At 34.3% G+C, this 64277-nt stretch overlaps 3 protein-coding genes, 1 long non-coding RNA gene and 1 pseudogene across 5 annotated transcripts; 2 read left to right on the forward strand and 3 right to left on the reverse strand.

Moving 5' to 3' along the window:
* Positions 1 to 15566: 15566 nt before the first annotated feature.
* On the forward strand, positions 15567 to 31195 carry LOC145964902 (uncharacterized; annotated as a pseudogene).
* An 8238-nt stretch (positions 31196 to 39433) lies between these two features.
* On the reverse strand, positions 39434 to 40529 carry LOC145965414 (uncharacterized). Its single transcript, XR_014436702.1, has 3 exons — positions 40428 to 40529; positions 40008 to 40239; positions 39434 to 39660 (listed from the first exon to the last, which is right to left on the reverse strand). It is a non-coding gene; the product is annotated as an uncharacterized LOC145965414 (long non-coding RNA).
* A 2060-nt stretch (positions 40530 to 42589) lies between these two features.
* On the forward strand, positions 42590 to 46480 carry Angel (protein angel). Its single transcript, XM_083087757.1, has 6 exons — positions 42590 to 42768; positions 43037 to 43409; positions 43576 to 43754; positions 43838 to 44211; positions 44283 to 44529; positions 44820 to 46480. The coding sequence occupies exons 1-6, from the start codon at positions 42742 to 42744 to the stop codon at positions 45231 to 45233; spliced, it is 1614 nt and encodes a 537-aa protein (XP_082943883.1). The 5' UTR covers positions 42590 to 42741; the 3' UTR covers positions 45234 to 46480.
* Positions 45405 to 48362, reverse strand: LOC145964720 (beta-1,3-galactosyltransferase 5). The gene is made up of 2 exons (XM_083087758.1): positions 48037 to 48362; positions 45405 to 47947 (listed from the first exon to the last, which is right to left on the reverse strand). Exon 2 carries the CDS (start codon positions 47789 to 47791, stop codon positions 46703 to 46705), a length of 1089 nt encoding a protein of 362 aa, XP_082943884.1. The 5' UTR covers positions 47792 to 47947; positions 48037 to 48362; the 3' UTR covers positions 45405 to 46702.
* Positions 48363 to 48991: 629 nt separating this feature from the next.
* Positions 48992 to 60564, reverse strand: Tra2 (transformer 2). Of its 2 annotated transcripts, none has more exons than XM_083087759.1 (5): positions 60417 to 60564; positions 56775 to 57272; positions 51998 to 52212; positions 51819 to 51916; positions 48992 to 50400 (listed from the first exon to the last, which is right to left on the reverse strand). In XM_083087759.1, exons 1-5 carry the CDS (start codon positions 60429 to 60431, stop codon positions 50375 to 50377), a joined length of 852 nt encoding a protein of 283 aa, XP_082943885.1. In that variant the 5' UTR covers positions 60432 to 60564; the 3' UTR covers positions 48992 to 50374. The 2 variants fall into 2 exon arrangements, with proteins under 2 accessions (XP_082943885.1, XP_082943886.1); XM_083087760.1 differs by having other exon boundaries at positions 48992 to 50993.
* Positions 60565 to 64277: the final 3713 nt, after the last annotated feature.

Raw genomic sequence — 64277 nt, forward strand, 5'->3', positions numbered from 1 at the left:
GCCAAGAGCAATTGGCGAAATAGTAAAATTTTGGAAGAGGAACAGCTCATCGAAGAAATACATAAGCGTCCCCCGCTGTGGAATTTCAAGCTTCCTCTTAGTGAACGAACTATGCAAGCCAAAAAAAAGTTGTGGGAAGAGATAAAAACAGCAATGAACAGTAATAGTCTATACTCATAATTGGGATAAGATTAAATAGAGAGCCATTAAACATATTTTTGTATTTTTTCTAGATACAATAGACATTGCGACTATGAAGAAAAAATGGAAGTCATTGTGCGATACTTATAGAACGTATAAAAGTAAGCAGCAGAAACCAAGCGGCTCAGCAGGGACCTCACAAAAGAAATGGGTGCACTTCGAACGAATGAAGTTTCTTAGCGATATGCAGCCCGAAATCGAGTACGTATTTATGAAATAAGCGTACAAACATATCTTAATGCAGTAGTACATATTTGTTTATATTCATTGCATGTAAAATTAAACTGTATGTTACAGAACTGTAACCAATATCGCGACATTTCTCAGCGAAGAATCTAATGATACTGTGACTTTTGATGAACGCAGCAGCAGTGGTCGTGGATCACGTATGTTAATTTATTAATTAGTTTTTTATGAAAAGTATTGAAGGGAAATGAAAAATTAAAATTAATATTTGTGAAATTTTATTTTTTAATGAGATTTAAAAATTTTTATCTTTTGTTTTTAATTTTTCGCTACTCTATTTAATCTACAAATGTAATTAAAATAAAAGTAAAAAAAATACAATCTCTAAATGATTGTAGGTAATCACAAACGTAGCTGCAGTAGCACAGATAGCGAAGATGGTTCCAATTTTGACTGATTAGTTGATGCTATAAATCAACCGATTAGCATACCACCGTTTGTGCCTCCTACGCCACCATCCTCTGACAAAGCAGCTTGGTAACCTTGTTGCTGCTCAATTACGAGAAATCAATCCTCAGGTTATGGATGACATAATGCTACAAGTGATGCAATTGCTTAATAATGCTAAGAAAAAAAATTCTAATTAAATCACCGCCGTTTATTTCCTCTACCGACTGACAAAGCAGCTTTATTTAGTTCTACAAGTATTAAATAAGTTCAATAATTAGAGATTTGGCTCAAGTAATCAAAAAATTAAAAAGAAAATGGCATAAGAGCCAACGCGCGGTAGTTGGAGCGCAGAGAAGCAACAACACTTCTTTCTTTTTTCAATATTAGTTTATTAAAAAACACATTATAATAACAAAAAACGAACGTTTCGGATCATCTTTTGATCCTTCTTCAGCGCGATGTTAATAATTTATATTACAGATAGTGACGCGTTACATTAAACGAATTTGTTCTCGACGCGTAGGTAACACTAAATTGCATCCCGCGGAGGTCTAGTAAGCGCTCAGATTCCGCGCTTTTTACAATTAATAATATAGTATGCCGCTGTGCGCCCCATGTCGATTAGCGTCACCTACGCGTCGAGAACAAATTCGTTTAATGTAACGCGTCACTATCTGTAATATAAATTGTTAACATCGCGCTGAAGAAGGATCAAAAGATGATCCGAAACGTTCGTTTTTTGTTATTATAATGTGTTTTTTAATAAACTAATATTGAAAAAAGAAAGAAGTGTTGTTGCTTCTCTGCGCTCCAACTACCGCGCGTTGGCTCTTATATTAAATAAGTATTAAATAAAGAATAAAGTTTATAATATATAAGTTTATTATATAATAAAGTTTATAATATATGGAAACTTTTATATTTTTTATAGAAAAAGATTTTTGTAATAAAAAATTATTTGTAATAAAAAAATGTTTATATTTATTAGTATTTTATTTATTATATAATATTATACAAATTACATTATACAAATTACATGATAAAAATCATTTTTTAAATTTTATTTAGTTCTATTATATTGCCACGGTACTGCTCCTTCGTTATTAAAATAATGGCAAAATTTATTTCGAATTTCTATATTTTCTTTTGAACTCGTGTTTGATCCGCAGTTTGAGATTTCTCTGAAAGCACATCCATCTTCCGTGATAGTTCGCCAAGACCCTGGTTTAAAGCCATTTTGATAATCATCGACATCGACCACAGATGGAGGAACATACATGTTTATATCATTGTCCTGTCGACGAAGCCAATTATGGAGACAAACAGTTGCCTGGACCATTAGCTTTGCATTTTCAGGACTGGCGATAATTGGTTTTCTATATATTCTCCATTGACTGGCGATTATACCGAATGTGTTTTCTATTATTCGTCTTGCACGACTCAAACGATAATTGTATATATCTTGTTCTGGTGTAAGTCCACCTCTTCCCGGATACGGACGAAGTAAGTATGATTTTAAAGGAAAGGCTTCGTCTCCTACAAGACAATATGGTAAAATAGGTCCCCCTTCCTTAATCGCTGCTGGCTGTGGGATATTCATTCGACCTTCATCGAACGCTTTTCCTATAGCACTCTCCTTAAAAATACCGCTATCACTTCTTCGGCCATAAGCCCCAATATCCACAAATCGAATAATGTAATTACAATTTGCGTCGCAGATGGCCATGAGTACTATACTGTGACTATTTTTATAATTAAAAAACGCTGATCCAGCATTATTGGAACACTAAAAATAGAAGGATTATTTTTAATTGTACTTCTTTTTAAGTTATATTATACACTAACAATGAATTTACACACTTGAATAATAACGTGCTTGCCATCTATGGCTCCAATACAGTGAATAAAATTCCATTTTTCATTGAAATCATTGGCGATATCTAACCAGTCTTTTTCTTCAAGCTGGCTTGAAAGAACCAAAGGGCACAAATAATCCCAAATTGCTTTGCACGTTTCATGTATTATAGTACTCACTGTTGTCACTCCCACAAGATATTGATAAGACATTGATGTCATCGAATCTCCGGAAGCAAGATATCTACAATATTTTATATAATAATATTTACATATATGCATTAAGTAAAAATTTATAACATTAGGTTTGTTCGTGTCACATGCTCCAATATACTTCTACTCCAATGTGCTCTAATACGTTTACCGCAAACAAACCTATTGTTTCATACATGCACTAAAAAAAATACTAAGTTAAAAAATTTAATTTGGTTGAGCTAAACAAACCTCAAGGTTAATGCCAATCGTTCTGGTGATGAAATAGATTCTCGAATAAAGTCCTGCTTCTGCAATTTGTATCCGATTATTCCTAATAATTCCTCCAATTGAGTTGCAGTCATTCGAAAGTAGTTGTGAAATCGTATGTCCTTCAATATCAATTTCGGAACCGATGCAAAGAAGAAACTGTGTTCATTACGATTTTTAAAAATCGGAGCTACCCAAAACCTTTTCTTCTTATATTTATTTCTTTTTTTTTAACAAACAAACACATCGCAACAACTGCAGCAGCTATACGTCGTCTTCTAATTTGAGCTATAACCGCCACTGTATGTCTATAATATTTTACGTACTCGATGTATTGATTATAATATTTCAACTCCATTTTTATACTTGTTACGGTTATGTCAGGTTATATACTTAGCAATCGTCGCTTTTTAACGCTGCTTTGCGTTGTGATAGAATGGGGGCAAAACGCCAGCTTTTATTCGCTCCATGAAAAGGATAAAGGCGATAGCGAACAGCTTTTTAACGCTGCTTTGCGTGGCGGTGGAGTGGGGGTAAAACGCCAGCTTTTACTCGTTGCGTGAAATTGTGCCTTTAATAACCTGATTTTAGCCTCCGCTATTAGTACATTATTTGGTGTACTATTTCTATATCCTAATGTCGTTCTTATGCCCATGTATTGGGCTCTTTCAAATTTAACCTTCCATGTATCTTCTTTCGGGAAATATATAAAATTGCTGTAATCTGTAACCGATCTCACAAGGCTTTTATATAGCATGAGGGCAGTATTTACCTCCATGCCTTTTGATTTTTTGTTTAAGTAATTCATAATAGAGTTAGATCTATTAACTTTGCCTCTCACTTCTTGGATTTGTTTATGAAACGTTAGTTTATTATCCAGCCATATTCCTAAAAACTTTGCTTCTTTTTGATTGTATACTTTTGTTTCCTCTATGTTAATAAAAAGAAAAACCCTTTGTTTAGAGTCCCTAGCTTTTCAGCCAAAGAGACTATATCTAAACCTTTATTTCTTTTTCCTATAATACATTTCATTTCCTTATAAATAACTTAACCTATATATAATCTTATACCTAAAACGTCTGGATGAGTTCGAGACTGCGTTCCGCCTTATTGTTTCGCCTTTAAGCGAGTTTCGGCGACGCAGCGTGCACATCATCATACGACTAAATTTTCTCATTCCTATTGGGTCTGGGTGGACTCGAACCCGCGTTCCGCCTATTCTTCGCCTCAGGCAAGTTTCAGCGACGCAATGCGCATGACCACCGTTCGACTTTCTTCTATGTTAATATATATATTTTTATCCCATCCACCATGTTTAGAAAATTCGACTAGTACTGTTTTCTTTGGTTCTAGTTCTAATCCTAATTTCCTAATTTCTAATTTCTATGAGGTTGTTTCTAATAATATTTACTGCTATCTCTATATTTTGCTTATTCCTTAATCTATTCTCGCTTGAGATATATATTGTAATGTCGTCTGCAAATTCAACTTTTTGTACTATATCTTCTATATTATGCATAATATCACATGTGTATAGGTCATATAGTACAGGGCTTAAGACCGCACCCTGTGATAGACCTCTTGTGACTATTCTTTGGACGGTTTCGTTACTGTTAATCACAAACTCTGTCATTCTATAATATAGCCAGTTTATAACAAATCGTAGAATATATTTTGGGCATCCCATATCTCTTAGTTTCTTAATTAATATGCTATACACTACATTATCATATGCCGATGATACATCTAAGAAGGCCGCAAGTAGATAATTGTTTTTATAGTTACTCACTTGTATGTCCGTGGCTATTTTCGTCAAATTTTCCGCGCACGACTTACCCCGTCTGAATCCATTTTGGCTTCTGGCGAATTTTCCTTCTTTTTCAGCCCACCATATCAATCTTTCATTGACTAGTCTTTCCATTAATTTGGCTACGCACGATGACAGAGCTATGGGTCTCACTTTTTCTTTTCCAATCTTGTCTATAAAAATCACTTGGTATTTTCTCCATTCTTCAGGTATTTTTTCACCCGTCCATATTCTGTTGTATATATTTAATAGTTTGTCCTTCATTTCTTCTGGTAAGTCTTTTAACATTTTATATTCGATTCCATCTTTGCCTGGGGCTGTATTTTTCCGAATCATATCTAATGCTCTTTTTAGTTCTTCTTTACTGAATTTTTCTTCTAACTCTTTTCTAACACTTTTCTTTATATTCTTCCGTATTATCCTCTTCTGACTGTACTATAGCTCCAGGTGGGGCTAGTTTGTCTATTTCTTTTCTAATTTCTTCCTCTCTGTCTTTTGTCTTCCATTTATTCCATTTAATGTTCTTTGCCACATTTTTAAAAATTTTCATTGTATTCCATACATAAGTAAGACTAGTGAATCTATTGATTGATGTACAGAATTCGTCGAAATTTTCTCTTTTCTTTTTATTAATTATTTTTCTTGTTTGTACTTTCATTTGTTGATACGTCTCAAATGAGTGGGTATCATTTTTCTCTTTGAACTTCTTGAAAGCTTTCCTCCTTTCTTTAACTGCTTCTTCGCATTTTTCATCCCACTATCTGACTTGATTTTTTTGTATGCTATTCTGTGATTTATTTCGGTCGTCTGTTCTTCCTCCGTCCGTTATATTTGTAATTGCTTCTTTAATAATTTCTATAAATTCCTGATATTCCCTTTCTATGTCTTTATTTTGTTTTTCTTCGTTTCTTGTTGTTTTTGTTTGCATGACTTTTTGTACTGCTTCTGCATATTCCTTCCATCTTGTCTTCTTTGTTGTGAATTTATTAGTCTTCTTTCTATATATTTGTACTTCTTTTTTTAGTTTCAGCTTTAATGGATAGTGGTCTGATCCCCATGGTTCATTGCTTTGTTCGCATTCTAGTGAGTCTGCTATCTCCATTGTGCTAAAAATCAGATCTATGTTAGACCCGATTTGTCTTATGTCTCCTATTCTTGATTCTGTTTCTTCGTTTATGCAGATAAGTTCCTTTTCGTACGGTATGTCCCATAGGTATTCTCCGTTTTTATCTGTGTTTTGGCAGTTCCATGCCGTATTATGTGCGTTGAAATCTTCTATGAATATAGTTTCTAATTGTCTATCCTCGAACTCGAATATTTCTTTCCATTTATTTTTTGTCGTTGTGCTTCCTGGTCTTCTATATATTGCTACTAAGTTAAATTTCTGTTGTGTATTCTTCACTCTTATTCCTAATATATCTATTTCATTTCCTATTCTTTCCCATTGTTGTATAATATCAAATTCTATATTGTTCCGTACACTTATAGCTATACCTCCACTACTCCCTACTCCCTCCCCCCACTACTTCCTTTTGCATAGGTTTTAAAACCAGGTAGGTACACATGTTGATTCTTTGTCTCGTTACATTTTGTTTCTGTTAGGACTATAATATCGAAGTCAATTATTCGTTTTCTCAATTCATTTTTTTTATTTCTGAATCCTCTACAGTTCCATATTAATATATTGACCATCTATCCGTTTCCTTTTCTTTATTATTACTTTGTTTCCTATTTGTGTCATTTCTTTTCTTCTTCTGACTTCCTAATGATTTGGGTCTTACTTCCCCCATGTTTGTTTGATTTGCTTTACCGTTTCTTTTTCTCTTTTTCTTTCTTCTAGTCTTGTTATGTATTTTCTTCTTCTTCCTTCTTCTTCAATGCATCTTGTTATCTCTTCTTCCATTTTATTAGCTCTTATCATTCCTAACCTGTCGTACACCCAGTTCCTAAGGTTATCATCTTTTTCTAGGTGTGACATTATATAGTTATATGTTTCCATTGGTGTTTCAGTGTCCGTCTGTCCTTGTGTATTAGATGCTTGTTCTAAATCTTGCGTATTCTTCGGTATTGTGGAGGTAATCGGCGACCATGTCCTCATTGGTCTTCTCAATCTCACTCCATAATTTTCTTTGTTTATTTCACTTTCTCTAGTATTGAACTGTGCGAAATAATTCTTCTTCGTATTCTCTTTTCTTTCATATTTTTCGTCTCTCTGTTTCTCTTTTTCATTGTTTCTATACCTTCTTTTTTCCGTTGTGGTTTGTACTTCCTTTCTTGTCTCACCTTTATATTTTACTACTTGATTATATTGTGTTTGGGCTCTTAGTGAGGGCCATCTCTCTGGTTCTCTGTATCTATCATATGTAATGTTAGGGTTAGGATCTGTGTCTCTACCTGACATTATTCTTTCCGCATTCTTGAAGGAGCAGTTTCTAAATGCCATTATTACATGTAGATCCCTATTTCTCTCACGTTCTTGACATCCTTTGTACGTAGATTTATGATCTCCGCCATAGTTAACACATGAGGTTGGTTTGGTGCATAATTCGTGTACGTGTTTTTGTTTTAAGTCGCCACAGTTAATGCATTTTTCTGCGTTCTTGCACCATTCCTTGGTATGTCCGAATCTAAAGCATATATAACACTGTTTAACTGGCGTTACATATGGTCTAACCTTAATATGATACGTGTTATCCCATAGCCCCAGTTTTGGAATGATCTTACTTCCTTTCATTGTAACTATTATGTTTCCTGTATCCTCTTCTGTCTATGTTTTCTTTTTCTTATCCCATTTTCTTCTATACATTTTTTCGAGTTTGAGTATCTCTGAGTGGTCCGTGATGGTTTCCCATAGCTCTAGAATCGTGTCTGGCCAGTCCGTAATTACCTCTTTGCAGGTTAACGTTCTCGCCTCAATCCTGGCAGAGATGCCTGATTCCTCGCTCAGATTTTCTATTGAATCTAAACATAAATTAGCATCATTTATATTTTCGAATGTAACCTCAGCTGCCACATGACTTATCATGAACATGTCCTTCGGGCGTATTCGTACTTTACGAACTAAGAACTGTAGTATTTTTATAGCGTTCCTACCTCTTTTATGCAGAGCTTTTTCTCTCGTTAGTCTAATTGTTATATTTATATGGGCCCCCATGGTCCCTCTTAAATCTCTCATTATTTTCGATCCTCATATTCGCGGCGTCTATTTCGCTTACATTCATAAGGATACCGTCTCTATTCCAGTAAGCTTCTTTTTTGGCCGGTATTCATAGTCCGTTCTTATATTTAAGATCGTCTTAAGTTCATCTTTAGATATTGTATGTATCATTCTATTGGCTATGGATTATCTGAAGATGAACTAAAGACGATCTTAAATATAAGACCGGACTATGAATACCGGCCTTTGTCTCGTTTTTCCATATTGCTAGATATTTCTATGCTTTGATTATTCTCGACTACTTCGTTCGTCGTCTCCCGCGAATCTGTAACCGACTCTTTTACCTGTTTCAACGTGTTGTAGCCGTTTATTCAATTTTAGGGCGTGTAAATAAATGTTCACTGGCACAGAAAACCTTTTCACTACAGTTAGATTTATTAATATAAATGGAGAACTTTTATCGAACTATAAATGTTACTCAAACGAACTCGACACATTCGACGATCCTTCGCGAACGTTCTATAATATTCGCGGCAGTCCTTCGCCAATACGTAATGATGCGCAGTGTTAGACGATCCTTCGCTAACTGCTCGAACATCGAAATCAAATTTTCGGTTATCGCGACAGGTGGTGCTGAGCTATCATAGGGATAGCGTGGGGCACGCATTCCTTAAGATATGTATGTATATATATATATATATATATATATATACAGGGTGACCCATTTTAACTTAGGCAGCCAAATAACTCGAAAAATAAACAAGATAGAGAAAAATGTTTTAGACAAAAGTTGTATGGTTTCGAGGGGACCATAAGATGGTATCATTGGTTTGACCTTGAAGAGTCATTTGAAGGTCACGTGAAGGTCACTTCAATTTTTTTAAATGGAATACCCTATATATTTTTGTACATTCTTGTAGCTTATTTCGAGAGCTTTCTAAAACACTATAATTAAGTACCTTTCCGTTAAGTACTTTTTGAGTTATGATGCTTGAAATAATTTCTTAATTTTACATAAACCGTAAAATATCTTGTAAAATATTCATTTTTCGATTATCTTACCTTAATACTTTTATGTACAAAATAATGAGAGGAATCAATTGGTGTAAAGAAAACACATAGTTGTTTTTAAGAAAAAATATGGAATTGTTAATTGCAAATTACATATTTTTTCTTCGAAACAACTATGTGTTTTCTTTACACCAATTGATTCCTCTCATTATTTTGTACATAAAACTATTAAGGTAAGGTAATCGAAAAATGAATATTTTACAAGATATTTTACGGTTTATGTAAAATTAAGAAATTATTTCAAGCCTCATAACTCAAAAAGTACTTAACGAAAATGTACTTAATTATAGTGTTTTAGAAAGCTCTCGAAATAAGCTACAAGAATGTACAAAAATATATAGGGTATTCCATTTAAAAAAATTGAAGTGACCTTCACGTGACCTTCAAATGACTCTTCAAGGTCAAACCAATGATACCATCTTATGGCCCCCTCGAAACCATACAACTTTTGTCTAAAACATTTTTCTCTATCTTGCTTATTTTTCGAGTTATTTGGCTGCCTAAGTTAAAATGGGTCACCCTGTATATATATATATATATATATTTATTTTCGCAAGTACAGACTAACTCAAATATATTCAAAATTCTTAGGCGCTTACAGTGTTTTCTTCTTCGACTTCCATACTTGCATCTGATTGGTCCTCTTCGTTCTTCTCTTGTATGTCCTCTAATAGCGTATCCTTCTTCCTGTCCTTATCCTTTGTTGTCTTCTTTCTTTTAACTACTCTCCATTCCTTGTCCTGCATGCTTTGTGTTAGTTTGTCGAATTCACTCTCTGTGGCCATTCTCTTTCCCACAGATGTATTCGGCGACTCGTTCACTTTATTTTCCTTATTCATTTTTTTATTAGCACTCAATTTTTTCACTTCTATATTCTTCTCTACTTTTTCCTCAGTTTCTCGAACTTTCATAACCTCGCTAAACCGTGCTGTCCCCACACAGACTTCTATAATACACTAGACTGCTAGGCTCGTTATATATTCCCCACCTAGCGTGTACCCGGAAAGTATGTACACATAGGCACCCAAAGGCGGCAGACTGAGTTACCGATTGGAATGCGACTAATATTTTATAGTCCTACGACTATGGGTTACTGAGTGAGATATGTGATATATATACTATATATCGTCGTTGTTCCGTCTATGTATGTACAAACTGAAAAACAAATTAAATTATTGACAAATAATTTTTTAAATCTTAATATTAAAAATCTTGATATTAAGGTTATTACAAAAGTAAAGAATTTATTAGCACTAGACAATTTTATTTTTACAAATCTTAATTGTGAAAATGTAGATGTCTTACATGTACCTCATAAAATAAAATTAATAACTGCAATATCTTATCGTTACCTAAAAATAAGATTGTACTCATACAGTAAATTTTATACACAAGAAATTTTAAAACCTATTAGTAAAAGACATCAACTTACTAAGCAAATTTTATTTAGATGCGAATAATATTTCTAAAGCCCATTCTACAATGACAGTAAGCAATACAGAGAAAGGAGTAAGAAGTAAGATTTGACGAATTAAAAACCAAGAGTAATGAAATGGGCAAATCCCATTTTGTACTTCTTACTTCTTACTCCTTACTCTGTATTGCTTACTCTGCCATTGTAAAATGGGCTTTATATTTAATAACTCTAATTAATTTCTGAAACATACGATGATGTGTTATTTTTAATATATTGTATTAATATTATATTAATTTGAACTTGAAAATATTGTATTAATTATTATAACATTTTTAAAAACATGTGCTGACGACGTTTTTTATGAAAAATAAAACTAAAAAAAATGATATAACCTAACCTAACCTCAAGTGCATTTTTATATAAAATAACCTAATATTAATAATATTTTTTTGTATTATTATCATTCTTTAAATATAAACATTAGAAAAATGTTGACAAATTATACTTGATACATTTCACTTGACGATCGATATATGTACATAGCAGACGACACATTCCAATCGGTTATTCAGTTATGTATAAAATATACATTATGTACTGGTACATCTAGGGAATCAAGGTTAGCAGTCTAGTATATATAGAAGTCTGTGGTCCCCACGCCAGCGGGGGACGAGTTTCTCAATTTATTTTGCCCTCTATTACTTTTACTGGGCTTCTATTTCACTCCTTAACTCTCTCTCTACCTTCACACAACTCTCCTATCTCGCCCGCTCCTCCGTTACGATCGGTGTAATAATCAACGTATCGTCGATGCAAAGTATTTGTCGTTCGATCAATGTGGCTTTCTGCTAGCATAAACCCAGGTAGCATTAATGTCCATTCGATGTCTAAAAGTTGTCGTTTTAAGGTTGCCTTTAGGATTTTACTATAAGATAACCCATGTATGTCTTTAAATCGATATCTATTTTACTGTTGCCTTAATGGTGTCTTTTTTATGATATCTTAACAAAGAGAAAGACTGTTGTCTAAAAGTTATCATATCATTAGATCTGATAGATATCTATTTTAAGACATCGAAAAGTTATCAATTTATTGTTATCCAAAATATCTCTATGAAAATTGTCCAGAAGATATCTTTCGATTTTATTACAATCCGAAAGATGTCACCAATCAAATATCATAATGATCGCATTCAGCGGACTCAACAATTGGGCAAATCACTATAGGTTTTCCGATGTAATTCGACGCTGACTGGCCGGATCTGAAAGTAGAAATACTTAACGGTTAAGTCCGCTGAATGCCGCCATTGTGCTGCCTTTTTGCCTCAATTCTGCAGAAGGAAAGAATAGAGTACGAAATTATATAAAGAAAGAATAGAGTGTATACGAAAGAGTATTAAAATTATAATATACACATTTATAACATACACGTAAGTATATATTATCAAAAGTGAGTACAAATATTTTTGTAGATATATTCTGTTTTATTTAATGGTTGGGTGAATACATGATTATGGGTCCCCCGTTGAAACCATTTCTTGAGGTCTCGCAAAGACAGCAAAGGCGACGAATACGCGCCCTTTTGCAAATTGATAACAATTCGTTATATCTTGCAAATAATATTGTGCCTAATCCTACACGTCCTCCTTGTTCATCATCAACAGCTGGTGCTCCTATTCTTAGTGACGTTCGTCATGAAATCGGTCATTGTTTTAATAATCTTGAGCGTTTTAATGCTGCAGATCTTAATGCGTTAGTCGATGAAAGATCCATAGCATTGACTAACAAAGATGCTCAACTGAATGTTCAGGCTCAATCTTCTTCTTCTCCTTTTTCTTCTTCTTATATAGAAGTGATTCAGACTCAATTGACTGACACTCGTCCCACTGATTTTCGAGCTTTTCTTGCTCATTGGGCAATCCAAAATACCTCAATCTGTTGTAAATAATCTTTTGATAGGGTTGCAGAAATTTGGTCATTCTGAGCTCCCATCTGATAGCAGGACATTATGTAACACGCCAAACAGAATCAATATACAGGCTCTCGCTGGAGGTATTTATGCTCATTATGGCTTAGAGAAGGCACTGAAAGAACAATTGCGATATGTATCCCTGCAATGTATTTCTGACAAGAGAATTCCTGTGACTTTTCAAATTAATATTAATATCGATGGATTACCTTTGTCAAAGAGTTCAAAGAGTCAATTGTGGCCTATATTGGGTAAAGTTGTCGGAACTCAGAATCAATTTATCGAACCATTTCTTATTGGTGCGTTTCATGGAAATAGCAAGCCTTCCTCCGTTGCTCAATTTCTGGAAACATTTATCGCTGAATACACAAAGCTAAACAGTGAGGGTTTCATGTACGAAAATCGTCATTATTTTGTACAATTGAACGCAGTTCTTGCTGATACTCCTGCACGAAATTTCATCACTTGCTTTCCTGCTCATAACAGTCGTTGTGCCAAGTGTGTTCAATCCGGTGAAACTATTAATGGATGACGATTATTTGAAGAAAAAAATTCGCCTTTGAGAACTAATGCTTCTTTTAAAGAAGAATTACCTGCTGCATATCAAAATGTTATCTCTCCTTTTGAAACCATAGGTGTTGATATGATTAAGCAATTTCCTCTAGATTATATGCATTTGTTGTGTTTAGGAACGATGAAAAAACTTATTTTAATCTGGATTCGTGTTATGAGGAAATCCATGGACGCATTAGCTAAGTTTGCCGCATTGATTTTTATTGTAGTTTCGCTAAATTTATTCCAGCAGAATTTTCACGAAGTCCGTGTTCTTTGGAAGAAGTTGCTCATTGGAAGGCGACAGAGTTTCGATTGTTTTTATTGTATCTGGGTCCCGCAGTTTTGCAGTATTTTTTGAATAAACCTTATATCATACATTTTAATGCTCTTAACTGTGCCGTTAGAATTCTTTGTGATCCAAGGGAATGTGTACGCAATAATAGATATGCTCAAGATCTTATGATCTATTTCGTGGATAATATGGAACTTTTGTATGGCAAAGAAACATTAATTTATAACATTCATAATTTAATTCACATTTCGACGGATGTTTTAAATCATGGGCCTCTGAATTCTTTTAGTTGCTTTTTATTTGAAAATTTTTTGCAGAAAATTAAATTAATGATCAAAGGTGGTGCTCAGCCTTTAGCGCAAATTATGAAAAGAATAACAGAACGATCGATTCATTTTATACCTTCAGCTAACTCCATTAAAACTAATTACAATTTAAACAAAAGGAAGAATCGGTTAGATTATCAATTTCCAGAAGGATATACTGATCCCCATCGGGAGATTCAATTTCGAGATTTTTTATTAACTGACAAGAGTTCTAATAATTGTTGCTATCTATCGGATAAGAGCGTTGTTCTCATCCAACATATATATATTACCACGAAGGGATTCCTGTTATTATTGGTCGCAAATTTATTAATACTCATTCTATTGCGAATTATCCTTGCGATTCTCGCAGTTTAGGTATTTTTGAAGGTCGCGAGCTTTCCGAATCTTAAACATGGAACATAGATTACATTGACAGAAAAGACTTCGTTGTTCCGTATAACACTGATTGTGTATATATTTTTCCTATGATTCACAGTGACACATAAAAACATATCTTCCGGCTTTTTATTTCTTCCTTATTAATATTATTTATCTGCATCTGACTGAATGGTAAGAATCACATTGACTGATTGTCGCATTGCCGTATGTTTGCATGAGACTGCGTTTTATTATATGATATTTGGAACATGTAACGTTATATTTTCATTTACAGATTTAACATCATGAGACGTCGGAGGAAATGGTTGACAATCTTTCAACGCAATCTTGTACAAAGGAATCGCTGTAACCGCTCACGATGTGTTACATTTTCCCGACAACTATATGTGATTTTACTGGTCATTTTACAGGTTCGACATGGATACATAGATGAGAGTGCAGATTTAATTTTGATTTTATTTTGATCTGCACGGCAGATTACTTGATTTTGATTTGATTTTAATTGTTATATGTTTGATATTATCTGGTTTCATGGTCTTCTCGGTATCGGTTTATAATATTGCTCCATTTTTTTATATACTGGTCATTTTATAGATTTGGCATAGATACATGGATTGCAGATTTAATTTTAATTTTATTTTGATTTGCATGGCAAATTACTTGATTTTGATTTTATTTTGATTGTTATTATACGTTTCATATTATTTGGCTTCATGGTGTTCTTGGTATCGATTTGTAACATTGGTCCATTTTTATATACTGGTCATTTTACAGATTTGACTGAGATGATAGATTTAATTTTAATTTAATTATTTTAATTTTGATTTTATTTTAATTTTATTTTGATTTGTATGGCTTGATTTAACTTTGATTTTATTTAAATGTTATGTTATTTAATATTTTCATTTTATTTGGATGTTATGTTATTTATTATCGACTTCACTATTATTATCCACTTCATGGTTTTTAATGTCGTTTTATATTATTCTATATTTTATATTGATATATCTCCCGCCTAGCAATTTTTTAGGTATATACATTATGTATTAAATATCTTAAAGAATTTTATAAGCTCTAAATTATGTATGAAAAAATTATGGTGTACTTTATATTGTAGAAAGTGAAAGCGTGGCTAACATCTCAAGTAATATTAAAATAATCGACAGCAATTATGTTACTCAGAACATGAAACAGTTACAAAGGCAACAGTTACAAAGTCCGAAAGGCATTCAAAGATTTTTCTCGGACAAGAGCGTCTCAATAGAGAGTGTGGAAACGGAAGAGGAAGGGCAAAGTAAAATTAACATCAATAAATGTCCCAACATTATATTCGAAATAAAATAAATCTGACACCAAAATCTTTTACTTTGCAGATGAAGATATAATAGATGAGGAATATCTTTTGGAGTAAATCTACAGAGACGAAAATAATGAAGAGAATGAAGAAGATGCAACTCAAAGCAATGAAGTCAATCGAGAAAGCACTTTACACAATGTCGCAAGATGTTGCAGTAAGTACAAAAAACTTTTTATAACACTTATATCTGTAAATCTATAGATCATTATTATTTTATTTTTCAGATGATTGTCGAGAAGAGCGAAAACGTTTTGAAAGTATAATACTCAGAAAATGGAGTGAATTATTAGAAATAGCACGTAATTCTAATCCAGTCGAATTACCAAAACGCAATTATTTACTTTTGCCCCCGATGTCATTCAATGATATTAATGCGTTACAAACATTTGATCTTGATCTCAAAAACAATGAGCAAATGTGAAATCAATTTGTAAGTATACGAGTATTCTGAATCTGCACAGATATATCGTTTATTTAATAATTTAATTGTTTAATGGGTATCTTCTAGACGCAGAAAATTCAAGATATCGGTGGGAAAACAGTCCAAAAAGCGGTAAAATTTTCGATGGAAGTGACTATGACAGATGACTTAACTCAAAAAGTCGTTTGGACTCTTGGAGCCGAGAATACTCCAAAAATATCTAAATTTACGTTTCCGTATCTCATTATTGGTACGTACACACGTACACACGCACGCACACACACACACACACACAGTGTGTGTGTGTGTGTGTGTGTGTGTGTGTACATGTATATATACATGATAAATATTGTTTCAATATTTTAGAATGAGATTTCATTTAACATTTGTCGGCGTTGTTAGACTTATCGATTGGCTATTGGATATATAATTTTTAGAATTCTGATAGAATTTTATATATTTCCTATCCAATAACCAATTGAAACGCCCAACGACAACAAATGTTAAATGAAATCTCATTTGCAGCCTTATTGAGTTCTTCGTCGTGAAGAAGTTATTACGTTTCGTGATATCATACTGATAATATTTATCCATTAATTTTTTCAGATGCAATACGTAATGCATTTCCCGGAACAACGATAAAAACCGTTGAGGATCGGATTGCCGATTGGCTTCGCCGTGGGGGCGATAGAATAAAAACTGCCGATAAACGACGAGAACGCCAGCACCAGTAAAAATATATTTCAGTATTAATATAATATAATATATATATATATATATATATATATATATGTAATAAAAGATGTTATATACAGATATATAATATATATAAAGCATATACATAAAGATAGTGTATTATATATATTAGTATTAACAGAGTATTAAAAATAATATAATTATTAGTATCAAATTATTAGTAGAGTATTATCATAGTATTAAGATAAAGATTTTTAGTATAAGTTCAGTATAAGTATATTAAAGTCAGTTACAAGTAGAATATTATTTGTCTTATGAATAAAATATTTTGATTATTTTAAATAGTCTTGGTATCTGAAATATAAGATAGTGAACAGGTAATAAAAGTTTGTTATTTGAAATACGAATGTTCATAATATAAAGTTAATTGTTAACTAAAATTTAAGTTAACTATATATACATATATTATACATCCGTATTTCAGATAACAAACTTTTATTATCTGCTCACTATCTTATATTTCAGATACCAAGACTATTTAAAATAATCAAAATATTTTATTCGTAAGACAAATAATATTCTACTTGTAACTGACTTCGCTTCCCATATATCCTATAAATAATATCTTTTGGATATTACTGATTGGTGCCGTTTAGATGCCTTCTTAATAACCTTTATTAGATGTCTATAAGACATCTAATGGATGACTGCATTGTGTTGTCTGTTTTATGTCTTTAAAAAGATATCTTTTCAGTTCTAACAATTCCATAACTTTACGTTGACTTATTGGCAACTGATAAAGGTTGACCATATGTTGGCAATTTGGTAACCGTTATAAGTTTTCCTATAGTTGGCATTCGGATACAAATAAGTTGTCATCCAAGCGGACATTAGTGACACTATTTGTGTTACAAAAAGGCATCTTTTTTGCCAACAGAAAAGTTATCCAGATCTTTTTTTGGTTGTCCTTTTAATGTCATTTTGATATCATTTTGCTACCTGGGTGACGCATGCGCAATACAGTACTTTTAGTACATACTTTTTCGGGACACGAATATACGACTAGTATATAAGGAGTTCACAGTCTAGTGTATTTGTAGCGGCCCGCGGTTTGTTGGTTGGAACCACAGACTTCTATGGGTGCGTTCCACCTAATGTTCACAACGCTCAGATCGCTCAGCGTGCTATTCCATTTGGCGTTTGCAACGATCAGTGAATATTACAAGTGAGCAATTTCAGACCGTTCAAATAACGCTCACAACGATCGCATTGAAGAGGTGGGTCGGCGTGAGCGTCTACCCATAATGCATTGTTTCGCGCTTTCGCGCACATGGCTGAACGTGCAGTGATTTTTACATACTTATGATCTCTGTGATAATCAAAAATGGAAAAAATATCTTTATACGACCAAAGCAATGATAAAATATATGATGTAATGTTATCTGTAGAAAATGCACGTCGTGCTGCTTTAGGTGAGATAAAATGTTTAAATCACATAATTATTACAATTCAATAACAAAGATAACCTTATATAATGTATTATATTTCTTTAAATTAATAGCATTTTTTTTTTATGAAAAACTCAATATGCAACTGATATAGAGCGTAGAATTTATATATTTCGATAATATTATAAACATCATATTAATATTTGTATAATTAGAGTTATATAACTCTTTCATAAAATATCTAATTTTATATAGATATTACCTTTGCTACAAAGCTTTTAAACGCAGCAATTTTAGAAGAAAATAGAGCTAAGCAAAATGAGGAAGTTTCAAATGTACATAATAATATGCAATCTGATATAACGCTAGTCTCAGATACGAATGAACAGGCAGCCACTGTACAAAACGATATCAATCAACAATCAACAGATAGTTGTGAAGAAAATAGGTGCTAAATCTTCAAATTATTTACTTTTATTTTCTGCATTTTTTATTTTAAACGTATAAATTTTATTTTTATTAATTTTTCAAGAAGAATATATCCATATGTATTCTAATTATATATAATTATATTATATTATATTTGTATAGATGGTCTATATCGATGGTCTGAAGCATGTGTTCTCCTCTTATTGCGGACATATGAGATGGAAGAAAAATTTACTAATGGAAAATTTTCACATAAGAAATGTTGGGAACTAGTTACTGAAGAATTGAAAAATCAGGGATATAACATAACAGGGCCTCAATGTTCTTCTAAGTTTAGAAGTTTAAAAAAAACATTTAAATCAATAAAGGACCACAATTCTAAATCTGGAAATGATCGGCGAACATGGCAACATTTTGAGGTTTAAGATAATTTTTGGGATTGTCTAAAATCTGTTCAAAATCAATAATTTTAAATTATAAATAATATGATCATTGATATATATATATATATATATATATATATATATATATATATATATATATACAATATATATATATATATTGTTGCGTCCGCGGAGCAATATATATCGAACGCGCGCGTACTAAAGAACGGCCGTCGCGGAACGCGTTAAATGACGAGACACTTTAAAGGGGAACAAAGAACTTTAATAACAGGAACACAGAACACACTCGACAACAGATTAACACAACGAGTTTTACAACACAATTATCGCACGTAAGCGAGATCGCGTCCGTACAGCTTGACAGCTGGCTTCCGACTCGACTGTCATTCGACAAATCAATATTCTCCTTGACAACGAGATCTTCCTTACTTTCCAAAGTTGACTCGATCGATAATTGAACCAGGGACGTAACACGGACGTAACACTTGCCCTCCTCTTCGAAAGATTGTCGTCCCGGCAATCACGAAATGGCAAGCTTCTCCAGGAATCTGGTCGAATTAAAGTTCCCGATGTGTCTCCATGTTCTCCCTGAACTGCTGTTCAGGTTACCGAACTGCACATCCTCTTGGGCCCAAACGACACAAATGATTCCAGGAATTTCGTAGTTTCACATCTTCAGGCAAGAGAGGGGTGACCTTCCGTGGACCCTTCGTTCTCCAAAGAGAACTTCTCAAGCCTCTGCCTCGGCATTTGCCCTCCGTCCCGCGGGAAAACCACAGCTCAAAAACCGCGGGCGAAGCAGTCTTCGTCCTTTAATGTTCAAATAATTCCATTTTCCCGTCCTTTAATGTTCAAATAATTCCATTTTCCTTTTTGGCTTCCTCTCTCCTTCCTTTTTCTTTCTTATTTTCTCGTTGTCAAATGAAACTTTCCTGAAAAATATTTTACAGCTAAACTCTGGACAAAATATTTTAATAACTGTTAAAGCAGGATTGTGTGAACGGGCTGAGAAATAATTAAGTCGGTGTAATATAAACGTGTTCTCTTTATTACAAAAACTGTACCGTGCGTGCTCTCTGAATAATTCTTACATGAGACTCGAGACTAGCCGCATAGCAAGGTTGCCACTCGGGCTCGCTTCGGGGCACGAGAGCTGCCGAAGTTACCCGAGTCGCGCTCGACTCGTTTGCTGTACAGTCACGTAGAGAAATATGTGTCTGTACACTCGCCAACAGAAATGCGCTGAACTCAGCTATTCTTAATACTACCGCCGTTCAAGCGTTCCTCGTGAATCGCTATCATGTTTAATTTAAAACACAGATCTCTGAAACGGTCTCGCGGCAGCGCTTTCGTGAATATATCCGCGCGTTGATTCTCGGACGGAACGTACTCGACTTTAATTTTTTTTTCGTTTACTTTTTCGCGGATAAAGTGAAAATGGATATCTATATGCTTTGTTCTCTTGTGAAATACTGGATTTCTGACTAGTTGAATCGCGTTTTGGTTATCGACGTATAGAGTCGTCTCTTTATCACAAGGACATCCGATGTCCGATAGTAACTTTCTTATCCATACTGCTTCTCGCGCTGCTGTCGATGCAGCCACGTACTCGGCTTCCGTCGTACTTAGCGTCACCAGTCGTTGCCGCTGCGACGACCACGTGACGGCCCCGTTCGCAAAACAGAAGACGTATCCCGTCGTGGATCTTCGCGTTTCGATATCTCCGGCGTAGTCAGCGTCCGAAAAACCTATTAATGCTGCTTCGCTACCGCCGCTTCCATACTTGATACCGTAATCGCTCGTGCCTTGAAGATACGCGAATATTCGCTTTACTGCTCGCCAGTGTGTCGCATTGTGTTTGCTCAAGTATTTGCTTACTGAGTTTACCGCAAACGCGATATCCGGTCTCGATACGGTCGCTAAGAAAACTAACGACCGTAGGGTCTACTGCCTCGCGATAAGGCACGTTACTCAATTTTCCGTCGTCCTCCTCGGTTGGGGATAGTGCTGCGTGCGAATCCACCGGTACACTCACCGTTTTCGCATTCGCCATTCCGAACTTTTCGATTATCTTTCGCGTGTACGCGCTCTGATGAATCTTTAACGTTTTTCGCTCTCTATTGCGTTCGATTTGCAGCCCGACAAAGATATTTTAATTCTCGACCGTTATTTTGAACGTTTCGCTTAGTCGCTGAATTATTATCTTAAGAGTCTCTACATTGTTCGAAGCGACCAGGCCGTCGTCGACAAATACCGCCAAATACACTACGTCGTCCTTGAATTTCCCGATAAACACGCACTTATCTGCTTCGCACTCTTTGAAGTTGTACTCGTTCAGAAATTTCGTGAATTTCAGGTTCCAACATCTTGGAGCCTGTTTTAGCCCATAGAGAGACCTCTCGAGCTTGCATGCGATGTTCCTGGGATCTTCTTTCACCTTGACTCCTTCCGGAATTTCCATAAATATCGTCTCTTCCAGCTCTCCGTATAAGAATGCAGTTTGTACGTCAAACTGCATTACTTCGAGATTTTTCGCAGGGATTATCGCCAGCAATACTCTCAGTGAGTCATATCTCACCACTGGAGAAAACGTTTCCTTGAAGTCGATTCCCTCTTGTTGTAGGAAGCCCCTCGCACACAATCGTGCCTTGAATCGATGCGACTTCCCGTCTGCATCCTTCTTCACCCGAAACACCCATTTCGAGTCAATCAGTCTCATTTCCGGCGTTCTTTTCACGAGTTTCCACGTATTGTTTTCCTCGTGCGCTTTGAACTCGTCTTGAATAGCATCCGCCCACTGCGCGGCTTCAGTGCTGTTCGTAGCCTCTTCGTACGTCATCGATTCGATGTACTCGGCAACGTTTGCGTTGTGCCGGTACCTGCTCGGAGTCTGAATTCTCGAGCGATCTCGCAGGGTTCTTGGACCTTCTCGTGCTGGCTCGTTCTCTCGTTCCTCGGCCTCGTTGTTGTCCTCTTCTTCTCGTTCTTCGTTGTCGCCGTCGTCTCCTTCGGCGTCGATCACGTTCCCATTCTCGTACTCGTTCTCGTCCTCGGCTTTCGGTCGTGGAAGAATTACTTCGTTTTCTTCTTCCTTCTCTTCTGCTTTCGCTGACGGCGCTCCGACTTTCTCGTTGAACACGACATTGCGAGCTATGCTGACCTTTTTCGATTCCGGATCGTACACCCGGTAATTCGTCGATTCCTCAGTATACCCGACGAAGATCTTTTTGCTCGCTCGTGCATCGAATTTTCGCGTGAATTGTTTGGGAGTGTGCACGTACGCATCTGAACCGAAAATTCGTAGATGCTTCAGATTTGGAGCTTTTCCAGCCCAAGCTTCGTACGGCGTTACTGCACCATTCGTCCACACGGTTCGGTTGAGAACATATACCGCACAATTCACTGCTTCTGCCCATAGGTTCAACGGTAGATTTTTCGCGATTATCATCGTGCGCGCACTTTCAACTATCGTCCGATTGTCGCGTTCGGCTTTGCCATTTTGCTCCGGATTATGCGGCGCCGTCGTTTCTCGCTGGATTCCACGCTTTTCGAGATAATCGTCCATTTCTTTGTTGCAGAATTCCCGACTGTTGTCCGAGCGTAGTGTTTTCATTTTTCGACCGAACTTGTTCTCGATCATCTTCTCGAAGATCTTGAATTTCTCGTACACCTCGGATTTCTTCTTCATGAAGTACACGTGTCTGTAGCCGGTCGCTTCGTCCTTGAATGTTAAGAAGTACCTCGATCCTCCGACTGAGTTCGTTGACATCGGCCCGCAGACATCCGAATGCATTTTCTCGCCCGGTTTTATTTTCTTATTACGCTCCACTTTCTTGTTAAACGGCAGCCTGTGCGATTTCCCCATTTGACACGGTTCGCAGAAAACGTCATTTTTGTCCGTAATTGACACTCCACTCACTAGTCCTTTTTCGGCCAGTTCGCGTATCGCGCGCTTCCCGACGTGTCCCAATCGCTCGTGCCACACGGTTAAATTCGTCGTGACTATGTTCGCTTCTTCGGCGCTTCCTTGTTTCGCGACCTTGAAGAACATGCGATACACATCATTGCCTTGCTTCATGCCCGTCGCGAGCACCTTGCCATCGTGCACCACTTCGACTCGATTATTTTTAAATTGCATTCCGAATCCCTTTTTCGTACACACTCCGACGGAGAATAAGTTTTTACGCAATTTCGGAACGTGCAACACTTTCTCGATTAGCGCGTCGTGCCACACACCATCAATAAGCTTTTTAATTCGCACCGTGCCTTCGCCAGCGACGTTGCAGATCTGATTATCACCGAGTGATATCGTAGCACCAGTGTTGTCCGTCTTGTAGTCGGTGAGCCAGTCACGTCGGTAGGTTAGATGCCTCGACGCACCGCTGTCAATCAGCCAGGCCTCACTTTGGTCGGCCGCCATTACGCGACTTTGCGTCCACAGTACACGAGCGTTTTTGGCACTTTTCGAACCCGACGCGACCGAACTTTTACCCATCTCCACTACGAATGCGCAGTCGCGGGATTTTTCGCTGTCGTCACGCGGCTTCCGTTTGTTTCGACACTGACTCGCGATATGTCCCATCTCTTGACACTTGTAACACTGTAGTTCCTTTGTTTCCTTTTTATTTTTAGTCTTCTTGTTCTCGGCACTTTTCGCTCCTCGCGGACGATTTTTGGCCGCCGCGGCCAACGCTTCCGAAGCGTCTTCGTCGCTGTTGAGCCTCGCGTCCTCTCTAATCAGCCTTTCCTGCAGATTATCGAGAGTCGTGCAGGGTCGACACTATCCCATGCCACCTGCAGCGTGCTGAATCTCGTGGTCAGACTCGCGAGAATTTTTGCCATAACTGTGGCGTCCGATACGTTTTCGCCGACGTCCTTGAGCTGACTCGCCATGTTCGTTACCCTGGCCACGTGCTGTACCGCCGTATCCGCTTCGCTCATCCGATACGCGTGAAACCGTTGTAGCAGACCCAGCTTGTTTGTCGCCGTCTTCTGCTCGTGAATTAAACACAGTTTATTCCACATTTCTTTCGCAGAAATGCATGATAGCACACACACTTGTTGAGCTTCGTCGAGATTGGACAGGATTATAAACTTCGCCGTTGCATCGTCTTTCACATTTTTCTTCAACGCGGCCGCGTGTCCCGCTCCCGCGGCTGGCTCTTCCCTCGTGCCGTCTACGATGTCAAGAACATTGTTCATGACAAATAACGCGTTCACTTGAGCTTTCCAGCCCTGGAAATTCGTTCCATCGAAGGGCTTCACACCTTTCACCGAGATTCCGACAGACATCGCGAATTCGATTACTCGCACGCTTCCGACACGTTAACACCGACACTCGAACAATGGCCGACTTCCGTTCCGCGCCACGTGCAACTCCCCGAATAATTCTTACAGCGTTCACACAATTTTTCCACAGTTAATCGTTAACTGGGCCCATAACCTGTTAAAGCAGGATTGTGTGAACGGGCTGAGAAATAATTAAGTCGGTGTAATATAAACGTGTTCTCTTTATTACAAAAACTGTACCGTGCGTGCTCTCTGAATAATTCTTACATGAGACTCGAGACTAGCCGCATAGCAAGGTTGCCACTCGGGCTCGCTTCGGGGCACGAGAGCTGCCGAAGTTACCCGAGTCGCGCTCGACTCGTTTGCTGTACAGTCACGTAGAGAAATATGTGTCTGTACACTCGCCAACAGAAATGCGCTGAACTCAGCTATTCTTAATAATAACTTCTCTTTCTTTTTAAAAAAAAGAAAAGAAAGGTGGGCTCCGAATTATTCTCCTAATTTAATCTTCATCGTTCATGAAAAGGGGCCAACCTATGAGAATGAACTACCTTACATTTATGCCTATTCGATTTCCTAATCCCATAAACAACGTCACTAAGCTTTTTAATAATCCTATAGGGTCCCTCCTAACTACTCTGCAACTTGGGAGATTTTCCCCTTATTCTTCGAGGATTATAAAACCAAACTTTCTGGGAAATATTAAAATTAACCTTCCTAACTCTTTGATCATATCGGACTTTGGAACGAAGGAACTGAAGATTTAAACGCTGCCTAGCACTATTGTGAATATTACTTAATTTCCTTCTCAATCTTTGCACATATCCTTCAGAAGAACCATCTTCCTCTCCCTTTTCCGGAGGATTTCCACGCAATAAATCCAGTGGCAATCTTAGATCTCGTGCGAAATATAATTCCGCAGGGGAGGCTCCAGTAGCCTCGTGTTTCGAAGAACGATAAGCCAATAAATACATGGGTATCCAATTATCCCAATCCTTTTGGTTTTCCGAAATAAATTTAGCTAAATAATTTAGAACTGTCTGATGATGACGCTCAACCTGACCATCTGATTGAGGATGTAAGGGAGTTGTTCTTACGAATTCCTAAAAGACGCGTTATCCCCTGAAAAATTTTCGATTCAAAATTCTTTCCCTAGTCTGTGTGAATCTCTAAAGGAACTCCATGACGAGAGATAACTTGCTTCACAAATACGTCCGCTACCGTATTTGCTTTGATGTTTTTCAACGGGAAAGCCTCAACCCATTTGGTGAAACAATCAATGACCACTAACAAATATCGATTCCCAGCTGTGATAGTCGGAAGAGGACCAAGTATATCCATCTGAACTCTATCAAACGGAAAACTTGAATTATAAACTTGTAAAGGAGATTTCCCCTTTCCTGGGGGACCTTTCTTCGCTACACAAATCCTGCAGGAATGACACCAATCTTCCACATCCTGCTTGCCCAATAAAAACGTTTTCGAATCTTCTCCAATGTTTTGTTGACTCCAAAATGGCCACCAGACGCGGAATCATGGGCTTCTTCCATTATTTGACTAACAAAATCCTTGGGAACAATTATCTGAAAAACTTCAGACTTCAAATTAGGAGATTCCCATTTTTTAAATAAGACTCCCTCCTTTACAATTAATGCATCCCAGTAAGTCCAATAAATTTTCGCAGAAACATCCTGTTTAACCTTTTGCCAACAGGGACGACTTCCTAACTCCTTCCCTCGTAAAAACATTGAAATAATCGAGTGCTCTATTTGCCGATTACGCCATTCTTCAAAATTGTTTTCCCCTAGAATTATCCGAGCAACAGAGCTTTCCTTAAATTCTATCTTAGCACAATAAGCACAACCAACTTCGAAACAAGGGCGCCTTGATAACCCATCAGCATTCTGATGTAGATGACCCTTTCGATGGACAATCTCAAATTCATTCTGTTGTAATCTCTCCAACCATCGGGCCAATTGTCCCTCCAAATCCTTGAAGGACATCAACCATTTAAGAGAAATATGATCCGTACGAATTTTAAATTTTCTTCCATACAAATAATGGTGAAAAGATTTTAATGAAGCCACAATAGCTAATAACTCCCGACGCGTGACACAATAATTCCTTTCTGTTTTGCTCAAGACTCGACTGAAGTAAGCGATAACCTTTTCCGTGCCATTCTGAACCTGTGACAAAACTGCTCCAACACCGTGATTCGAAGCATCCGTGTCCAAAATGAATTGTCCCTGCTCCATGGGAAAGGATAAAACAGGCGAAGAAATTAATTTTTGTTTTAATTCCTGGAATGCTTTTTGACAGGAAGAAGACCATTCAAATTTTACCTGATGCTCCGTAAGTGTAAACAAAAGTTTGGCTATCAAGGAGAAACCTTTAATAAATTTCCTGTAATAGGAACAAAATCCCAAGAAACTTCGAAGCTGCTTTCTATTCTGGGGAACAGACCAATTTTCCACGGCAGAGATCTTCTCAGGATCTGTAGTAATGCCCTGTTCGGAGACAACATGACCCAGATATTTCACTGCCCTACCAAAAAGGGAACATTTTTGGGGATTAATTTTTAAGCCTGCCGTACGCAAACGAAGAAAAACCTCTCTAAGGTTGACCATCATTTCTTCAAACGTTTTGCTGAAAACAATAACATCGTCAAGATAAACCAAACAAATTTTTGATAAAACATCTCGCAGAACTCTTTCCATTAAACGCTCAAAAGTTGCTGGGGCATTACAAAGGCCAAACGGCATGACTCTAAACTGCCACAATCCATTACCTATGGAAAATGCCGTCTTCTCCTTATCTTCAGAGTTAACCTTCACCTGCCAATATCCACTTTTTAAATCCAGAGTGGAGAACCATGAATTCCCTGAAAGCTGATCCAAAATATCTTCGATTCGGGGCAAAGAGTATGAATCTTTAACCGTAACTGCATTCAGTCTTCTATAATCTACGCAGAATCTAAGTGAACCATCTTTCTTCTTTACCAAAACTACAGGGGAAACCCATGGACTTCGAGATTCCTCAATCACTCCCTGTAATTTCATCTCCTCAATAATGTGTTCCACCTCTTTCCTAAGATGCAGCGGAATTCTCCGGGGAGCTTGTTTAATAGGTTTGGAATCCTTTACATTAATGGAATGCCTCAGGACTTCACAATTACCTGCAATTAAATTTTCTGAAAACACATCCCGAAATTCCATTAAGAAATCAGCAAAAATATCTTCCTCAGAAGAAGTTAGATTTTTAGAATTTTCTTCGAAAAACGACTGCAAGAAATAAGGCATTTCCTCCCTCATAATTCGTGAACAAGAAATCTCATTGTCACTTCCTATCCCAGAACTTCCAAATTCCGACTCAAAGATCTTTTCTAATTTTATTTTTTCAAGAAAATCGGCCCCTAATATGCAATCATCCGAAATGCTCGCGACCAACATCGGAATATCCAAAGAATACTTCCCTAACTCTATCCCGACAATAACCTTATATTTGACCGGAATTGTCTCTCCGTTCGGATATTTAAGAAAACAACTTTTCATTTCATAACGCCGTTTTGACCCTCTAACTAATTTCTCGTTAACAACCGAAACATCGGAGCCCGTATCAATTTTGAACAAACAGACTTTACCATCAATATTTCCCTTATAACTAAAAGAATTTTTCTTAATTTTATTTATTCTAAAGCAGTGATTAAATATTTTCGGGGCATCAACTGTATCAGTCGAACCTGCCCCGAAAAGCTCGACTAACCCTTGTTTTCCATCAAAGACGGACATTCTGACCGGAAGTGCCCCTCAGCGCCGCATTGCCAACATTCTTTCTTAGAATCTAATTTATTTCTTTGAAATTTATTATTCTTATTATTCCTATTATTTTCAAATTTCCCTTCATTGCTTTCTCTTTCTTTTGTATTATCTTCCCCATTCTTTTGTTTATTGAATTTATCAAATTTATTAAATTTGTGATACTTATTTTTGTTATCATTTTGATTAAATTTAGTTTTCGGAAAACTATTTTCTTGGATGACTTTTACAGCCATCGCCCTTTCTACCGCAATCTTTAAGGAAGTAACGTTTTCCAATTGTAAAGTCCTCCTGAGAAATCCGTCCGATAACGCGGCTATAAATTGCGCACAAGCAATTTTATCCCTCACCTCATGAGAACATTCGGGATAAGCTAGACGCGAAAGCCTCTCCAAATCCGCGCCCAAAGTAACTAAATCTTCCGAAATTTTCTGTTTTCTGTTAGTGAACTGAGAATAATAAGTCTGGGCCAAATGCCCCTCCCCAAATCGTAATTCTAATTTCGACTTTAGATCTTCGAATTTTAAACTCTCGATGATAACTCTCGATCAAATATTCCATCCAAAACCGAACACGCTTTATCCCTTAAACAAGCTGCAAGAGCTACCGTCTTATGGGAATTGTTCCATCCGTTAGCCCGCGCTATCAGCTCGAATTGAGTTAAAAATTCGCGCAAGGGAACACCTCCGTCATAATTGTCGGGTTTAAGCTTATAACCGAGTTCGGAAAAATTTGAATCTGCATTTCGCGCTCTATTATCGGGGGGACTTAGCTGTGTATTTGAAAGAAGCCGAAGTCTCTCCTCCATGGCGCGGAGCATCTCATCTCGCTGGCGGAGCCGGGCCTCAAATTCGTCTCGCTCATGCAGCCGCTCTCCGCGCATCTGCTGCAACTCTTTCATCGCCGCCTGAAGCGTGGCCGACTCCGTCGTCAGTCCTGGAACCGCAGCCGGAGGCGGAGTCGCCGCCCGGGCCCTCTTCCTGGTTGAGGGGCCCGCCGCCAGATCTTGCAGTTCCGTCGTCGCCATTTCCCACACAGAATAAATCCTCGTCACAGCACTGAGCGTCAACAAAATCACAGTCCGGTTTATCCCGGACGAGCCCCCAAAATGTTGCGTCCGCGGAACGATATATCGAACGCGCGCGTACTAAAGAACGGCCGTGTCGCAAAATGTTGCGTCGCGGAACGCGTTAAATGACGAGACACTTTAAAGGGGAACAAAGAACTTTAATAACAGGAACACAGAACACACTCGAACAACAGATTAACACAACGAGTTTTACAACACAATTATCGCACGTAAGCAAGATCGCGTCCGTACAGCTTGACAGCTGGCTTCCGACTCGACTGTCATTCGACAAATCAATATTCTTCTTGACAACGAGATCTTCCTTGCTTTCCAAAGCTGACTCGACCGCTAATTGAATCAGGGACGTAACACGGACGTAACAATATATATATATATATATATATATATATATATATATATATATATATATACAGGGTGTCCTAGACCACCCGTACACCCCTTTTTTTTCAAAAACTAAGCATTTTAGAGAAAAACGTTTTCGACAAAAATTGTATGGTTTTGAGGGGAACATAAGATGGTGTCATTGGTTTGACCTTGGATGGCATCGTTAAGGTGAGGTAAGGACACCTTTAATTTCTTAAATGGAACCACCTATTTTTTATTGCATATTCTTATAGCTTATGTCGAGAGCTTTCCAAAACACTATAATAAAGTATTTTTTCATCAAGTACTTTTCGAGTTATAAGGCTTGAAATAATTTCTTAATTTTACATAAACCATAAAATATCTTGTAAAATATTCATTTTTCGATTATCTTATCTTAATACTTTTACGTACAAAATAATGAGAGGAATCAATTGGTGTAAAGAAAACACAAAATTGTTTCGAAAAAAAAATGTAATTTGCAATTAACAATTACATTTTTTTTTTCGAAACAATTATGTTTCCTTTACACCATTCGATTCCTCTCATTATTTTGTACATAAAAGTATTAAGGTAAGATAATCGAAAAATGAATATTTTACTAGATATTTTATGGTTTATGTAAAATTAAGAAATTATTTCAAGCCTTATAACTCGAAAAGTACTTGATGAAAAAATACTTTATTATAGTGTTTTGGAAAGCTCTCGACATAAGCTATAAGAATATGCAATAGAAAATAGGTAGTTTCATTTAAGAAATTGAAGGTGTCCTTGACCTCACCTTAACGATGCCATCCATGGTCAAACCAATGACACCATCTTATGTTCCCCTCAAAACCATACAATTTTTGTCGAAAACGTTTTTCTCTAAAATGCTTAGTTTTTGAAAGAAAAGGGGTGTACGGGTGGTCTAGGACACCCTGTATATAAATTATAAGTAATAGATTTAAATATAAGTTTTGTGACGAATATGTATATTTTTCTGTTTAATAGGTTATGGATCAAATGTTTTCCAAAAGAGCTTGGTGTAAACCTGTAGCACTTGCTTCATCTACTGGACAATTACTTAAAAATATAAACACAGAATCTGCAACTTTTTCAGAATTTTCGCATAATGACGATTCACTTAGTGACAGAAAATGATCTGTCCAAAAAGAGTATGTTCAACTTTAAATTAATATATTTCAATTATAGGCAAATATATAATCCTCATTAAATAATTAATATATACTCTATATAGTTATAGAATTTTTTAAGACAAAATATTCTGTATTGTATTTAAGTATTAATATATATTCATTCTGTATTGTATTTAAGTATTAATATATATTAAATATTCTCTCTTTTCATTTATTTTTCAGATATAAAAACTACAAAAATGTCTATGGCACAACTTCTTGAAAAAAGAATGATTCAAAAAGAAGATCATGAAAGTAAAAGACAGAAACGGCATGATGACATAATGCTCGTAGAAAACAAACTGATAGAAACGTTAACTCAATATTTATCAAATAAGTGATTTGTTGTTTTCTATTCAATATCGATATTTATATGCTCAATATTTTTATTCATACTCATTTTTAAGATTACAATATCAAAAATATTATTTTAACTTCAAGAATAACTTTAAACGTACTATTTTAACTTCGTTACATATTTTTTTGCTAATTATTTTCTGTTGCTTTTTATTTATTTTTTTTATTAAATTGCGAAAATAGAACAAGTACAAAATAGTAGTACGAGTAATTTTTTACTTACTGTGATATAAGGTATAGGATTTTTATTTTATTTATTTTTCGCAATTTTCTTATTCAAAATATTTAAAATAATTAAAATAATATAAAATTAAGTTTTGTATTTTCATAAAGTTTATAATTTATTACATTATTTACATTTTATCTTTGTAACATGTGCATAGCCATGTTTCTTTTATGAATCCCATTATTATTTAATTGTCTTTGATTATTATCATGACAATTTTGCATTGGATCATCAGTAAGCGATATTATCGGTATTACTGTAATTTCGTCTTCTCGTAGCAAACAAATATTGTGAATAACGCAGCATGTTACTATACAGGGTGATTCAAAACAACCTGATGTCTTTGAAATATAATATTCTTGAACGAATTCTAAGACTATTTTTCTTCTTGAAAAATTTTGTCCAAAGCTTAATTTTTGAGTTATAATAGAAAATAGTTAGCTACTCACGAGTCCGATACAACGGGCAGGCAGGGACGGCGCAACGCGTCACGAGACAAATGCTAATAATAATAACAAACATAACATAACACAAACATAACATAACATAACATTCTTAAACGCAAAATAATAAATAAAGAATAAAATAATTGAGAGAAAGAGAGAAATGGGGACTTCTAATCGCTATTTATCGTGTAATTTTATGTCTTAATTTGTGCGGAAGTAAATATTTGCAAGTAATAATAAAGATTATTAAAATAGTAATATTTTTATTGTGTAAAGTCAAGTGAAATTTAGAAGCTGTTATTTATAAGATAAACGATCCCCAGAAAGAAATAAAATTCGTCAGTTTTCTTAAAGATAAGAATATTTAATCAAATTGCGATTACTATTTCGTTTTTCATTCGTCCATTTCCAGTTTATTTGTTACTTTATGTAATTTCGCGTTTGAATATTTTATTCTTAATCGTTACGTTATAACCCTCCTAGACGGTAATAATATTGTTAAATATTGTGTAGAAACTGCAATAATAATTTAATACACTTCAAAGGATCAAATATTGTGCAATAAAATTGACTGTCTGGGGAAACGGGAGAGCATTTGTCTCGTGACGCGTTGCGCCGTCCCTGCTTGCCCGTTGTATCGGACTCGTGAGTAGCCAACTATTTTCTATTATAACTCAAAAATTAAGCTTTGGACAAAATTTTTTAAGAGGAAAAATAGTCTTAGAATTCGTTCAAGAATATCATATTTCAAAGACATCAGGTTGTTTTGAATCACCCTGTATATTCAGCCATCAAATCAACCCTTTTCATAGGTAAACAATGCATTAAACTACGCATTCGTCCTTTTAAATGCGCAAAGCATCTTTCAATTACCACTCTTGCAGATGATTGACGGAAATTATATTGTTTCTGTGCAGCGGTCAAATGTCCATTATCTTTAAATGGTACTAGTAAATGCTCATGTAATTCATAAGCAGAATCCCCTATTATGTGACTATCAAATGGAAATTTCTCTTCGTCATTTAAATATAAAGCCACTTCTGATTGCCTAAATACTCTTTGATCATGTACTGATCCTGGGTGGCCAACATAACAATGAGTTATGACCATCCTATGATCACATACTACCTTTAATAAAAATAATGAAAGTTAAACAATAAATTATAAGATAACATAAACATTTTATTTACATATTTTAAATTACTTGAAGCTGGATAGAATGATATCCTTTTCGATTTATATAATCCACTGCATTTTCATTTGGTGCTTCAATACGGATGTGTGTACCGTCTATGGCTCCTATAGTATTTGAAAATCCACTTGATTCTTTAAATTTACTAATAATGATTTCTGCTCGTTCGTTTGAAGGCCAAGAAATAAAATGAGGGGCTATTTTAAACAGTGCCGTGTGTAACTCTTCGAACTGCTCGAACTGCTGTGGCTCTTCCTACGTCAAATCGATCACAAATAGATCTACAAATATACAAACATAATTATTAAGTAATATATTAAAATTTCGAACAGAATTTTCTTTATATAAAATATTTCCTAATCTGTGTCCACTATTCATATAATACTCTTCTTTATGAAAAATCAATTGTATAATAAAACAATGATGAATCATACCTATATGAATCCATTGTTGCCATTTTCCATACAGCTATCATAAATTGCTTATTAGATGGAATTGCTTCATTGCCCTTCGTTTTTCTAATAAGATCACTGCTAATTATATTTAAAATATATTCAAATGTTGTTCGCAGCAATCTAAAAATAATTCAAACATCTAAGATTATATTTTATATAAAAATTATAATTAAATAAATTATAATTAAATAAATTAAATAAAATTCTAATATTTATTAAAACAATAAATTGTTAGATACATATATATAATTATTAAGATAAATTTTGATATCTAACCTAAAATGACTTTTAAAGTCATCAGCTATAAAGTGTAACAAGTTGCGTATTTTATACGTGAACGTAATAAGCGCTTTTTCTTTTCTAAATATCATTCTTCATCTGAACTAGAATCAGTATCATTACTCCTTAATAATCGGATTACAGACATAACCACAACGTTTACCGGGTTTACCGCCATGTTTATACGCTCACAACGCTCATATGTCGTTCCATTTGTCTGATACAAATTATAAATGGAATGGACGATCATAAATTCGTATTAAGTTAGCCGGAAATTTTTCAGCCAACCAAAAATCTCCTTATGGAATCGTTTGTATTTCGTATGAAGATGTTTGAAGTGTGATTAAAAACGTTTGTGAGTAATTAGAATAATTATAAAAAATTAATCATTTTTACAGTATGTACACTCACCCGCAAAAAAAGCGGTACACCTAAAATTTGAGAAAATTTCATCAAATTTTAAATGATCATAACTTGGTAAATAATGATGATAAAAATATGTTTAAAAAAACAAAATGAAGGCTGTAATGTCCACTTTAAGAATATTTAAGTGGCAATTATGCTCAGCCATTGTTTTCAAAATGGCGGATAAGGAAGTGAAAGGATGTAAAATTGATTATTAAAGGATCGAGTTTGGGACGGTGCACGGCGTAAATCAGGTAACGCAGCCCAATGAGACCAAATGCTCGTGAAAGTGTGGAGTGTTATCTTTAAAATGTTTTTTTACCGAGCTCGATACGATGATTTTTCGCTGAGTTATTCCGAATTTAATTAAAAACGCTCTTTTTTCTTCTTCAATTTGCAGCTCAGCGAATAATTATCGTATCGAGCTCGGTAAAAAAGCATTGTAAAGGTGATACTCCACACTTTCACATGCATTTCGTCCCATTGAGCTGCGATACCTGATTCACGCCACGCACTGGAGCAAAGCGGGAACCTTTATTTATCGGTTTTGTATGCTTTCATTTATCCGCTATTTTGAAAAAAAATGGTTGCACATAATTTCAATTTAATTTAGGTGTGTGTGTGTGTGTGCTCGTTTGTATACCACAAGGATAAGGACCCCGTGGTTCGTCAGCTCCACAGTATTTAAAGACTCCAAACCCTCCTTGTGGCGTGTGTGTGTGTGTGTGTGTGTGTGTGTGTGCTCGTTTGTATACCACAAGGATAAGGACCCCGTGGTTCGTCAGCTCCACAGTATTTAAAGACTCCAAACCCTCCTTGTGGCGTGTGTGTGTGTGTGTGTGTGTGCTCGTTTGTATACCACAAGGATAAGGACCCCGTGGTTCGTCAGCTCCACAGTATTTAAAGACTCCAAACCCTCCTTGTGGCGTGTGTGTGTGTGTGTGTGTGTGCTCGTTTGTATACCACAAGGATAAGGACCCCATGGTTCGTCAGCTCCACAGTATTTAAAGACTCCAAACCCTCCTTGTGACGTGTGTGTGTGTGTGTGTGTGTGTGTGTGTGTGTGTGTACGGGCGCACGCATGTGTGTATTAATAGTGGGTATGACCTCCTCGTGCGCGTATTACCTCATTCATACGATCAGGCATACTCTGTATTAGTCTTTTTATTTCATCCTGCGTAATTGCATCCCATGCATTTTGAAGAACTCTTTGAAGTTCTTGCAGTGACTGAGGTGCAGGTACGTGATTTCGTACTTTCTTGCCGAGATTGTCCCACAAATGCTCAATGGGATTTAAATCCGGACTACTTGCTGGCCAAACAAGTCGATTTATGCCAACTTCATCGAGGAAATCAAACACTCTTCTCGCAGTGTGTGGTCGAGCATTGTCTTGCATAAACAAGAAGTTCTCTCCGATAAAGGGTGCATACGGAACAACATACGGAAGGAGTATGTCTTCCACGTATACATCTGCGTTCATGTTCCTGTCAAAAAAGTGCAAATCTGTATGAGCGTCCGCTGAAATACCTGCCCAAACCATCACAGAGCCTCCATTGTAGCTGTACCTTTCACTTACAGTACAATCTGCAAATCGTTCTCCACGACGACGATAAACTCGTTCTCGTCCATCTGGAGAATAGAGACAAAAACGAGATTCATCGCTAAAGAGTACTTTGCCCCAGTCTGCGTAATTCCAGTCTCTATGCGCAACTGCAAAATTGAGTCGAGCTACGCGATGACGACCTGTAAGAAAAGGTACAGCCGCTGGCCTGCGCGAAAACAGATTTTGTTCCGCTAATCTTCTCCGAACGGTGTCAACGGATACATTGCAATTGTGGACATCCCTTAAATTGTTTCGAATTTGAACAGCTGTTCGATGTCTGTCTCTTAATGAATTTAAAACAATAAATCGGTCATCGTTTTCATTGGTACGTCGAGGGCGCCCAGAACCAGGCCTCCTCTTGAAAGAATTGGTGTCTAAGTACCTGGCATAAGCACGTTGCACAGTTGACACTGACAGATCAAATGCCTCAGCAACGTATCTTCGACTTCTGCCATCTTCAATTAAAGCAACAACTTGAGCAGCTTTTTCTGGAGTTATCGTTGCCATAATCGAGAAGTAATTTCGAGAAGAAGTAATTAATTATGGTTTCAATAGATGAAGTCGCAAGGAGCAACGCGTCTAGAGAGCTAGCAAATCAATCGCATAACTTGTACTATAGTCTTTCAATGTTTTTTCCGTTTGAGACGTGCTTATGCCAGGTACATTGAAAGACTATAGTACAAGTTATGCGATTGATTTGCTAGCTCTCTAGACGCGTTGCTCCTTGCGACTTCATCTATTGAAACCATAATTAATTACTTCTTCTCGAAATTACTTCTCGATTATGGCAACGATAACTCCAGAAAAAGCTGCTCAAGTTGTTGCTTTAATTGAAGATGGCAGAAGTCGAAGATACGTTGCTGAGGCATTTGATCTGTCAGTGTCAACTGTGCAACGTGCTTATGCCAGGTACTTAGACACCAATTCTTTCAAGAGGAGGCCTGGTTCTGGGCGCGCTCGACGTACCAATGAAAACGATGACCGATTTATTGTTTTAAATTCATTAAGAGACAGACATCGAACAGCTGTTCAAATTCGAAACAATTTAAGGGATGTCCACAATTGCAATGTATCCGTTGACACCGTTCGGAGAAGATTAGCGGAACAAAATCTGTTTTCGCGCAGGACAGCGGCTGTACCTTTTCTTACAGGTCGTCATCGCGTAGCTCGACTCAATTTTGCAGTTGCGCATAGAGACTGGAATTACGCAGACTGGGGCAAAGTACTCTTTAGCGATGAATCTTGTTTTTGTCTCTATTCTCCAGATGGACGAGAACGAGTTTATCGTCGTCGTGGAGAACGATTTGCAGATTGTACTGTAAGTGAAAGGTACAGCTACAATGGAGGCTCTGTGATGGTTTGGGCAGGTATTTCAGCGGACGCTCATACAGATTTGCACTTTTTTGACAGGAACATGAACGCAGATGTATACGTGGAAGACATACTCCTTCCGTATGTTGTTCCGTATGCACCCTTTATCGGAGAGAACTTCTTGTTTATGCAAGACAATGCTCGACCACACACTGCGAGAAGAGTGTTTGATTTCCTCGATGAAGTTGGCATAAATCGACTTGTTTGGCCAGCAAGTAGTCCGGATTTAAATCCCATTTAGCATTTGTGGGACAATCTCGGCAAGAAAGTACGAAATCACGTACCTGCACCTCAGTCACTGCAAGAACTTCAAAGAGTTCTTCAAAATGCATGGGATGCAATTACGCAGGATGAAATAAAAAGACTAATACAGAGTATGCCTGATCGTATGAATGAGGTAATACGCGCACGAGGAGGTCATACCCACTATTAATACACACATGCGTGCGCCCGTACACACACACACACACACACACACACACACACACACACACACACACACGCCACAAGGAGGGTTTGGAGTCTTTAAATACTGTGGAGCTGACGAACCACGGGGTCCTTATCCTTGTGGTATACAAACGAGCACACACACACACACACACACACGCCACAAGGAGGGTTTGGAGTCTTTAAATACTGTGGAGCTGACGAACCACGGGGTCCTTATCCTTGTGGTATACAAACGAGCACACACACACACACACACACACACACACACACACACACACGCCACAAGGAGGGTTTGGAGTCTTTAAATACTGTGGAGCTGACGAACCACGGGGTCCTTATCCTTGTGGTATACAAACGAGCACACACACACACACACACACACACACACACACACACACACACGCCACAAGGAGGGTTTGGAGTCTTTAAATACTGTGGAGCTGACGAACCACGGGGTCCTTATCCTTGTGGTATACAAACGAGCACACACACACACACACACCTAAATTAAATTGAAATTATGTGCAACCATTTTTTTTCAAAATAGCGGATAAATGAAAGCATACAAAACCGATAAATAAAGGTTCCCGCTTTGCTCCAGTGCGTGGCGTGAATCAGGTATCGCAGCTCAATGGGACGAAATGCATGTGAAAGTGTGGAGTATCACCTTTACAATGCTTTTTTACCGAGCTCGATACGATAATTATTCGCTGAGCTGCAAATTGAAGAAGAAAAAAGAGCGTTTTTAATTGAATTCGGAATAACTCAGCGAAAAATCATCGTATCGAGCTCGGTAAAAAAACATTTTAAAGATAACACTCCACACTTTCACGAGCATTTGGTCTCATTGGGCTGCGTTACCTGATTTACGCCGTGCACCGTCCCAAACTCGATCCTTTAATAATCAATTTTACATCCTTTCACTTCCTTATCCGCCATTTTGAAAACAATGGCTGAGCATAATTGCCACTTAAATATTCTTAAAGTGGACATTACAGCCTTCATTTTGTTTTTTTAAACATATTTTTATCATCATTATTTACCAAGTTATGATCATTTAAAATTTGATGAAATTTTCTCAAATTTTAGGTGTACCGCTTTTTTTGCGGGTGAGTGTAGTTAGCCAACATAACTAAATATTAAAAATTCTCCTTATGAATCGTTTGTATTTCGTATGAAGAGTTTTGAAGTATAATTAAAAAGGTTTGTGAGTTATTCGTTTAATTTTAATTAAATTTTTTTATATTGTGAAGTTAGCCGGAAGCTATATAAAATGGACGCTGTCCTGTGATTGGTCGATTTGCTTATGGTAAATACTAAAATTTTCTCATGTGTACTGACTTTAAGTGTAAGCAAAACGAGCAAATTTAACCCTTTTGTAACTTTTAATCCATGACTAATTTATTACTAATTCCGCATAATCGCATAATATATCATGGATCGTGGATAAGCGTAGATAATTGAAATATGTTTTTCTACCAATAAATAAGTAAATCTTTTATAATTGTTTTATAATGTAGTCATCATTCAGAAAATGATCACAATTTGTGATTATGGTTCATATTCTGAATCCTCTTTTATTGATAAAAGTGCCTTTAAAAGTGGCTTATATAAGCCTTCTGATTGGCTGTAAGCCACTTTTAGAGGCACTTTTATCGATAAAAGAGGATTCAGAATATGTACCTATGTATTTAATTGTTATTTTATATTCGCTTTCAAATAATAAACTATATAATAATAAAATTTATATAAAAAGATGGTAATATATGTAATCCAATTAATTATAATTGACAAAATAATTTCTTGTGAAAAAATAAAAGTAAAAAATATAGAAGAATTTTTTTTATAGCTTGTATAAAAAATCAGTTTTATGCTAAGTATATTATAATTTTCTGGACTGTAGTAATATTTAATATATAATTTTTGCTATATAAATATATATTTCTTCTTAATTGACAATAATTAACAAAGTAATCAATAATAATCAATAATAATTAACAAAAAAAATGATAACATAAAAGAATATGCTAAAAATGTGCGCTTATATATATTTGAAAATACAAAAGAAGATTTACTTCCGATAAGGCATGGGCAATTTTCAAGTTTTCAGATGCAAAAATAATAAAATCTACAGAGATATCTATTTTTGCTCTTACAACATCAGCAATGGATTCATACTGATATATGCCATCTCCTCTCTCTCGCATTTTGATGTAAGCCTTCCGATATTCTGTGACATAACTCAGCCGATCTTACTATCTGTAGAAATAGATTTTATATCAGAAATATATATTTATATAGCAAAAATTATATATTAAATATTACTACAGTCCAGAAAATTATAATATACTTAGCATAAAACTGATTTTTTATACAAGCTATAAAAAAAATTCTTCTATATTTTTTACTTTTATTTTTTCACAAGAAATTATTTTGTCAATTATAATTAATTGGATTACATATATTACCATCTTTTTATATAAATTTTATTATTATATAGTTTATTATTTGAAAGCGAATATAAAATAACAATTAAATACATAATCACAAATTGTGATCATTTTCTGAATGATGACTACATTATAAAACAATTATAAAAGATTTACTTATTTATTGGTAGAAAAACATATTTCAATTATCTACGCTTATCCACGATCCATGATATATTATGCGATTATGCGGAATTAATAATAAATTAGTCATGGATTAAAAGTTACAAAAGGGTTAAATTTGCTCGTTTTGCTTACACTTAAAGTCAGTACACATGAGAAAATTTTAGTATTTACCATAAGCAAATCGACCAATCACAGGACGGCGTCCATTTTATATAGCTTCCGGCTAACTTCACAATATAAAAAAATTTAATTAAAATTAAACGAATGACTCACAAACCTTTTTAATTATACTTCAAAACTCTTCATACGAAATACAAACGATTCATAAGGAGAATTTTTAATATTTAGTTATGTTGGCTAACTACATACTGTAAAAATGATTAATTTTTTATAATTATTCTAATTACTCACAAACGTTTTTAATCACACTTCAAACATCTTCATACGAAATACAAACGATTCCATAAGGAGATTTTTGGTTGGCTGAAAAATTTCCGGCTAACTTAATACGAATCGATCATAACGCTGCGAGCGTGAGCATTCGCAACATTAAATGGAACGCACCCTATATAGGCTGCGTTCCGATATTCACTGCCAGTACTGAAAATCTATAGTATGCGTGACATAAACTATAGATTCTCAGTACTGGCAGTAAATATCGGAACGCAGCCATAATATACTAGATTGCGAGCTCCTTATATACTAAATGTACCCAATTTTTATGTACAAAACTAACGCATGCGTCAAATAAGCTGACATGGAATGTGGTTTTCCATAATAGCATAAGACCATATGGACCAATGAGCATCGAGTATTAAGTCACCATATTGACTTACATAACATAATACTCGATGCTCATTGGTCCATATGGTCTTATGTTATGCATATGCAGCTATGCAATTTTGTGTGTGATGGCCTTATGGCTTGTGGATTTTCAATCTACATAAAAATACATAATGCATAGCCACGGGCATAACTCACTGTAGCCGGTTCTAAAACGTATCGCATTATCAAAAAGAAATAATTAAGGACGAATATTACATATTATATTTATTAAGTCGAATAATTATACGATCATTGTCAGTTTATATTTTCATTACATGGATAATTAAATAGTGATAATACTTACGTATATAAATATAATATGTAATATTCGTCCTTAATTATTTCTTTTTGATAACGTGATACGTTTTAGAACCGGCTACAGTAGTTATGGCCGTGGCTATGCATTATGTATTTTTATGTAGATTGGAAATCCAAAAGCCATAGGCAGAATTCAGAATTAAGGTGGAAGCACATAAAATTGCAGGAGCACATAACCATAAGCATAAGAAAATTGATTGGTTCATTTTCTTATGCATATATTTGTGGACCAATCAATTTCCTTATGCTTATGGTTATGCGCCTATGCAGTTTTATGTGCTTTTACCTTCATAGAGCTTCTGCATTCTGCTTATGGCTCCTGTAATTTTATGTGCTTCCACCTTAAGGCTGCGGTCAAAGTGACGCTGAGGGTGCAGTCCCATGGTGCGCGTATCGCGGATTGCGCGTATTGAAAATCTGACCAATCGCAGACGTTCCGCTGTTTTTGATACGCGAAAATTTCGTTTCTATGGTTGTTTTCCAGCAAGGGACACAGGCGACACAAAGGTCCATATTTTGAATCCTCTTTTAACGATAAAAGTGCCTCTAAAAGTGGCTTATAAGTCTTTTAATTGGCTATAAGCCACTTTTAGAGGCACTTCTATCTATAAAAGAGGATTCAGAATATGGACCAAAGTCACACAGTGTTCGACACAATGCTTTCCTACAACGACATAACTTGACACAAGTATACACAGCTAAAAAGGTAACTCGAGAGATTGTGTTCAATTCATGGCTGCCAATTATTTGACGAACATAGGGAAATTTCTTATAAAATTAATATTAAGCACAAAATGTATTTGTATAAATTACATTTACTATGCCGTTAATAGACAATTTTTAATTTCTATATAATATTTAGAAATTGATAGGTTAGGTTAGGTTATTTATAAAGAGATGTAAGAGTAAAATTTTACAAGAAACATTACTATTATTAAAGCGCGAATTATCGGCTGTACTGAGAATTAAATAATATTTGAACAAGCAGCTTTACACAACTCTCCAGTGTCTGACACTGTGTCTATTTGTGTCTCGTTGCTGGAAAACGCCCCATGGTCCCATGGAGCGGAATTCGCGTAAGCGGAACAGTGGTTCGCCAATCACAAGACTGTTTAGTTGAAAGAAATAACGAAAATCGTTTCGTGATTGGCTATCCGCCTGATCCGCTTACGCTAATTCCGCTCCATGGGACCATAGAAACGAAACTTTCACGTATCAAAAACAGCGGAACGTCTGCGATTGGTCAGATTTTCAATACGCGCAATCCGCGATACGCGCGATACGCTCCATGGGACTGCACCCTCAGGATGCTTTCAAGCGTTTAATTGACCAATCAGGTTAAAGAAATCTTTACTCCTTTTACCCTGATTGGTCAATCAAACGCTTCAAAGCATCTTCAGCGTCCACTTGACCGCAGCCTAGTTCAGATAAAAAGAACGAACTTATTCTTCTTACATCGTCGATATGACAGATTTTCTAACCTTCACACGCATTATTATCTTTAATACTTAATTATTCTTTTCAAAATTAAAAAGCAGCAATTTTAATTTTTTCAATTTTTTTTTTATGCAAAATACATCGAATGAGTGTATTTTTATCAAGATTTAAGGTAAGCGGATTAAATTAAACATCTAAGATGAAAAATAGTGTATATTAATTATTTAAATTTAATATAATTTTTAATCATGCGTAAACATGATGTCATTTTTTTATGTATTTTTCAAAGAAGTACGATTTAGTTTTATTGAATAACGTTTAAAATTATTTTATATACATCTTTTCACATTTTACATTTTCCTTATATAATATTTGATGTATTCATTGCGTGTGCATTCATTACACCGTTTCTAATTATTTATTATACAACTTTTCCTCAGATTTTTTACATGGTAGAGCCAATTTGGCAACGATTGTCCCTAGAGAACCTATATCTGAACCCATTTCCGGAAGCTTTTGTTTCTAATTATCTCGATCTCGCCATCTTTATGGATCCTGCGTCTCATCAAAAATGTACAAAAACCAAGATGGAATCTTATCTTGGCACATGTTATGATCAAAATAATACTACTACAATGTGCGATGTATCATTTCACACAACTTCGAATAATTTGGTTTATTGTCAACCTGGAGCATTTACAGATGTAACGCACAATGTTAAAACTAATATATGTGCAGCAGATACAAAGCCTGGAAATTATATTGATAAAGAAAGATATAAGATTATGAGAAAGTGGAAACGAATTGGAAAAAGTAAAGATTGTTATTTTTCTTTTTCAAATGTAAAAAAAATTACCGAATGGACACGCGCATGCACATATACACACATATATATGTATGTGTGTGTCCATTTAGTAACATACATTTATATATATTATTATTTATTGCCCCAAGAACATAATTTATTATACATTTTTAGATAGATTGACTGACAATATGGATGATTCTTTCATCTTGAGACTTTTATCTTTTAACATCCTTGCACAAAACTTGTTAGAAGATCATTCATATTTGTATCAGGATCATAACAAGAAAGCTTTGAGTTGGAAAATTCGAAAACCTCTGCTGATACAGGAGATACGCGAGGCGGATGCAAATGTATAGACTTATTTTTCTATATTTAGTTCTGTCAAATTTAATAAGAATGTAAACAAAATATTGTGAGTTTTCTCATATTCCAGATAATATGTCTTCAAGAAATGCAGGAGGACCATCTACTAGATTTTGTAATTTCATTCAAACAACTTGGATATGAATATCTATATAAAAAAAGAACCAATGATAAAAAGGATGGTTTGCTCTTGCTATATCGCTCCAGTCAATTTGTTTTATTAGATTACGCAAAAGTGGAGCTATATCAAGCTGGTATTGAGCTTTTAAATAGAGATAATGTTGGAATAATTGCTAAATTATCCCTCAGGGATAGTCCAGAAACACAAATCGTGGTTGCAACCACTCATTTGTTATATAATCCAAGACGTAACGATGTACGATTAGCACAGACACAGCTTTTATTAGCGGAAATAGAACGATTCGCATTTGTTGAAAATACCATGTAATATGTTTTTTAACAAAATATCTTTATCATATCCAATGTTCTTTATATGTATGTTTATAATTCTGTAGAACGGGCCCAAAATATTTACCAATCATACTGACGGGTGACTTCAACTTGGAACCATTTACAGGCGTTTACAAATTTTTAACAGAAGGTTCGTTTGAATATTATGGCAAAGGACGAAGCTTAGAGCCTTCTCAATATAATTCTTTGTCCAAGTCTCTGATACCATCACGATTATGCATTACTGATAATTGTCAGCATTTTAACATTTTGACTCAAAGATTGCGAAAGGAAGGTACTGGTAAAGTCATGGTATGTTTTTAATTGCACATGTAACAATACTGAAATTTTATTTTGTTTTGTGAAATCAAAGATTTAATATGTTCGTTTCAATGAGTACTATCATGTTTAAAGTTTTTCTTTAACTTTAGCATAGATTATAAAATAATATATCATGATACTTTGATGTGCTTTTAAAATTTTATTATGTATGTCTTATTCTTTATTCAATCCATGATTCAGTCTATCAGTTTTCTTTTACATGTTATGTGAGCATATATATGTTATTAATTATCTTTTTATCTATTTATGTTTCTGTTTAGCTGGAAAATAGCGAGTTGCCTCTTCAGAAACGAGATGGGAATATGACCGTATCTTGTAACACAAATGTTCTACAACAAAACAATGTCAACATTAATACTAGTACACAGATAATCGAGATCGTAAAGGGCTATTCAGTGAGATTTTCATCTGGCACTCTAACACATCCTTTCAAGATGCATAGTGTTTATAGGCATGCAAGTGCCCATGGTGAGAAGGAAGCGACGACGTATCAGGATGAATGGATTACGGTCGACTACATATTTTACAGCAATATCCAACCTATAGAAAAGTATGCTCTACCTACAGTAAGCCAGTGTGCTGCTTTACCAAAAATACCAAATTTTATAATAGGTAGTGATCATTTATGTATAGGCGCCACTTTTCAGTTACCAAGAAAAAAATCTGTGCTTTAAAATACTGTTTTTCATATATCATTATTATTATTTTTTCTTATTCTAACAAAATAGATCTTTAAAAATATTACTTGAATATCAATAATTTATGAATTATGTTGAGAGATAACGTATTTGGTATTTCTGAAAAATGGGAAATTCAGGTGCATTGTTAGTTTTTCAAAGTAAAAGTTTAAGAAATATATATTTTTATTTATGAAAATTACAAATTTACAATTTATTTCTAATATAGCCAAGGCATGCTAACTCTGTATTTTAAATGTAATGCTTGAGAACAGTGTAGCATCATCGGCTTCATAGTATCATTCCTTATTATTAATGATGGCTGAACGTGATATAGTTAACAGTCTTATGATTTGGAATGTATTATTTGCTAATCTGGAGAATGATTTAAGTATTGCAGATTAAGTAAACAAAATTTTCCTACTTCGAATAGTCTGTATGTATTCCAAATTTTTCATAATTATTATGATGTAACAATATTGTTGTTAAAAAAAATTGATCAAATCTACTCAGAATAAATGAATCCTAATTTATGAAAAATCATGCTTTAGACTGCTTCAGTAACTAATACATTTTCATCAAGTTATGAGCCATAGTGTGCCACAGCTGTATTATTATGATAAAAATACATAAATATACATAGTATTTTAATATTTAAAACTAATTACTGGCATCTTAGTTAGCAACTAGTAAAAAAGCAACATGTAAACTGTGCATTAGCATATTTTTCAATAACAGCTAAATGGTACTGAAACTTGTTTAATCTCTCTCCTTCCAAGAAGAGTTAACATACCTTGGATATAGTATTCACAAAAACTATGGAGATATAATTTTTTTGTTTTACTTTTTATTTCCTTTTGTCAATGACTTAGTAATTACAAATAATATATATGTCTTTTAAACAATTTTGATAATAAAGTACAAAAATTTTATGTTTTTATTTTACTTTTTCTTCTGACTGCTTAATTTTATTTAAAGATTTACGAGTATCAAAAGCTTGTTTATTTTTGCGCTAAAAATATTGATGTGATTTGTATTAGCTATATGTATAATAATAATATATTGCAAACTAGAGAAATTATTATCACATATGTAGGACTGTGATAGTAACTATTAAATAAAAATTATTAAAATGCATATAAAGTAGATAAAAAACAATTACAATTCTATAAAACTTTATATAATAATAAAAAATGTAAAATATTGTACAAATTTTGTATACAATATAATAAACAGAAAATATTCTCTCCAATAAAATTATAGTACTTCCTCATTTTATAAAAAGTGCTTCCACTTTGCTACTTCCTATTATCAAGAAATTTTTTTGCTCTTTTGGTTTTAATCAAAACATGTTTTAAATAACATTTGAGATTTTGCTCAAGGGAATGAATCTATTTTTAAAAATATAGCAAAGATTTTGCATGAAATAAGGAAATATTAATTTTTACATCTATGCTCCTATTCATTTATAAAATTTTGAAGGGATTTATTTGGAAAGCACCTTTGTGCAGATATGGTTCTTTATATGCAATTACACAGGTTTTGGCAACCAAAATATTTTCGGCACGAATGAAACAGTTTATATGACAAAACTTTGCAAATTCTTGGAATCTCACTTGCAACTCTGTATCACCGCCGTTAGGACCAATTAGGAATTCACATTTCAACAGATTTGTTTTTCCCTTTATACAACATTCCAAGTATCTATGATCTGTTGTATATATCTTACTGATATCTTGGATTTTTATGTTTAGACCTTTCCTTAAAATACCAGTGACAAATACATCATCTATCCAAAAAGATTTATGAAAAGATTCAGCATAATTGATCAATTGACTTGTCACTTGTGAATTTGTAATATAGAGCCAACCAGAGACAAAATCAGGATAAATATTGTCTGCATATTCAGTTTGACTTACATACCATTTATTGGCTGGCTCTCGAACAGGGACCATATTTTTCATTATGTAACCAGCTAAGGAATCTTTCTCTATTATACCTGAATGTAATTTTTCTAATAAATCATATATATTTACAACTATATCATCGTCCATCTTCATAATGTATCTTGCGTGTTTGCAATTATTTGTTGCCCATTGAAGGCCCATCAGATGTTTGCAAGTTAAATTTCTATAAGTATCCAGGAAATCTCCCTGAAGTATGTCATGGAATCGTCGCGACTCGTCCAATAATGCATCCTGCGATACATGTGTTCTTTTCTCGGCATCATCATTTAACTTACCAAGCAGAAATACTCTTTCAATTCCTAAGGTTTGTAATTCCTCATCTATATATGCTCGTCGTAAAGCGCTTCTAGCTGATGGATCACCCGCATAAGATGTGATAATCCATATCAGGAAGGTAGCATTGCATGATGGTTTGATTATAATTCTCGTATCACCTGATGATTTGCTTATCCTTTCATATGTCCTTTGAGATTGTAGTAGATTCGTTTTCGAAGTCTGTGACCGTAAATCTCTCTCCATGAATATAAAGAATAACAAAACACATCCCATACAACCAAGCAGCAATAAGAACTCAAGCTTGGAAACCATACCTTGCCTGTCTTCTTGTATTTAGGATCGACAATCAATTAATAGTGAAAATTGGAATAAAAGATAATCATAGCTTCCTGCATCACAATGTTATTGTAGACACTGCTTCATCCAAATTATTATGTTTGAAGACATAATGATGATAAGTGGATTGTTCTTCGTAATCATTCACGAAAAAAAATATTTATTAATAATTATACGACGCAATTGAATTATATTGATACGCCAACAAATGATCAACATACCAAATTTAAGAATTTCCTTCTTCGTGATTGGAGGAGTCATTAGATTGACAAAATTCTTTTCTTTTCTATGTATTTAAATGGCTAAAAAAATAGTCTAATCTAGTTGGGCTTAACCTAATTGGCCATTAATAAGTGAAAATGGGTGTATCCAGAAGCACGACCATTCACTGAGCGGCTAATGTCCGATTTCACCAACTTTTTCGCTCTCTCTCTCTCCTTCTGTGCCCTTCAAAAAAGACAGAGTTAAACTAAAATTAAAGTTAAATGATGAAATCGGACCTAAGCGAGCAGTTGTGCTTCTGCAGGCACACATTTTCTTTTTTAGCTGAATTGGCTGCTATATACATATACGCATACATACATACATATATATATATATATATATGCGTGTGTGTGTGAGAAAAAAAATATATATGTGTGTGTTGCATATGGTTTAACATATAACAATGTTTATAATGTCACGAAAAATCTAATAAAAGATTGAATAAACTAAATTTTGTACTGATAAAAAGAGAAAATAAATATTATATTTACATATATTCATGATGTTATTACTGTTTTTCTGCTTTCGATATTTAATTTATAATAATTTATATGAAAATGTCTGTGTGTAAATATATAAACAATACGTAAATAATTCATATGAACATAGTTTGGAAATCTATAGCACAATCATGATTTAAACTTTTAAACAGTAAGATTAGAAATGGTTGTGAATTACTTATATTTTTCTTTCAATTTAAAATACGAGAAATTAATATTTATGATTCTAAGTGGACATTTGACATAAATAAAAAGGATTCGTGGATCGCAATTCAATAATTAGAATGATATAGATGAATATAGGTCAGCAAATAAAAAACTTAAACTTTAATCCAATTTCGTTAAATTTTTTCGTTTAAAATTAAAAATTTTATATGATTTGTGGCAAATTGGAATTTATAAATTCGTGAAGTAATTTTTCTTATTGGAAGCTGGTTTTATTGGCATTATATTTCAAATCAGGACGAGATAGACGGACTTCTCTATTATATACATATCATACTTCTACAGGATTAAGATCTATAAATTTGTAAAGGCAATATTAATGGAGAATTATTGAAATAGATTAATCTAGAACTAGAATTCTTTTTAGCGCAAATGTAAAAAGTTGTCTATATCAGTGCTGGGATTTACTTGCAACTTTCGGCCAGATTTCTTAGCTTACGCCTACCATTCCCCTCTTACCACTCGGGCCTTAGCGACTGCGCCACCGAACGCTCGTAACTAAGGAGCCCTCAGGAACGTGCACGTCACAAATGTAATGTGACAATCTATCTCAGTTCTCTTTATTGTTTATTAATAATAAAAATAATTATTCTATTATTAATTACATGCATATTCTGTAACAATTGAAAATATTTGTATTCTGAAACGTAATTAATAATAGAATAATTATTTTTATTATTATTAAACAATAAAAAGAACTTAGATAGATTGCCACATTACATTTGTGACGCGCACGTTCCTGAGCGCTCCTTAGTTATGAGCGACGCGAGTTGTAAGAAGGGAACAGTAGGCGTAAGCTAAGAAATCTGGCCGAAAGTTGCAAATAAATCCCAACACTGGTCTATATTATGCAGAACGTCGTATAACGTAAAAAGTAAAGGGATTAGTCGGTCATGATAGAAAAACATTTATTGATGAAATGTTATGATAAATTCTGATCACTGTTGGATAGATAAAATTCATAACAGAACAATGTTTTCTTGGAGAGGTCTTAGGATGGTGGAGGGAGAAGATGATAAAGGAGAGATATACAACTTTTATTTTATTTTCATATATATATATATATATATATATATATATATATATATATATATATGCACATATATACACATATATATATATATATATATATATATATATATATATCTGCATTTCTCTAAAGCGAATAATATGACGCGTGGCAACCAAACCAACTGATAAAGAATATGATCGGTATAAAGGTCTGGGAGCACCTTACGCTCGTTCCTATTATAAAAGATTTCGATGCTTCTTGAATATTTTCGGAAACACGTCGGCCCTGTTTCACCCCCAACCAAACGATTCGTCTGTCTCGGGGGGTCTGACGATCAACTGTCTTCGGACTTGCATTACTGAGCGCTTGAAGTTCTCTTCTAAGCTTGAGACTTCTCAGCCGGAAATGAATTGCAGATCATATTCTTTGTCACAAGCAACCGAGAAAACCTTCGGATTCTTGATAATGTGAGCAAGATAAACGTGTCTTCGGATATCTTGTCTTCAACTTTTCAAAACTCATTTTTTCAGAGTGAGAGAAACTTCAAACTTCCCTCTATCATCCAATACCTCTTGATTCAAAACCTTATAAACAAACAAACAAGTTAGAGAACTTATTTTTACTCGAGGTTCATTATTATTCTTTTTTGCATCTTTTTGTTTCGTTTTCTTGCTTTTTTTTCTTTTTTGGAGAAAATAACTCCATATTTTTATCAGATTCAGCCCAATGGCTGGAATACAATCGATACAATTATAAGCACTAACAATCGAGAAAACACCGAGCTCTCAATCATATTCCAGCTTTCACATTATAACACCTTTTTACATAATTTAAACCTTATCTTCATAATACTAGTAGGAAGAAATATAAACTTATGAAAATAAGGTTTTTACTTCTATTCCAACCTTACTGATTTCATGCAAACAATATGCTACATTTTATGCATTGAAATATTGTTAATCGATGTTATATAATATTGCAACTTAAATGCTGCACAATTGAATTGCATATTATGCAGAATTTTGGTAAGGTAAGAATAGTAATATTGTGACATATTTTTTTAATATAATTTCTTTTTTGACCCGTTGTTAGAAGAGAGAAATATTTGGGTCAAAGTCAAGGGCTCTCTCCAAAACACCTGGCCTCTCGCATCACACTCGTGTCACTTAATACCGACCTGAAATTCATTAAGGAACAAAAAAACCATGATTTTTGTTACGCAAATTACGGATTGCTGCTTAATTACTACCGTACGATTTATCGAATGCATTTCTCTGACGCATCCGTCTGCCATTTCTCGCTAATTTAAGTACTTACTTTGCAATCTAATTAATCGTTTATCGTTTCAATAAGACATATAAGCAGTCTACAAAAATATGAATCTAAAAGAAATATTGCAGCATGAATATCTAACAATTCTCAAATAAAACGCTTATTAATGAAATATAATAAAAAAATTATTCATCAATATCTCCTCTTTTGAGATTCGTAATAATGTCATATATATTTGAGTTAATTATATTTGACTATTAGTTTCAATCAATTTCTTTGTGTCTTGAGTATGGAAAACATTTCAGTTTATATTTTATAAACCAATGTTTTTATATTTTCAAAATTATTTTCAAGAAAGTAATCAATATATTAATATGCATATATGTATGTATAATAATAGCAAATAACTGTCGGACCATAACACAAATATGACTATAATAAGTTATATTCTTCTTTAGAAATTATAAAATATGATTATGAAATTTTTTTCTATAAAATGTTCGTCAATGAAAAAAGCTATGTAATAAAATAAAGCATAAAAAATTAACTAAAAACGTTTGTAGTTGTGTATTTAGTTTTCGATAAAAAACATATCTACATTCTTTCTTTCCCTCTCTTCTAAAATATGTAATCGCGTATATTTTAATATATATATTTCAATATAATGATGAAACATATGACTGCAGACTGCTTACATTAAAATACAAATTAAAATAGAAATTATACTTACGTGGTGAATAAGAACGTGATCTGGAACGATCGTAGCGAGAACGTCGGCGGCTGTAGTACGGGCTAGGAGAACGACGGTAACTTCCTCTATAACTAATCCTAGTTTGGAAGGAAAGAAAAATATTATATACAACGACACACAATCATCTTATTAAATTGCGAGTTGAGAGTCACACTTACTCTCTACGTCTGGGTCCGTCCCATCCTCTATCATGCAAATGCGTAGGTTTTCCCATGTATATTCCAGGAGTGGGTGTGTGAGCACGCTGTGTAATAGAGAAATCTACTCTTATTCTTCTTCCATCAATATCCATGCCAGTACATTGCTCTTTAGCTACTTTGGCATCCTCTGATGATTCAAAATATACAAAACAAAATCCTCGAGATCTTCCAGTCTATGTAATAAAAATGATTTATATTATTGTAACATATTATTATCACCACTAATTCTACAATGTATTATTAAGTTATATTAATTTATAATTTATGTATACAATGTGACAAGAGGCTAATGGTTCATATGTATTTTAAATATATAAATGTTCTAAACTTTTGGTATTATTTTATATTCCCCAATATAAATACCTTTGGAGTAGCTATTGTAAATGTTATATATATATATATATATATATATATATATATTATACAGGGTGATTCAGGACCTCTGCAACAAACTGTGAGGGACGATAGGTCTTGCAGAAAGAACCATTTTTTGTCAAACAACCCATGTTCTCTGACGCGTCGTTTAGGTGCTACGCGACCGCGAAGGTCTTAGATGACATTCATTACGATTATGACCTCCTTACTTACTTTAAAGAAGATGCTCAAAGTGCCTACCCTGAACTTCATTGCATTCATGGCATCGTCGTAACATCGATTGGCGGACTCTATCGAACATTTGAGGTTTTTGTTGCATTTGGATAAAAGTAGTGCGTATTAGCTCAATTAAGTACATTGTTGTAATAATTCGAAAGGCTCTTCAAATCTACCAACAGCGGTTACCATGTTAAGTTTATGTGCAGAGAAGACTTAATTGAGCGAATACGCACTGCTTTTGTCCAAATGAAACAAAGACCTCAAATGTTCGATAGAGTCCGTCAATCGATGTTACGACGATGCCATGAATGCAATGAAGTTCAGGGTAGGCACTTTGAGCACCTTCTTTAAAGTAAATAAGGAGGTCATAATCGTAATGAATGTCATCTAAGACCTTCGCGGTCGCACAGCACCTAAACGACGCGTCAGAGAACATGGGTTGTTTGACAAAAAAATGGTCCTTTCTACAAGACCTATCGTCCCTCACAGTTTGTTGCAGAGGTCCTGAATCACCCTGTACACACACACGCGCGCGCGCACGTACGTACGCACGCACACGCGCACACACGCACACACGCGCGCACACATAAGGGTATCCCATTTTAAATAATACACTCAAATATCTCCGAAACGGTGCGTTAAATAAAAAAATGTTTCAAACAAAAGTTGTATGGCTTGAAGGGGGCCATCAGATGGTGACAATGATTTGACCTTGGAGAGTCATTTGAAGGTTACGTGAAGGTCACCGTCAATTTCTTAAATGGAACCCCCTATTTTTTATTGCACATTCTTGTAGCTTATCTCGAGGGCAAGACACTATAATAAAATATTTCTTCATTGAGTACTTTTCGAGTTATGAGGCTTAAAATAATATCTTAATTTTACATAAACCATAAAATATCTAGTAAAATATTCTAGTAAAATATCTTGTAAAATATTCATTTTTCGATTATCTTACCTTAATACTTTTATGTACAAAATAATGAGAGAAATCAATTGGTGTAAAGAAAAAACATAGTTGTTTTTAAGAAAAAATATGTAATTTGCAATTAATTACATATTTTTTTTAAAAAACAACTATGTTTTTTCTTTACACCAATTGATTCCTCTCATTAGTTTGTACATAAAAGTATTAAGATAAGATAATCGAAAAATGAATATTTTACAAGATATTTTACGGTTTATGTAAAATTAAGAAATGATTTCAAACCTCATAACTCGGAAAGTACTTAATGAAAACTAACTTAATTATAGTGTTTTGGAAAGCTCTCGAGATGAGCTGCAAGAATGTGCAATAAAAAATAGGGGGTTCCATTTAAGAAATTGACGGTGACTTTCACGTGACCTTCAAATGACTCTCCAAGGTCAAATCATTGCCATCACCTGATGGCCCCCTTCAAGCCATACAACTTTTGTTTGAAACATTTTTTTATTTAACGCACCGTTTCGGAGATATTTGAACGTATTATTTAAAATGGGACACCCTGTATGTATACAATATATATATATACTGTATATATGTATATATACACATATACATACACAAGATGGACAAAATAAAGCATTACAAACTATTGTCTTTGAAAACATGCATTAGAGTAGTAGTAAAAAAAGTTTTTAAATAAAAGTTATTTGGTTCTAAGATGGGAAAAAAGGATGAAAATATTAATTGGACCTTGAGTATCAAGAGTCAAGATCGCTTGAAGATTAATCTAGTTTTTTTAAATGGAACTACCTTAATTTGTTTATATAAATCGATTCTTCATAATATTTCACTACAAAAAATTGTAAGGCTAAAATTAAATAGCCAAAAAATAAATAGTTTAAGAGATATTTTATATTTTATGTTGACAAAATTTTTTACATAAATCAAAATATTTCGTAAAATATTTATTTTTCGATTATTTTATCTCAATACTTTTATGCATAGAATAATGAAAGGAATCAAATCATGTAAAAAAAAATATGTTTTTAAGAAAAAATGTAGCTGCTCGTTACAAATTCATCTTTTCTTCAAAACAATTATATGTTTTCTTCACGTCAATTGATTATTTTCATTATTCTGTTCATAAAAGTATTCAGATAAGATAATCAAAAAATAAATATTTTGCAAGATATTTTATAATTTATGTAAAAAATCTTGTCAACTTAAAATATAAAATATCTCGTACATTATTTAATTTTTGACTATTTTAGTCTTATAACATTTTATGTGGCATATTACGAAGAATCGACTTATACTAGACAAATTAGGGTAATTCCACTAAAAAAACAAGGTAGATCTTCACCTTGACACCTACACTCCAAGGTCCAATTAATATTCCCATCTTTTTCTCATGTGTGTGAAGTTGGCATCTCAAGTCTCAGCATCTCACAAATAAACGTCAGATTTTGTTGCATCCAGCATAGTTCTACAGTTCCTGATAGGTTTTAACAATAGTTCCGTCGAATTAATTATAAATATTTAACTTTTAAAAAATGAGATGCCAACTTCCGAAAACATCCAACAGCATCTCATCATATTTCAAATATCTGATCACAAAGCAGTAATATTCCGCAGAGTTCTATCGCCTACGCACATTCTGTCAATAGTTCTGACGATTAAACTTCGTAGAAAATAATTTGTCATCACAAAACATATTTACGCGTACAGGGGTGAGATGCTGGTCGTAAATCACAAGTTCTGATGATTTTAATTGTTTTTTATAGTAAATTGATACTTCCTCTTTACGGTAGAAAAGAGTTCTCGATGATACAGTTAATAATTAATTTTTTAAACAATTTAGAATCAACGATATGCCCGGCCTATACGTGTAGATATGAGATAGAAGTATCAATTTACTAGAAAAAACAATTAAAATCGCCGGAACTGTCGATTTACGACCAGCATCTCATACCTATACGTATAGGCTGAGCATCTCGTTGGTTTTAAATTGTTTAAAAAAATTAAATCCTAATTGTATCGCCCAGAACTCTTTTCAAGCGTGAAGGGGGAATATTAATTTACTAGAAAAATTATTTAAGATCGCTAAAACTGCCGATTTAGGGATAGCATCTCATATCTACACGTATAGGCTGGGCATATCGTTGATTCTAAATTGTTTAAAAAATTAATTATTAACTGTATCATCGAGAACTCTTTTCTACCGTGAAGAGGAAGTATCAATTTACTAGAAAAAACAATTAAAATCGCCGGAACTGTCGATTTACGACCAGCATCTCATACCTATACGTATAGACTGAGCATCTCGTTGGTTCTAAATTGTTTAAAAGAATTAAATCCTAATTGTATCGCCCAGAACTCTTTTCAAGCGTGAAGGGGGAATATTAATTTACTAGAAAAATTATTTAAGATCGCTAGAACTGCCGATTTAGGGATAGCATCTCATATCTACACGTATAGGCCGGGCATCTCGTTGATTCTAAAGTGTTTAAAAAATTAATTATTAACTGTATCATCGAGAACTCTTTTCTACCGTAAAGAGGAAGTATCAATTTACTATAAAAAACAATTAAAATCGTCAGAACTTGTGATTTACGACCAGCATCTCACCCCTGTACGCGTAAATATGTTTTGTGATGACAAATTATTTTCTACGAAGTTTAATCGTCAGAACTATTGACAGAATGTGCGTAGGCGATAGAACTCTGCGGAATATTACTGCTTTGTGATCAGATATTTGAAATATGATGAGATGCTGTTGGATGTTTTCGGAAGTTGGCATCTCATTTTTTAAAAGTTAAATATTTATAATTAATTCGACGGAACTATTGTTAAAACCTATCAGGAACTGTAGAACTATGCTGGATGCAACAAAATCTGACGTTTATTTGTGAGATGCTGAGACTTGAGATGCCAACTTCACACACATCTTTTTCTCTCCTCAGAGCCAAACTTTTATTTAAAACACTTTTTACTTTAATGCATACTTTCAGAAATAACAGCTTGTAACACTTTTTTTGTCCACCCTGTATATACATATATAACTTACAATGACTGTATTATTTACATTGTGTTGGGTATTCCATTAAAAAATCGGCAAACTTCTAAAATGTAGAGTTCATTCTAAGCAAAAATTCATGTACACTATAGATGAATTTGATTCAGTTATTATATATTTTTATCAATAATTTTACGTACCTTTGCATCAATAACAACCTGTACTCGTTCAACGGGACCATATTTAGAGAATATGTGATGAATTTGTTGTTCAGTTGTAAAAATCGATAGTCCAAATACACCTAAACATCGAGAGGGACATGGATTGTCGCGATTGCCAACGTGTCGTCGCCTGGACGACATTGGACTGCGCGAATGAGATCGATATACATGTCGGTCGCGAGAGTATCGCGATCGGGAATATGAACGTGATCTGCTACGGGAATAACGGCCACTACGATATGGCGAGCGACTCCTACTACGGCTACTGCCTCGATGTCCGACATTCGTGTACTTGCTACCGCGATACGACTTTCGGCCACGCGATACGGAACGGCTTCGCGATCTCGAGTACTTGACCTCTCTATGCGCCTCTTTCCGTTCGCGTGATTTACGCGATCGTGAATGCGATCGCGAATCCCTTAGACCGCCATCTGCAGTTCGTGGCCTTCGTGGGCTCGCGCTGCGACTGCCACTTCTCTGTAAATTAAAAATAATTATATTATTGTGTTATCTATTTTATTATTATGTTCATAAATGTTGAGTGTATACAAAAATAGTTTAAAACAAAAGGCAAATAATTTTGAAAGGCCTACACTTTGATTGTCTTAGTTTCTTTTTTTATGTGGAAGAAAAAATTTTGGAGATTATTTAAAATTTTTTATAGAAAAACCTGTTTTTCAGCTATAATTGTTGAGAATGAAAAAACAAATCCTACGATTTGTAATATCTTAACCATGTGAGGTGACCTTGAAATGAAAAATCCAGAAAAATAGGATAAGTAATAGGTAATAAAAATAATAATTTTTTGAACAAAATGAATTTTATTTAATATGATGCTAACTTTTGGAATTCAATACTGATTCAATTATTCAATATCTTCAAGAGTTATTGGTACATCTCGACATACTATTTGTTTACTATTATTCCAATGAAATCCCTGACAGATTCTGTTCTTTTGTGTCTTTCAACATTATGTTTATCAATCCAAAAGACACGAAGCAATGCTTATTGAATAATTCCAAAGGATATGTTGCAAGAAATTTGCGCATCTTTCATAGAGTCAAAAGTGTCATGAAATGAATAAGTAACACTTTAAGCATCTTATTAAATAAAATTTATTTTGTTCGAAAAATTATTACTTCTATTATCTACTTATTGCTCATTTTGTTTTTCTGGATTCTTTTCAAAATTATTCTGTGATTAAGATTAAATCGTTGAATTCTCTTTAGTCTCTACAATTATAACTGATTAAAAATAGGATTTTCCATTTAAAGAATTGAAGAAATTCGAACCTTTTGGCATTTTCACCTAAAGAAAACGATCAAAATGTATCAATATTTATAAAGATTCTAATAACTCGTCCTGTATATGCAACATTAAATATTAAATGCAGAACTTTCATATAACTTTCTCCCTATGGTGGAAACAAAGAATTTCACCATTGTAATTTTAATGGTAAAATTTTTTACTTTTTAAATTTCCAGGAATTACATTTTAAGGAAAAAATTAGCTGTTCAAAAGTAATCGCTGTTCAAAATATGTATAAAATTTTACAGAAATATGTAATTGTCATAATTTGTAACTCATTTAGTGTCATTACTTCTAACTATTATTGTATATACATTGTTATTATTATATTTTGTGTGTGTGTGTGTGTATACACATTTTATATTATTATATATATAATTTATATAATTATTAAGATATAGCCATACATATATTTTTCCTATATATAAATTGTTCTGATATTAAATGGTACAAATCTAAAAAAAATATTTAAAATAGACTTTTGCATTTGCTTTTACCTTAAATACAGATAAGAATGATTTAACTATGCAATCTGATTGACTTTGAAAACAGACAAATTCAGTTATAATGATTAGTGATAAATCACATTGTCTGTATCTCAAATCTGCTAATAACTCAACATTGAGTTTGAGTGGACTTGTACCATGGTATCTGAGCTATTCATATAACGGTAAATAAAACAAAGATATTAAATGTAAAAAAAAAGTATTAAATTTTTCAATAACCACATTAATATTTTGAATAATTTTTCAATAATCATATTAATATTTTGAAATAAAAGATAACTTTAATTAAAATAAAAGTTAATCAAATTGAATTTATAAATGTATATATATATATATATATATATATATATATATATATATATATATATATGTATGTATGTGTATATATATATATATATATATATATATATATATGTATGTATGTATGTATGTATGTATGTATGTATGTATGTATGTATGTGTGTATATATATATATATATATATATATATATATATATATACAGGGTGTCCCATTTTAATAGATTGCTCCGAATAACTTTTTTATTTTTGATTGTAGAAAAAAACGTTTCAGACAAAAGTTGTATGGTTTCAGGAGGGACATAAGATGGTGACAATTATTTGACCTTGGATAATCTTTTGAAGGTCACGCGAAAGTTACTTTTAATTTCTTAAACGGAACTCCTTATTTTTCATTACACATTCTTATAGCTTATCTCGAGAGCTTTCCAAGACACTATAATAAAATATTTCTTCATTGAGTACTTTTCGAGTTATGAGGCTTGAAATAATTTCTTAATTTTACATAAACCGTAAAATATCTAGAATATTTATTTTTCGATTATCTTATCTCAATACTTTTATGCACAAAATAATGAGAGGAATCAATTGATGGAAAGAAAACACATAGTTATTTTTAAGAAAAAATATGTAATTGTTAATTGTGAATTACATATTTTTTCTTAAAAACAGCTACAAGAATATGCAATGAAAAATAGGGGATTCCATTTAAAAAAACAAAGTTGAACTTCATATGACCTTGGCATGTTCACTCAAGGTCAAACCAATGATATCATCTTATATCCCCCTTCGATCCAAACAACTTTTGTCTGAAACGTTTTTTTCTGCAATCAAAAATAAAAAAGTTATTCAGGGTGATCGATTAAAATTGGATACTCTGTATATATAGATATATACATTACAGAATTTATAATAACATTCTACATTATAAAGATAATATGAAAACTTTCTTACAGATTGATTCTTTGTGAAAAAAATATGTATATATGTATGTGTATGTGTGTGTGTGCATATACTTTTTATTTTCATTACAATACATATATTACAAGTATTATACAAATTTAACTTGAACCTACTTAGAATTATCATGTCGGAATATTTTTTATACCATATGTTTTTATACCAAGAATAAGAGTTAACACATCGTTTTGTACATATAATTCTAAATATTAGAGCAATATAAACTGAATGATCAATTGCTTGGAAACGATTTAATTTCAATATATCTATAACCTTACATTTTTATTAAAAGACTACTATAATTATCATCATAAAGCACTATGAATTCAACGTCATTATTAGAGTTATATTTACTGCCAAAATATGTTTTAGGATTGAAAAGCAAAAAAGTCGCGTATCGAGTATTGTTTATGTTGAATTGATAATGACTATAAAACCGCGTTGTTGGATCGATACAATGACTATTTTGAAGGCTGCCCGTGTCGTATTATCAAAATTCACACATCAAAAATCTCGTTGTTATGCGAGGCTCACAAAGATTAGACTCACCTCGATGTCGCTCATTATTAATTTTCCTCAGAGGTCTCTTAATCGAAGAAATAATGGAAAGCTCCAACAGATAGTCCGTACCGTCGACTAATGATAATATGGCGTATCTCTTAACAGGAAACGCCGGGCCTAAGTGTATACAAATGAACATACCAACATCCGGCAGCGTTGCTATGGATATAGAAATGGCGATTCAAGCCTCATGTAGAATTTACATTGGCCGCATTCAGCGGACCCAACAGTTCGGCAACATTACTAGATTTTCCAATGTAATTCGACGTTGATTGGTCGGATCTGAATGTAGAAACTAATCATTTTCGATTGCTATTTAGAAGTTGAGTCCGCTGAATGCAGCCAATTCTCAGGCGATTCCCATTCCAGTTTATATAGGGTGCATCCACAGATATCTATACTATAACTAGATCGCTAATTCCCATTGATTTTGTTCGGGGACATAAAATGTGTCCCCGAAAACCATGTAATATGGCGGTCGCGCATGCGTAATATTGGTGGAAAACTAATATGGTGGACACTTGTAGCCAGCCACAGACTTCTATAATACACTAGACTGCTAACATATATAGGCGGACATGATGCACAGGCACAGACTTCTAATATAACTAGACTGCTAACTCCCCATATTTTGCTTATATAAAATGTCCTCACATTTTATGTACTAACGTGACTTATTCTGCACATGCGCAGATACCATCGATATAGATATATATCATATACTTAACCTAGCTTGCGTATGTATATACATATAAACATGCGTTATCGCAGAGCGCATGCGCAGAATAGAATACCTTTATATACCTATCTGTGATTTGTACATAAAATCGAAGCCGTCTTATATATAAGGAGTTAGCAGTCTAGTATATATAGAAGTCTGTGTGCACAGGTGTGCACGTGACGCCATATTTCGTGTGGGCATATTATATAGGGTGTCCAAAATGTTATTTTATGATTGTAAGAGGATTGTATTATGTATATAGCTATATATAATTATCACATCTACAGATTTACACGACGCACAACCTATTTTGAGGCTATCTCGTCCGTTGACATCTGACTTATCTGACAACATCGACAATACGAACTGAAGTAAGAGAGAAGGAGATCGAACTTGATAGCGCGCGAGTAGAGAAAATGGTCCCGATTTGTGGCACCTAATTGAGAGGGAGTCCGCTGAAAAGAATAGTTTCTCATGGATGGACGCCATTTGCAATTATTAACCTTACCCGGCCAGCCCGACTAAAGGTGAAAGCACATAAAATTGCATAGGCGCATAACCATAAGCATAAAGAAATTGATTGGTCCACAAATATATGCATAAGAAAATGAACCAATCAATTTTCTTATGCTTATGGTTATGTGCTCCTGCAATTTTATGTGCTTTCACCTTAAGGCTGTGTTCCAAAATTCACTGCCAGTACTGAAAATCTATAGTGTACGTCACGTAAACTATAGATTTTCAGTACTGGCAGTGAATTTTGGAACGCAGCCTACAGCAGTGTCAGTGTCAGTGTCATTGCGTCAATAGTTGCACCATCTGCCATATGAAAAATATCTTCTCGAAGAATGTTATCTTTCTGAAAATGTAATTCACAGATGCGACTTTTTTTGCTGAACTCATTGATGCCTCTTGCAGCAATTCCATTATCACACCAATTATTAAATATTTTTTCCGTGCAAGCTGTAAAAAGGCTTTTCTTCCTTGAAGAATCTTTCTTTCCTCCTTTGGTGGTGCATCCGCGTATCCAACATGCCATTTTTATCATGAAAAATGCATAAAGCCACAGGTAAACAATTGAGATAAAGTCGAACTGGCCGAATAAGGTTAATAATTGCAAATGGCGTCCAACCATAAGAAACTATTCTTTTCAGCGGATTCCCTCTCAATTAGGTGCCACTTTTCGGGACCACTTTTGTTTCATGGAGTTCGATCTCCTTCTCTCTTACTGCTGAATACCCAGTATAATTTGCCCACACGAAATATGGCTGCCATCCCCACCACCATTTGCACCTCGCATCACTTTTTCGAGTCATTTTATACAGATGTTAGCAGTCTAGTGTATATATAGAAGTCTGTGTAGCCAGCTAATATTTAAGTTTTTACCTTAAAACTTGTACTTTTTACATTATAAACTTTTAATTTTGTAATAAAATAAATATAAATATATATATATATATATATATATATATATATATATATATAAATGTTATATACATATATTTTTAATCTTCTATATATATTTTTCTATATATATTTTATCTTCTATTATATTTTTCTATATATAATCTTGATTTTAATTATATCATATACCTTTTAAATATATTTTGATATATTTTATCTTTAAAGGCTATAATAAATTTTAATTAAAAACGAAGAACATTATATATTATTTAAAAATAACTTATATTCAACTGTAAGTTTATACACAAATTACATACTTATGTACATTGTGCATAACATCAACCAATCACAAACGTGACTGCTGTCCACCAACGTTACGCATGCGTGAGAATTTAGTACATAAATTTCGTGGACATGTATTTGACGCAAGTTAGCGGTCTAGTATATAGTATAAATGTCTGTGGAGTGAAGCCGGATCATAGACCTTACAGATATGGACTGGCAATTGCCTATAGTTTCTGTAGAGAAGCAGTGTCCGGAGGAGGTTAGAGAGAGAAACATACTTTTTAGTACTTCTCTTTCTACAAGTGTCCGGACACTTGTACGGACACTTGTAGAAAGAGAAGTACCAAAAAGTATGTTTCTCTCTCTAACCTCCTCCGGACACAGTCTGATACGTATTGCCAGTCCATATCTGTAAGGTCTATGAGCCGGATATTGACAGTTTAAAACAGAGAGAGAACGTTGAATGATCTCTATGCTTTCTCTTTCTATTCTATAGACTGTCAAAAGCAATATGGCGTGATATGACACAAACGCAAACTGGACATGCGAAACAGTATATGAGTAAAATTGGTAAAAATACACGTAAAAATATATATACATATATAAATTTTTTGAAAAAAATATTACAAATATTGCATTAAAAAAAGAACAAAATGGCTGTTTGCTGTATTTGTGGCATCGATAAATATAACAATATTTGTATTATGATCATGTGTATACTGCACAAAATAGTATTAATATCAATAATGTATCAAGCACGGTCTTACATACAGGTCTGGAAACTCCGGTGGTGGGGGAGGTCTTACTTAGTGTGTCCGTTTTTCGGAAGTTCACGGCTTGCCTGCTAGGTTCGCTGCGATCTAGAAGTCGCATTTTAGACGTATGTTAGAGAGAGAACGACTACTGCCGTCTATCTCTGTCTTTCTCGCTCGTATTGCGACTTCTAGTCAAAAAACGGACACACTAAGTGAGACCTCCCCCACCACTAAAAAAGGCCTGAGTTTCCAGACCTGTATGTAAGACCGTGGTATCAAGATAAATGAAAATTTCGATTCCATTTTTATTTCTGTACCACCTTATATATAGCTCTTGACAGCTTTGGGACGGCCATTTGCTTCTTGTATGATAGAAAAGGAAAGCATAGATGCCGTTCAACGTTCTCACTCTGTCTTAAACTGCCAATTTCCGGCTTCACCCCTCTCTGAGAATGCTTGGTCTAGTTATATACGTCATTGGCTGTAAAATATTCTGCGGAAATTTCCCTAGAAATTATCAAATATGGTTTTTGGCCAGTGAACTCTATACTATACTGGAATGTGCACTGCCTTTGTTAGCGCTCGGGACATCGAAAGAAAAGGACAGGTTGCTTTGGAACGATTTCTGTCTCCGTCTAGTAAATTTTGATTGGTCGATCATTTTATATGATCTTCGTTACAAAC

This window comes from Camponotus vicinus, unplaced genomic scaffold (genome assembly GCF_025532165.1).
Source record: "Camponotus vicinus isolate PSW18456_S1 unplaced genomic scaffold, iyCamVici1.0 SCAF_14, whole genome shotgun sequence".
In the NCBI taxonomy this organism is placed as follows: Eukaryota; Metazoa; Arthropoda; class Insecta; order Hymenoptera; family Formicidae; genus Camponotus; species Camponotus vicinus.

Excerpts from the sequence above, each read along its gene's own strand:
- LOC145964720 (XM_083087758.1), bottom strand. The coding sequence starts at position 47,791 with ATGGTTTCCAAGCTTGAGTTCTTATTGCTGCTTGGTTGTATGGGATGT.
- Tra2 (XM_083087759.1), bottom strand. Across the intron at positions 51,917-51,997 it reads GACGGACCCAGACGTAGAGA|GATTAGTTATAGAGGAAGTT; the intron begins GTAAGTGTGACT and ends CTTCCAAACTAG. Across the intron at positions 50,401-51,818 it reads ATCACGTTCTTATTCACCAC|GTTTTGAATCAAGAGGTATT; the intron begins GTAAGTATAATT and ends TTTGTTTATAAG.
- Angel (XM_083087757.1), top strand. The coding sequence starts at position 42,742 with ATGAGTGTATTTTTATCAAGATTTAAG. Across the intron at positions 43,755-43,837 it reads TACGCGAGGCGGATGCAAAT|ATAATATGTCTTCAAGAAAT; the intron begins GTATAGACTTAT and ends CTCATATTCCAG. Across the intron at positions 44,530-44,819 it reads AAGGTACTGGTAAAGTCATG|CTGGAAAATAGCGAGTTGCC; the intron begins GTATGTTTTTAA and ends GTTTCTGTTTAG.